A 72,089-nucleotide genomic window follows, 5' to 3' on the forward strand; every position below is an offset into this window, starting at 1 on the left:
TAACATTTCAAAATGGAAGCCATATTGTATTGCTCTCTACTGAAGATAACATTTCTCTATGGAAACCATATTTTATTGCTATCTACTGAAGATAACATTTCTCTATGGAAGCCATATTGTATTGCTATCTACTGAAGTAAACATTTCACTATGGAAGCCATTATTGTATTGCTTACTACTGAAGATAACATTTCTCTATGGAAGCCATATTGTATTGCTATCTACTGAAGATAACATTTCTCTATGGAAGCCATATTGTATTGCTATCTACTGAAGACAACATTTCTCTATGGAAGCCATATTGTATTGCTCACTACTGAAGATAACATTTCTCTATGGAAACCATATTTTATTGCTATCTACTGAAGATAACATTTCTCTATGGAAGCCATATTGTATTGCTATCTACTGAAGTAAACATTTCACTATGGAAGCCATTATTGTATTGCTTACTACTGAAGATAACATTTCTCTATGGAAGCCATATTGTATTGCTATCTACTGAAGATAACATTTCTCTATGGAAGCCATATTGTATTGCTATCTACTGAAGACAACATTTCTCTATGGAAGCCATATTTTATTGCTATCTACTGAAGATAACATTTCTCTATGGAAGCCATATTGTATTGCTATCTACTGAAGACAACATTTCTCTATGGAAGCCATATTTTATTGCTATCTACTGAATATAACATTTCTCTATGGAAGCCATATTTTATTGCTATCTACTGAAGATAACATTTCACAATTGAAGCCATATTGTATTGCTTTCTACTGAAGACAACATTTCTCTATGGAAGCCATATTGTATTGCTTTCTACTGAAGACAGCATTTCTCTATGGAAGCCATATTGTATTGCTTTCTACTGAAGACAGCATTTCTCTATGGAAGCCTTATTGTATTGCTTACTACTGAAGACAGCATTTCTCTATGGAAGCCATATTGTATTGCTTTCTATTGAAGACAGCATTTCTCTATGGAAGTCATATTGTATTGCTTTCTACTGAAGACAGCATTTCTCTATGGAAGCCATATTGTATTGCTTTCTTCTACTGAAGACAGCATTTCTCTATGGAAGCCATTATTGTATTGCTTTCTACTGAAGACAGCATTTCTCTATGGAAGCCATTATTGTATTGCTTACTACTGAAGACAGCATTTCTCTATGGAAGCCATTATTGTATTGCTTTCTACCGAAGACAGCATTTCTCTATGGAAGCCATTATGGTATTGCTATCTACTGAAGACAGCATTTCTCTATGGAAGCCATATTGTATTGCTTTCTACTGAAGACAGCATTTCTCTATGGAAGCCATATTGTATTGCTATCTACTGAAGACAGCATTTCTCTATGGAAACCATATTGTATTGCTATCTACTGAAGACAACATTTCTCTATGGAAGCCATATTGTATTGCTATCTACTGAAGACAACATTTCTCTATTGAAGCCATATTGTATTGCTTTCTACCGAAGACAGCATTTCTCTATGGAAGCCATATTGTATTGCTATCTACTGAAGACAACATTTCTCTATGGAAGCCATATTGTATTGCTTTCTACTGAAGACAGCATTTCTCTATGGAAGCCATATTGTATTGCTCTCTACTGAAGACAGCATTTCACTATGGAAGCCATATTGTATTGCTATCTACTGAAGACAGCATTTCTCTATGGAAGCCATTATTGTATTGCTATCTACTGAAGACAGCATTTCTCTATGGAAGCCATTATTGTATTGCTATCTACTGAAGACAGCATTTCTCTATGGAAGCCATTATTGTATTGCTTTCTACTGAAGACAACATTTCTCTATGGAAGCCATTATTGTATTGCTATCTACTGAAGACAGCATTTCTCTATGGAAGCCATTATTGTATTGCTATCTACTGAAGACAGCATTTCTCTATGGAAGCCATATTGTATTGCTATCTACTGAAGACAGCATTTCACTATGGAAGCCATATTGTATTGCTATCTACTGAAGACAGCATTTCTCTATGGAAGCCATATTGTATTGCTATCTACTGAAGACAGCATTTCTCTATGGAAGCCATTATTGTATTGCTATCTACTGAAGACAGCATTTCTCTATGGAAGCCATTATTGTATTGCTATCTACTGAAGACAGCATTTCTCTATGGAAGCCATTATTGTATTGCTATCTACTGAAGACAGCATTTCTCTATGGAAGCCATATTGTATTGCTATCTACTGAAGACAGCATTTCTCTATGGAAGCCATTATTGTATTGCTCTCTACTGAAGACAGCATTTCTCTATGGAAGCCATTATTGTATTGCTATCTACTGAAGACAGCATTTCTCTATGGAAGACATGTTGTATTGCTATCTACTGAAGACAACATCTTTTGGAAGACATGTTGTATTGCTCTCTACCTCGTCCGGCTGTCCCCCCTGCAGCTTGTCAAAAAAAGAAAACATATTGGCCCCCCCCCCCTCCCCATCCCCAATCATTCAGTGGCGTAGATTTCTTTGTGACATTGGGAGGGATGAGGTTGGGAAAATTTCTTGAAGTATAGTGAATTCTGACACCGATCTTGGCGACATAAGGGACCGTTCACAAACACTTGTTAGGGGGGCCTGATGCAAAATGGGGGCCCTGAAATTTTTTGCCTGAAAAAATGACCACAAATTTTCCTGGAAAAATTAAGTTGATATGTTTTTCTATGGGGTTGACCCATAATTTTCATGTCAAAAAGGGGGGCCCTGAAATTTTTGAGGTCTGTAAAGGGGGGCCCCAAAAAATGTTCGCGATGATTTTTTTTTGCAGCAGGCCCCCCTTACAAGTGTTTGTGAACGGTCTCTAATAAGTTAATGGACTAATGGTACAAATGTCCGCGAAGCGTTCGAAAAAAATTGCCATTTTGAAGCTAAACTGTTGAAATATGGTGCCCAAATGGGATAAATTTGGGGGGGGATGATTGTATGGACCATCCCCCCTGGCAAAATATTGGGGGGGGGATTTATCCCCCCTCCCCCTCCCCTGATCTACGCCTATGCCAATGTTTCCCTACCACCAAGGCTCATAGCTGCACAGGCCCTTAGCTCCAGTATTAACTGTAACTTTTTTGTTTATTTAGTTCATACAATTCAAAAAATGCAAATAAATTGAGACGGCAAATGTGTGATAAATAAAGTTCATAATTTCAGTTCGGGGGCACTGCTAATTCAAAGACGTCTCTGATATCAAAGACGGGTCAGTGATTTCACATACGGGGGTCTGTGATATCACATACGTCGTGCTCGGCACTAGATGCAGCACATCGGAACGAAGGTGAGTGTATCCGAATATGCTTTCCTATGTTTAGCAAATATCTGCCTGTGCAAACATTATATCTATCTGTGCAAATTCTGACAAATGGTCCCAGAAAACACTTAGATTGCAAAATCGAGCCATTTATGGCCCAAATTCAACGTTTTGAAGTAACAAAATGTCATGGGAGGAGTGGATATTTTGGCAAGGCCAAGGCAAAAAAAGGAGGGGCAAGGAATTTTTAGCCAGTCAACGAGGGGGGAGGGGAGCGATTTTTAGCACGCATTGTAGCGGCACCTTTTCAAAAATCTGTTCAAAAATGACTTGCAAAATGGTAGGCCCCTACGGAAACGTTCAGGCCTAACCTCGTGGCCTGACTCTTGCACACGTGCATGGGATGAATTCGGAGAAATATGGATACTTGTATTTTATTGATATGGGTGGGGTTATGTTATGATTAGGTGGCTCAAAATAGATAAACCAGGCGCGTGCCTGGGGCTTTGGGGCCTGCAGCCCCGGGTTTTAAAAAAAGAGGTAGAAAGAGAGGGAGAGCGAGGGAGAGGAAGGGGAGTGACAGAGCAGTGGCATAGCCAGGCCCGGTTTTTTTGGGGGGTGCTGATTTTGTAAAGGTGGACCTTCTTCACAAACTTCAGACCTTTTTTTGACTAAAAAAGCATAAAAAACCCTATTTTTTTTTTTCGCTACGGTCAATTATGATTTTTTTTGGACTTTTCCCCCCACCGCACGCTCCCCACTCCTGTGTACGGGCCTGATCAGAGCCAGTGGGGCAGTAGGGTATATAGTGCCCCCTAAAAAATTGAAGGGGAGGAAAAGTAAAAAGCCTACTTTTTCGGTCTAATTTCCCAAAAATTGAAAGAAATATCCCCACAACTGAAAACAAATATAAAATAACTACCAATACCGGGATGAAAATGTTACAAAAATCGGGACAAAATATTAGCAAAACTGGGTTGAAAATTTTGTTTTGCCACAGCCACCCAGGCTAATTTCCTTCTGATCACTACGCAGTCACGTGCATTGCTGATGTTTCTCGTCCTGCAATCTCTAAACACTGTTTCAAAGTGCGTGATTTTAAGAACATTGACTTTGAGCAAATGAGACAAGACATCTGTGCCTCTGCGCTTTGTACATCGCCGGAACCGAGTGTCAGTGCTTTAGCGCTTCAGTATGATACCACTCTTCGTGAGATCCTTGATAAACACGCGCCAGAGGTGACAAGATGCGTTACCAATCGCCCAAATGCTCCCTGGTTCAACGACGAGCTGCGTGAGGCCAAACGTAAACGTCGCCAATGTGAGAGAGCATGGATCAAATCTGGTCTTGAGGTGCACAGACAGATTTACCGCGATGAATGTAACACTTACTATCGTCTCCTGCTGGCTGCCAAACGTAATTATCACAGAGAGCAGATCAGTGGACGTAACCAACAGCAGCTTTTTAAAGTCGTTGACACCATCACTAATGGCAAATCAGAGCCAACTCTTCCTGAACATGATAATGGCAAAGATCTCGCTGACAAATTTGCTGACTATTTCACGTCGAAAATCACAAACATCGAGAATCAGCTTAACCAATCGCCAAACAACCCTGTCTATGCTCAAGTGTCTGAGTCATGTCATACACAGTACGTGACATTCCAGCCTGTCACAGAGGAAGAAGTTCGTAAAGTGATATCCGAATCTCCGACTAAGACTTGCAATTTGGATCCCATCCCCACGTGGCTTTTAAAGCAAGAATTACTCGAGGTGTTGCTTCCCGCTATTACAAGACTCGTGAACGCTTCGCTCGCCCAGGGTCAGTTTCCTGCTTCATTTAAGAAAGCATGTGTGATTCCACTCGTCAAGAAACCCAATGCAGACCGTAACGATCTCAAAAACTATCGTCCTATATCGAACTTGAGCTTTATCTCAAAGGTCACTGAGAGAGTTGTCGCGTCTGCACTTCAAAATTACCTGGAAACTAATGGACTGTATGCAAGTAGGCAATCGGCCTACCGTAGGTGTCATAGTACCGAAACTGCCCTTGTAAGAGTTCACAATGATCTGCTGAGAGCTCTTGATGAAGGGAAAGAAGGTATTCTTGTCCTGCTTGACTTTTCGAGCGCCTTTGATGTCATCAACCATCAGAAATTTCTTAATCGGCTCACCCGAAGGTATGGTATCGGCGGAAGAGTGCACGACTGGTTTGCATCGTATATATCTGGGCGAACGCAAGAAGTTATAATCGGCAATCAAGTCTCGGAACTGCAGCAGTTACATCAAGGTGTTCCTCAAGGCTCGGTAGTTGGCCCACTCTGCTTTGCTATGTACGCCGGGCCTTTGCAGGACATTATCAACATGCACGGACTTGAATGTATGAAATACGCTGATGATACCCAGATATACATTGTGTCCAAAACGTCTGAAAGATCAACAAAGCTTTCACAGCTGGAACAGTGCATAAGAGACATCAAAGCGTGGACAGTTGAAAATAGACTCCTGCTGAATGATGAAAAAACCGAAGTTATGCACATCTCGTCAAGATTTCGGCAATCATCTACTCTCTCGCAAGTCACAATCGCTTCTGCTTCTGTAAACACCGTCTCAAACGCCAGGAACCTTGGAGTTTTTATGGATGACTCTCTTCAAATGACAAAGCATGTTAACAACATTTGCCGTGTTGCATCCATGTCGTTACGGAAAATCGGTCAAACACGCGATTATCTCGACCAATGTGCTGCAGAAAGACTTGTCCACGCATTTATCACCTCGCGTCTGGACAACTGTAACAGTTTGTTATTCGGCCTTCCAGATTCGCAGATCTGTAAGCTGCAGCGTATTCAGAATATGGCCGCCAGACTTGTTACCAGGAAGAGAAAGTACGATCACATAACCCCAATCCTAGACTCATTGCACTGGCTTCCTGTAAAGAAGCGTGTTATTTACAAATGCCTTTTACTTACATATAAGGCACTTCACGGTCTTGCACCATTTTACATAAGTGAACTTATTCAACCGCATATCCCAAGCCGCAGTGGTCTTCGATCTGCAGATCAAAACCTTCTCTGTGTCCCGCGATATGCCACCATTTCTTACGGACTTCGGTCTTTTGCTGTCGCGGCCCCGAGATTGTGGAATCAATTGCCCTTGAACATTAAGAATGCTGCCACCATCTCGCAGTTCAAGGGCCTACTCAAGACTCATCTGTTCAGGTTAACCATCACGGACTGGCTCGTTTAATTCATTGTTTGCTGGACTCACGCTGTTCTCTGATATGTCTATTTTGGTTTATTGTGTAATTTACTTATCTTGCTTATCACTTATGTATAATATGCCTGCCTTTGTGGTAGGCCTGTGTCTTTATTATGGTTGCCATTATGATCTGTCTTTTACTTTTGTATATATATTTTGCTTGCCAATATTGTTATCATTGTTGTAGCTTATGATAGTACTTTTAAGATATTTTATATTTGTAGTTTAGTATATCATTGTAAGGCGCCTTGAGGTCAGTTCTGGCATAAGGCGCCCCATAAATGCGTTTTTATTATTATTATTATTATTATAATTTCAATGTCCGGGCATTTTTAGGAAAAAGAAAGGGAGAAAATGGAAAGAAAACAAGAAGAAACGAGGAAGAGTACATTCTGAGTCATTGCGTATCACATGTTCTTGCTTGAAATTTGTGACACGGAAGTCGCATCCACTGGAATCCGTTCTAAAATAGGGGCCTACATGTTACACTCACCGTTTTTGGGCGAGAAGCGTACGCGCTTCTCGCTCTGTTTTAGGTTCACTTTTGACATCTCCATGACCTCTAGTGTAATTACATTGATCATTAGCGGATGTTGCTTCGAAATTATTATTGACACAGGCAGCTGTTATATTTGCACAGTACAAAATGGTACAAGTTGCCAGTTTGTCGTCCACATTTACTCCCACTTATTTGCTTGCTCGATCATCCTCGATGCATAATTCGTAAGCTAGATTACGGACATAATTTGTTTGTTTAATGATTGGTAATGTTGATCACGGGATTATGGTGAAATGTGTGAAAAGTAAATATCAGGGTCTTTTCATATGCTTTGGTGCAAAGAAAAGAATCCACAAGGTTGTTCATGATAGCTATTATATGCTATCATCATATGAAAGAAGTTGAAGATTACGGCTAAACTTTACTATACCCTACCACATTTGGCCGTCGCCGAAGCTACCCTAGTTTTAACCCTGCTACACCGACGGCGCGAAACTCAATAATATGATTACATTGAATATGTATGGATTAACTCAGTGCAATAAATAGATCACTTAATTCAGCAAATTAAATAAACGAACGAGAGAGATTCAAAACAACATTGTAGTAATTTAATTAATAATGCCACTATACAATGAAGAAAAGGAACATAAGTAAATTTTAAATTTAATTAATTGCTTTACTTCCCATAATCAGCCAGGAATCATAAATCTGCATAATGATCGGTTTCCATTCATTAATTATCTTATTTAAAGAAGAGATAAATAATTATTAATTAACTTAAAACATTAAATAAAAACATTAACTTTAAACAATACTCTGTCATTAATTACCGTATAATATGTAAATTATGATGCACACGAGGAAGGTTACCGTTGTTGCAGGGCTACAGCGACTTCGCCGTTTGATAATTAATCAATTAATTAACGTTCTTAAACAATCAACTTTTATCAATATTCAGTCATTAATGTTATCATGGTTATGCCCATGAGGAAGGTTATCGTTGTTGCAGGGCTACAGCGACATCGCCGTTTGATAATTAATGAATTAATTAACAAACAAACAAACAAACAAACAAACAAACTTGATAAATATTCACCCATTAATGCGATGCCTATGAGGAAGGTTATAATTTGTTGCAGGGCTACAGCGACATCGCCGTGTGAACTTTGAACGACAATTTCTCAACAACCCTACTACCGATTTCCATGATTTTTGTACCAAATTTCTTCTTTTTAAAAGACCTTGCTAAGTATAGGCCTAAATGATAAATATTATCATGATTTCACGTTGTTCATAAAGCGCCCCTACCACTGCACTCACAAGCTTTACGTTACATTGACCGCATTCTTACGTTCAATACAAATCTGAATAAAGATGGACGATAACAGTTCTGTTTCATTCACAATGTTTTGTTGAACTTGTAAAAGAAATGTCTTATGATGCTTATTTTTTCACCTAATTAGTCGGGACTGTATGACCATTTTCTTCTTAATTAACTTTTCAGTGGTCACGGTCCTGTTTTTATTTATAACAACTGCAAAGTATGAAATCACATAAACCAGTGTATACGTCGTTCATAAAAGGCCCCAACCAGTGATAACCAGGTGCAAAAGTTCTGTTTCTTCTTAATTAACTTTTCAGTGGTCACGGTCCTGTTTTTATTTATAATATCTGGAAATTATGAAATCACATAAACCAGTGTTACGTCGTTCATAAAATGCCCCAACCAGTGACAACCAGGTGCAAACTAAGTTATGTGCATTATGCGCTTACCAATGACAACTTAACTTAATATTTCCTCTTGTCAACAAACAAGCAACTCCCCATTTCACATGTGCATCATATCATTCGCGGCGTCGCTGTAGCACAGCAACAGCGATACCTTCCTCCTCTTCATTACATTTAGTTGATCAAGTCATTACAAAATACGCAAAAAGTCTAGCTTTGCGCCGTCGCTGTAGCACAGCAAGAACGATAGCTTCGCGCCGTCGGTGTAGCCCAGTAAAAAGGTATAGCTTTGCGCCGTCGCTGTAGCATGGCAACAGCGATACCTTCCCGCCGTCGGTGTAGCCCAGTAAAAAGGTATAGCTTTGCGCCGTCGCTGTAGCACGGCAACAGCGATACCTTCGCGCCGTCAGTGTAGCCCCGTAAAAAGGTATAGCTTCGCGCCGTCGCTGTAGCACGGCAACAGCGATACATACCTCCTCTACATTCATTTGGTGACATGACCAAATAAGGTACACCTCAGTGCCACCGGTGTTAGCATACGAAAATAGGTATACCTTCGCGTCCTCGATTTATCCCTCGAAAAGTCTAGCTTTGCGCCGTCGCTGTAGCACAGCAACAACGACACCTTCGCGCCGTCGGTGTCGCCCATTGAAAAGGTATAGCTTCGCGCCGTCGCTGTAGCACGGCAACATCGATACCTTCGCGCCGTCGGTGTAGTCCTGTAAAAAGGTCTAGCTTTGCGCCGTCGCTGTAGCACAGCAACAACGATAGCTTCGCGCCGTCGGTGTAGCCCATTAAAAAGGTATAGCTTTGCGCCGTCGCTGTAGCACGGCAACAGCGATACCTTCCCACCGTCGGTGTAGCCCAGTAAAAAGGTATAGCTTCGCGCCGTCGCTGTAGCACGGCAACAGCGATACCTTCGCGCCGTCGGTGTAGCCCCGTAAAAAGGTATAGCTTCGCGCCGTCGCTGTAGCACGGCAACAGCGATACATACCTCCTCTACATTCATTTGGTGACATGACCAAATAAGGTACACCTCAGTGCCACCGGTGTTAGCATACGAAAATAGGTATACCTTCGCGTCCTCGATTTATCCCCTCGAAAAGTCTAGCTTTGCGCCGTCGCTGTAGCACGGCAACAACGACACCTTCGCGCCGTCGGTGTAACCCATTGAAAAGGTATAGCTTCGCGCCGTCGCTGTAGCACGGCAACAGCGATACCTTCGCGCCATCGGTGTAGTCCTGTAAAAAGGTCTAGCTTTGCGCCGTCGCTGTAGCACGGCAACAACGATACCTTCCTCCACCACACTCATTTGCTAATATGACAACTTTAACAATTAGGCCTACATAAGGTGCACCTTTGCACCGTCGGTGTAGCCTTACGGAAATAGGTCTACCTTACCGCCGTCGGTGTGGGCCCCTCATAAAAGGTCTAGCTTTGCGCCGTCGCTGTAGCACGGCAACAGCGATACCTTTGCGGCGTCGCTGTAGCACAGCAACAACAATACCTTCATTCACCATCACATCATTATTCAATATATGATACTTAACGTATTTACTCCATGAAATAAATGCTACTCATTCTTAATCAAACCACTCATTAACAATTAATATTCCTCTTATCAATATAACTTTAATCACTATTAACAATCATTGTTAATTACTTACAACAACCCTCTTATCCCTCACACTCATTATTGTTTTGTCATAATTATTAATTAACTACCATCGCCCTCTAATCCATCATAATAATTAGAATTATATAATCATTCATAATCAATTACAATCGGCCTCTTATACGTCACACTAATTATAATTATATCATGCTTATTAACATCATCTTTTGATGCGGTCATCAATTTTACTTGAGTAAATTAAAATCTATTACGCATAATTAATACTTCTAAGCCATTATATAATGCAATATAGTTATTTCATTATGCTTAAATTATATTCAAATGACATTACTATTATCTAGAAGTAACCACAATAATTTAATCGTACTATCACTTATTACCTTGATGAATGCAAACTTCATTTAGTCAAACGCCGACATACTTTATTAAAAACCTGACTCATATAATACCTCTAACTTAATTTAAATCTATCCCATTAATAAGTAATTCGCGCCGACGTCGGTGTAGTTTTACAAAAAAAGGTGCAGCTTCGCGGCACCGTCGATGTGGTAGGGTATTCTAAAGGTACTCCAAGATTACGCTACGCTAGTATTAATTATTAATTTATTGCTGTTCATCGAAAGTTGCTATTGTCTGTCCAATTAACTTAGACACTCAGTTTTTGTTACTTATTTGAAAAAATATCCACTTTTAAAGAAAGTCATGAAAGAAAAGTGTTAACATTCGCTGAGACCTAACGGGATTTTTGTGTTTCCAAAGCATTAAGTGAGAGTTTACCAGAAATTCTATTGAAATTGGAAGGTTTTTCTCAACACTTTAAAAATAATCCGGTAGAAGTTGGGTACCATTATTTTGGAAGGTCTCATTATACAGATTTGTAGGTATGGTGATTTTGGATAGTGAATGGATGAATAATAAATTAATTATACTTCTCACCAAAACATTTTATAAAAATGAAAAATATAATTCAGTTCATAAAATGCAGACAGTGTTTCTAATTGGCATATTTATTCTTAGTGTATTAACTATAAGTGATCCCAGCCAAAGAGCTTTTAAATAGAAATAGAGTCGCAATAGATTATATAATCTTTTGTTCGTTTGATGCCGATTAGAAGTTGCGACAGGCTATTCATAAAAGTGGTACCATTGTTTCGATCAAAGGGGTTCCACCATTAAATTGGTCACTGATCCGGCATCATCTTCACGCTCTACACAACAGGCGAGTATCAATAAGTGACCACAATACAGTCATGTGTAAGGGCAGTCATGTGTAAAGTGGTACCATTGTCCTGACGTGTCCCAAATGTGTGCTTGTGTGGGTCTGAGGTCTATGGAGGAGGCTTTAGCTGTCGATTCAATCATCTTTACCACCCACCTGAATTTAGGCGCCTCATTTAAATAAATTGAATGCTCTTGATAATCGATTACACGTTAGAATGTATGAAGGCTGCCGTGTCACATATCTATATTACACTATAATGGTAATCGCTATACGTATACATGTAAGTATAAGTATAGGCCTATAAAGGTTGTTTTTAAGAAATTTCCATTTAATTTTATTTTAAGAAGGAGATTGGTATAGAAATAGTGGCGTACCCAAAGAGGGGAGGGGGTTGGAGAGGAGCAGATTCATCCCTGTGAGAAGTCTTAGGAGGGGAGGAGGGAGGAAGAGAGGAGGAGGGGATATGGAGAATGAGAGAGGGCTGGAGGAAGGGAGAAATGAAAAGATATAATAAAGACAAGTAGATAAATAGAAATATAAGGAAAATGATGGGAATGAGAGAGGGAGGATGAGAGGGAACAAGGAGAGCGAGGGAGTGATAAAGTGTAGGCCCAGGAAAGAATAAGTACAGAGAAAGGAAAAGAAAGGAATGATGAATAACTTTAATAATAATTATTAGGCCTATATAATAACTAAACACATAACAGCACTGGGCAGCCATTCGATGATGTCAATGCCTTTATTCGTTACGTAATTAAAACGCCCAGTCAGATGTATTTCACACCTGCCAAACACAAGTCACCCAATTTCGAAAACTGGACGTTGAATGTACACTCTCATGAATATTGATTGGCAACATTTTCCAATATGTCAGCGCTCTAATCGGAAACAATAGAACAATAGACCATGCAGAGCGTTGATCCCAGCTGTCCCTTAACCAATTAGCGTTGTTGCGGCTCCCGTATGCATATGCACCGTCGATTTTGATGAATAGACTTACGGTTAAAAGTCAATCAGCCGTAAAATTTAAAGTAGCTCCACGTGCGTGACGCACCACGAATGCAGGCTGATATCAATCAATAAATCCTACCGTGAAGTCTTTAATGCGACCCTGAAAGTTGTGCCTCATACAATTAAAGAGCTGGGTGGGTGCTGTCCACTATATCTGTTAGGTTTCAAGGTTTGATAGACACCGATGTTTGAATTGGTCTAGCGTCCTCATTGCCCATAATAATTTTTTTTAAATGTTGGATTCGGGGCGAGTTTTTATAAAATAGGGTATTTTGGTGATAGTGATGAAATTGGGAACACCCAATCTGATAACTTTCTTTCCTTCCACTTTCTGCCTCCTGTCGTCTCCCGGCCGGGCCTTTCCCTGCTCCGCTCGCGATTTTTTTTCATACATCATAGGGCCTACATATTTGAAAATTTGTTCCGTTTTTCATAATCAAACACGAAATATTTAAAGCAAACTCAGCCTGAAAAATCAACTGATTTTACCACATGCGTTACAGGCCTAATTATGATGTACGAAAAAATAATCGCCCCGCTCCTATCCTGTCCTCCTCAGCTGTCCTCGATCTCTTTTCTTCGCCTTTCCTCTCCTCTCATCTCATCTCCACAGATGTCCGCATCATTCTCATAGGTTCCTCAAAGTTTAATTTGTTGGGTAGGCCTACACCCTGTCAAACCGAAACACCGTCAGTCCGAACCACTGTCAATCCGAATTAAAAAGAAAATCGAACCCGAACCCTAAACAATTCTGACTGACGGTGGTTCTGACTGACGGTCTTTTAGTGAACTGACGGGGAGACACAGCGGCGTAGCTGTGATTTTTTCCAGGGGGGGCAAGCCTGTATGTTGCGGGGGCCCAAATCCACTAAATTTCCCTGCACTTGGGGGGGGCAAATAGACACTTTTGCCAGGCTTATTGATAATAATCGTATGGTATTGCATATCGTATGGATTCCCCATCTCTCTGTCCCTCCTCTCCCTCTCCCCCCCCTCTCTCTCTCTCTCTTTTCCTCTTTCTCCTCCTTTTCCTCCTTTTTCCTTGCACTAGTGGGCGGGGGCCAAAATAGTTATTATTATCATGAGAGAGAGAGAGATCAGTGGGTACCGTGGCCGCCCCTACCCCGGGGAGCTGAAGAAAATTAAATTTTGGCGCCCCTTCCTCAACAGCCCGAAAAGGTGGTTTGAAAAAGTGAAGAGCAAAAATTTACTAATTCTTTTTGCCGCCCCTTCTTCCTTTTGCCGCCCCTTCTGCCGCCGCCCCTTCTTTTGGGCCGCCCCTACCTTGACCCCCCAAAGCCCCCCCCCCAATACTCGCATGGAGAGAGGAGAGAGAGAGGGGCGCCTGACCACTTCCAATGGCAGTATAATAAGCCCAATATATATCAGTATTTGGCAGCATGCTGAATTCTATTTAAAAAGACTCACATAACCCCGTTTGTTTTCGTTTGGTACAATAAACAACCAGAAAGTGAGATAAAAAAAGACTTTTTTCTCCATTTTTTCGCAAAATGGGTTGATTCTACCCACCCCCTGAAATTCACTTTGCCCCCCTCCCCCCCCTTGTCCCCACGAAAATGGCTGTCGCCGCTACTGCCTCCCCCAACATTCCCCACCTCCCCCACCCCACCACTGATATGGTTAATTTGCGTAAGAGATTAGAGAGACTGCTCAGCTGCGCAAGCCCGCTCAGTGTTATGCTAATTCTCTTCATTGTTTTACCGTACAGGTTAGACACCTTAGGTAAAGGTTTACACCCAGTCGCCTTTGGAACAGCGATTTTATTCAATAAAAGTCAATCAATCGTCGCGATAGCGTAGCGACTGAGTTTAAACCTTTACCTAAGGTGAGTATAACCTGTTCCGTAACAAACAATGAAGAGAATTAGCATAACAAGCGGCTTGCGCTCTCTAATCCTTTACGGAAACTAACAATGAAGGCACGGAGTAGTCATGGTTCCGGTCATATCCTTTATCCAGAACAATCAAATGTACGGTATCTAACAAAGGAGAATTAGCATATTAACAAAGGACGTACCTAGTAGCCATGGTACCCGTGATACATAACAATGAAGGCACGGAGTAGCCATGGTTCCGGTCATCCTTTATCCAGAACAATCAAAATGTACGGTATCTAACAAAGGAGAATTAGCATGTTAACAAAGGAGGTACCTAGTAGCCATGGTACCCGTGATACATAACAATGAGGTACCGAGTAGTCATGGTTCCGGTCATATCCTTTATCCAGAACAATCAAACGTACGGTAACTAACAAAGGAGAATTAGCATACTAACAAAATAGATACCTTAGCGGTCATTCACCTAATCCCAGAGAAGTGGGTGTGTTTACATATTCGTTTAATTTCGAAAGTAACTTGCGAGTGTGTCCACACGAGACGTAGGCCTACTTGTAAGTTCACTCCCGGGAGAGGAGCGAGTGGACGGGGTGGGTGGATTGGGGCCATATGTGGGAGAGAGAAGAAAGGGAGAGAGAGCAGATAAGGAAAGGGGATGGACTGGGAGAGGAGGAAGAATTAATGTTACAGGAGGGAAGCGGACTCTGCCATTGTAGTTGGTAACTTCAATCAAAGGCGGTCAGCCCTGCCCCCGCCTAGAGGGAAAGGAGGGGGGGGGGTGTATTTCATGGAGTTGTGTGTGGAGAGAGAAGAAAGGGAGGGTGGGGTGAGAAAGGGACCGGGAGATGAGGGACAGGTGAAGAGGGAAGGGAAAATTGGATCAAGTTCCCAATTGCGGCACCACTTTCACTAAAATACCTTTCAAGTTTTGTTAACCGAACTCATAATATCGAGTTGGTTCAAATAGTGATAATAATAATTATTATTATCATGAGAGAGAGAGAGAGATCAGTGTACCGTGGCCACCCCTACCCCGGGGAGCTGAAGAAAATTACATTTTGGCGCCCCTTCCTCAACAGCCCGAAAAGGTGGTTTGAAAAAGTGAAGAGCAAAAAAAGAAAAAAGGGGTTTTAGCGTTAGCGCCCTAAAACAAATGTATAGTACCATTTTTTCCAAGTTTTTTTATGTTATTTCCAATTTTTTCGCCTTTTTTCTTTACTAATTCTTTTTGCCGCCCCTTCTTCTTTTTGCCGCCCTTCTTCCGCCGCCCTTCTTTTTGGCCGCCCCTACCTTGACCCCTGGGGCTGGCGCCCCAAAGCCCCCCAATTACTCGCATGGAGAGAGGAGAGAGATGGGCGCCTGACCACTTCCAATGGCAGTATAATAAGCCCTATATATATATCAGTATTTGGCAGCATGCTGAATTCTATTTAAAAAGATAAATTGATGTGCAAATCTTGTTTAAAGAAGCCAAATTATAAATCAACTCACATAACCCCGTTTGTTTTCGTTTGGTACAATAAACAACCAGAAAGTGAGATAAAAAAAGACTTTTTGCTCCATTTTTGCGCAAAATGGGTTGATTCTACCCACCCCCTGAAATTCACTTTCAGGGGGATGTGCAAATCTTGTTTAAAGAAGCCAAATTATAAATCAACTCACATAACCCCGTTTGTTTTCGTTTGGTACAATAAACAACCAGAAAGTGAGATAAAAAAGACTTTTTGCTCCATTTTTGCGCAAAATGGGTTGATTCTACCCACCCCTGAAATTCACTTTGCCCCTCCCCACCCTTGTACCCCCGAAATATGGCTGTCGCCGCCACTGCCCCCCCCCCCAACATTCCCCACCTCCCCCACCCCACCACTGATATGGTTAATTTGCGTAAGAGATTAGAGAGACTGCCCAGCTGCGCAAGCCCGCTCAGTGTTATGCTAATTCTCTTCATTGTTTTACCGTACAGGTTAGACACCTTAGGTAAAGGTGTACACCCAGTCGCCTTTGGAACAGCGATTTTATTCAATAAAAGTCAGTCAATCGTCGCGATAGCGTAGCGACTGAGTTTAAACCTTTACCTAAGGTGAGTAACCTGTTCCGTAACAAACAATGAAAAGAATTAGCATAACAAGCGGCTTGCGCTCTCTAATCCTTTACGGAAACTAACAATGAAGGCACGGAGTAGTCATGGTTCCGGTCATATCCTTTATCAAATGTACGGTATCTAACAAAGGAGAATTAGCATATTGACAAAGGACGTACCTAGTAGCCATGGTACCCGTGATACATAACAATGAAGGCACGGAGTAGCCATGGTTCCGGTCATATCCTTTATCCAGAACAGTCAAACGTACGGTAACTAACAAAGGAGAATTAGCATACTAACAAAGGAGAAACCTTAGCGGTCATTCACCTAATCCTATAGAAGTGGGTGTGTTTACATGTTCGTTTAAATTCGAAAGTAACTTGCGAGTGTGTCCACACGAGACGTAGGCCTACTTGTAAGTTCGCTCCCAGGAGAGGAGAGAGTGGAGGTGAGAGGGAATGAGAGAGACAGGGTGGGTTGATTGGGGTCGTATGTGGGAGAGAGAAGAAAGGAGAGAGAGCATTATGATGAGAGAAATAGAGAGGGCGCCTGACCACTTCAAAGGCCGGTATAATCAGCCCTATATCACCCCTTCGGTTTGTATTTAGTACAATAGAAATTGAGATTAAAAAATACCTCATTTAAACAAACACATACAGGTGGCGCCGCGGGGGTGGGGGTGACATGGGAGAAAATTTGTTGATTTAGCCGCCTCCCCATGCCCCGAAAAAAAATACTCGCCCGACATTGTTTAAATTCACTTTGCTTCTATCCCCGAAAGAGAAATTTATGGCGCCGCCGCTACCTCCCCCTCTCCTTGAGAGGAGCCTGAGATAAGGATAAAGCCACCCTTTGCCGGAAATATTTGAGGAGAGAGGTATAGAATTTATTTTGCTTTCCAAGGCCATGACAAGAACCTACATATATAATCAAATCAACTCCGCAGTGGCTCCGGAATCGGGGGGGGGGGGGTGTGGAGGCAATAATTTTGGTGGGGCCAAGTACCCTAGGCCCCTTCCCATTAATCTAGGGTAAAATTCATAATTTAAGGGTAAAGTTCATAATTTTAAGACCAAATTCACACTTTCAAGGTAAAATTCATAATTTGAAGGTATTCAAATTTTTTTTGTATTGTATTGTATTGTATTGTATTTTAAGGTCAAATTCATAATTTTAGTATAATTTATAATGTAATTGATTTTAAGTTAACATGTATGCATTTCAAAACCCGCCCTCCCGCACCCACCCCTTCAGCATGTCGCGTCTCGAACAGGCTCAAAACAATTGCCCCCCCCACCACTCCCTATATTCAAAATCTTCCCAGGCCTTCTGCTCCGCGATGACCATGGAGCTTGTTAATCGCAAGTCACCGCCCTCATCGAAGAGGCTTTGAAATATTAAACCTACTATTATATATGCATCGATGCACAAACCCTCTCATTGTTATGTGTATAGACTTTGGATTCGATTTCAAGTGGGATTTATTGATTTATATCAGCACGTTCTTCGTGGTGTGTCACGCAGGTTGAGTACTTCAAATTATACAGCTGATTGACTTTTAACCGTCAGTCTATTCATCAAAATCTACGGTGCATATGCATACGGGAGCCGCAACAACGCTATTACAACAATTCGGCGCGGTATTTGAATCTTCTTCTGTGCATGCTTTTGGCTTGGCCCAATTCTAAGAAAATACCAATTGTATGCACTATAAATGTTCTGATATTATTGGTGAGGAGTATAATTCACAATACACTCCAGCCACATAGTAACTTGCTCTATCATTTGTTATAATGCACCAACTGTGACATATTTTGAGTTTGAGCATGGAATTATTGATTGGCTCCAAACAAAGGATTTGAACCGGTGTCCTTCACCGAAATCATGGCACAGTGCAGTCCATTCAATCAAATATTGTCATCAACCTATTTGATCGCAGTGTATTTGTTATGTGTGTGAGGCGACCTCTCGCGGTAGATTGCAAACATGCTTTTGTTGAATGCATTTGAGTAGACCGCCATTATTGTGAATTAGTAAAAGGATCAAAGAAAAAGGGTGGAATCACTGATCAATATGCATGATTACAATGTTCAAACACCCCTTACTGTAAATAGATTATCCCATCAAAAGTTTCAAGTCATTAGGAATATTCGCCTGGACCCAGATATCTTGCTGTAAATCGGTCAAAATTGAATAAAAGTAGACAAGGAAGAATATTTTTTCATTTTTTTACTAATAATTTCTGTTAGGTCTGACCGTGTTTAGCAACTTTTCTTTCATGACTTTTTTCCAAAGTGAAAACTTTTCGAAATATATCCTAAAAACCGGGTGTCTAAGTTATTTGGACAGACAATAGTGGTAGTGCAACTATAAGAAGAAAGGGTTATTTGCAGGGGGTGTCTGAGGTGCCTCAGTCGTTAGAAATTTTTACAAAAATGAGCCCAAACATGCCAAATGAAGGCATTTGATGCACACTTTGTACCTGGGCTTTTTACACTATTAGTGTGTAAAATGATCAGTATAAGGCCCATTTGAAGCAGTTTGTAGTTCATCATTTCTAATGGCGTGCCTGGACTTTTTTGTCCAGTGAGCATTATTCTGTCCCGAATTTGCTTGTTGAAATATTGCATATTGAAGAAGGACATACCAGGGGTAAGACATCAGCAGGGTAGCCAATTTTTTTTTTACCAGTCAAGTTGTTCAGTTGTTCATGCAAAGCTTGTTAAACTAATTTAGTCCCCAATCAAGGTTTTTATTAAGGTTTATTTTAAAGTGTATAGAGGATTAAGTACGCCCGCAGCGCGAGAAAATTTTCTATCGCATACGATTCTAGCCAAAAATACCGAATATTGCCTGTATTTCCAAGATGTGGAAGATACATGTCCACACGTCCCCCCGGATTGACGTTCATGATTGTCATTAATAATACCACAAATAAATCGGATAAACTTCACGATCAAGGAAAGATCATCACTTTGTATTAACAATAAATTTCCAACACCAGCATTCCTAGTTATTATTATTTCAATCAAAATTTCACTCCTCTCCTAATTTTTTCCAGCCATGGCTTAATTCCGAATTGTCACCTAATTTGGGTGTACTTTGTCTTGGGTCCAATCTCTATCATGGAAAGTTTGCTATATCTTTCTAAATATAATGATTGTTTGTTCTAGATTTGTGTTTTAGCGTTTCATATTTGAAAGAACTTATGTTTAATTGCAACATTTCGAAACTACAAACCCAAACTGGGTGCTATGATGTACAAGATTGGGCTACGAGTATGCATTTTACCAAGTTAGCAATAGGTGTTTCCTTCATGTTGCCAATGCATGACTTTCTTTATTATACTCAAAAACGGATTTTATTATACATGTACTAGAAAGTTGTTTACGTGCATATAGGCTCCTTCACAGTCGGTTTGTGTTGTGTATGTTTACAACTGAGCCACATACATGTATAGACTGGGTTGCCGGGACTACCAGACAAAGAATCTGTTTTTTGACTATAATTTGGCCTCCTATCAGTTTTACTGATAAGATGGCTAATTGATTTGACTATAATTTGGCCTCCTATCAGTTTTACTGATAAGATGGCTAATTGAAAATAAACACTTATTTTGTAAACAGATAATGCTCTGTGGTTATTTATGGATGGAAACTTAGGAAATTGCTATTAATGAAATAATTAATATATTAAACATACATTTTGCTTTGTTAACGATTAAAATCCGTTCAGAAATAAGGTTTTTTAGAACATTTTCATGATTTTGAACAATTTTGCTCTAGGAAAAGGATACAATTGCACCCCTGCTGATCTGACTACTGATAAGCTGTCAACAAGCATTGACAAGTAAAGTGTGACCACTAATTAAACAATAATAATGAGCATTATCTGACCATTCCCTGATCTGACCAGAGCTGGGTATAAATAGTGCACTACTACCAACACTAATTGATGTTGGGAGTGACACTAGTCGTCGAGGGGGGGGATACCAGTAATTGGGGTAGATAGTGTCTTTGGTTTTATACAGTTTTGGTACATGTAGAGCAACCGGGAATCCCTGGGATTGAGAAATCAGTCTTTTTGATTAGGCCAATGAAAGTCGATTTTGAGTTTCCCGTCACCGCCCTCACTTCATTTTCTGACCCTCATTTGAATTCATTATTGTGACTATTTTTAATATACTTTTGAATCTCATTAGGGCTAAACATCCATCTTCAAGTGAGTGAGTGGCAAATAACAACACATTTTACATTCGTGTTAGTCATATAACGAAAGGCAGAAAAATAATGAATAATGAAAAAGTTACCTCACTTGTTTTCAGAAATTATGTGACGGAAACTCAAAATTGACTGTTAGTGGCCTTATGATGTGATTGTAACTACCAGTAAACTATACATTGCGAATAAATATATCTAAAATTAATTACCATGCTTCAATATCAAGGTTAACAGTTACTGATAATAGATAATTGGATTGTCATGAAATGTGGTTGATATGAAATCCCTTAATTAAGCAGCAAACATTCTTAAGGTTATCTGAATATAGATTGTTGGATTGTTGTAAAACTCAGAGGATGTGATTTCAATTGAGCCGTTTGTTACAAGTATGAATTAAATGTAGACCAATTTAGCACACATTTTCCAATTCAGCTTTCGACATGAAAATTTTGAGTATTTCGTAGTATGTCATTGGTGGTATTTACCAATAAATGCCAATATTTCGCACCCGGTTAGTTGTGCCAAACATTCAAATTTACTAGCTTTCCAAGTACTTGCAATGCAAAATTATGAAACATGATCTTCATCCATGGCGTTGTCTTTTTAAAGACATTTCTTGTTTACCAGTCAAGTTGTTTATTAAGGTTTATTTTAAAGTGTATAGAGGATTAAGTACGCCCGCAGCGCGAGAAAATTTGCTATTGCGAATAGCGAGAATTCAGAGACGTCTTATAAATCACATACTCCCTAGTCTCAAAACCCAACCGCAAACGATAGGCCCCTATTAGTAAATGTTGGTGAACGTGAACCGGCGCAGCAGGAATAATTTTAAAATTATTATCATCGTTATTACTTACAGAGCGTTTCTATAGAATCCGGGACCGCCGGGGGCTGAACTACACAAAATTTCAAAAGGTTGAACATCGCATTGAAATCGCAACGCTCCTTCGCCTCCTTATTTTCGGAGCATATATTTTTTACAGATTTCAAACTGAGCCGCGAATTTTAGTTTTATATGAACACTTGTGCTCAATAATTCCTCCAATGTTTAGCCTTTTCTGTTTTGACGCAAGGGGTGCTTGAAGGGGATGTGCTATAATAGGCATATAGGCATATATCTATGAAAGATAGGCCAATAATTCCGGGAATAATTCATAACAAATTTCCTGCGGACCTGACTTCTGGGCCGCACATTTTATGGGTATGAACCTGCTCAATTAGGCTTATATGGATACTTGCAAGTTAGCCTTTTCTTTTTTGACGAAGAAGGGTGCCTGAGGGGATGTGCTCCCTCAGAAGTTGGAGAATTATTTTAAAAATTAATGAAAGGCACAATAAAGTCATTTGGTGTAAAAGTTTACACTTATTATTGGTATTATTTTGGGCATAATAGATTTCAACGGACCCGACTTGTGAGGGGGGTATTATTCTCAAACTAAAAGCCAATTGGTGCACATTTTGCATGAGGCCCGTATTATTAACTTATTTTTCCGACCATCATGATTAAGCATAGCCTATAGGCCATATAATCATGTCATGATAATGCATACACTGCTAGAAATGTTACGGGAAAATACCTGGCAGTTCTATTGCCAACCTTTTCCCGTAAAAACGACGATTTAACAAGTATTTTACCGTAAAAATAGCATATTAACGATATATTGCCGTAATACTAGAGCCACATGGTGGTGATAGTCTACTGATAATAGACCGTAAATTAAGTTGGGGGAGGTGGACCCTTGACCTTTGACACGACTCCTGCAAAATGTTCCAAACTGTTCCCTGGTGATGAGCTTTGTTGATCGGATCAACTTTGAATTTGACCTGACTTTTGACCTGGGATGACCTTTGCAGGTTTATATTCTCCGGGAGTCAGAGATTATTTTCCGCAAGTTACAGCCCAATCGGAGCAGCTTTTAATTTGTCCTGATCTTTGACCTCGGATGACCTTTGAGGTTTCCCCAAGTGTCAGGGATCATTTTCCCCGACTTAAAGGCAGATCGGAACAACTTCAAATTTGACCTGACCTTTGACCTCGGATGACCTTTGCAGTTTGGTAGGGATTATTTTCCCCGAGTTACAGCCCGATTGGAGCAACTTTAAATTTGACCTGACCTTTGACCTTAGATGACCTTTGCGGTTTTATACTCCCGGAGTGTCTATCCCCAAGTTACAACCTGATTGGAGCAACTTTACAAATTGCATTATGGATAAACAACCACTTCACATTGCATTATGGGTAGGCTTACACAACCACTTCCATACCCTTACCAACAGACACAAATGACAAATCTGTACCATTTGCCGACCATTCGGACAAAGTTTGAAATCAAATAATTTGCAGCAATGAATTCTGGGTAGACATTACGGTCCTGCATAAATTGTTTTCACTCCCCCCTGACCTTATAACCCACTTAGCCATATTTCTGCCAACTCACTCCCCTAGAGTAAAGACAGAGATATCCACAGACCCACAGACCGAGAGCTCTGTGTTAGTGGTTTGATGCCAACTCACTCCCCTAGAGTAAAGACAGAGATATCCACAGACCCACAGACCGAGAGCTCTGTGTTAGTGGTTTGATGGTTTGATGCGGTATAATGTATGGCAGAAAGCCCGTAATATTTACGGTAAAAAACCTGGCAGTTCTATTGCCAACGTTTTCCCGTTAAAATTACAGTTAATGAATTCTCTCTATTCGCAATAAGGGCGCCGCCAGCGGTTTGCGATTTTGTGATGCGAAATAAAGTGATGTATCGTGATGTACATAGGGAAATATTTTTTAGTTTGTCAAAATAAAGGTGTTACACGCGAATCGATACTCAATAATACTTAATAATGTGATTTGAAATGTGCACAATTAATTTTTTCTCTATCGATTTGCGTGTAATACCGTTATATTGACAAACTAAAAATATTGTCACGTGTTCCTATGTAATAGCATGGTAATATTCGTATTGCGCGGTCTTGGATGTTGACCTTTTCCCATGATACATCACGATATATCACGATTACATCGCAAACCGCTGGCGGCGCCCTTATTGCGAATAGCGAGAATTATGATACTGTCAGGTGATTCGGCACCGAAGAGTCTTTGATATCAAAGACGTCTTTGAATTAGCAGTGCCCCCGAACTGATTTATTGCGAACTTATTTTGAACTTTTTGACCTTTGACCACTTGATAAGGGACAGCTCGTAGGTATTATTATTGTCCAATCAGAGCAACATATCAGGTTTGTTTTTAGCCGTGAAGCTGTCTCTATTTAAAGTCAACAATAAACATCAATGATCATGGTCCGATCATAATAATTTAGTTTAATACGTTTCCGAGAACGGCGGATGTTGGAAACCTGCATTCATATGTGCCACAAACAAACAGGTACAAAATTCATTAGCTAGAATAGAAGCTACTCCGACCGTCAGCTTCAGTAGGCTTAAGCTTAAAGTCATGAACATGATGAAAGATACCAAACAAGTGCACAAAGTTTCAGTAACTAATTGATTGGACACTGAATCGACTAAGTTCTGCTCAGGCAATTTACCAGTTTTCTATCAAAAGGATCACTTTTGCAGAAGAAAACGAGATATTAATATTTTGTGCGAGATACCAGCACCAGCTGCAACAACTTGTACATCAAAATGGCTCATGTCGTCGACGATCTCGCTTCTTTAAATGTACAGCGTAGTAACCAGTCTGAACTGTGTGATGTAGAATTGAAGATGGCAGATGGAATTCTGCATTGTCACAAGTCTGTTTTGGTGACGTGTAGCAAATACTTTGAGGCAATGTTCTCTCATGACGCTATGATTGAGAATGTCGAAGACAAAGTAGATTTATCACAGTTTACAACAGACGTCATGGATTCTCTGCTGAATTTTATATACACTGGAGATATGCAACTTTCAATTGACAATGTATGTGAACGACTAGCAGCAGCCCGATATCTTCAAATAGATGGTGTAGTAGAAACCAGCTGCAAATTCATAATTGAATCGCTATTGCCTGCTAATTATGCGGATTTCTTGAATGAAATATCTCGCCTTTCTTTGCGCGACACAGAACTGCAAATACAAAAGTACATTGAAAGTCAAATGTGTCTTGAATTTGCTGCTGATAGTGAAGGACAATACATTAAGCTTCCATTCGATTATCTTCGTCAGTTGTTGGGCACAGACAATAATTTACCACACATTAAAAGTGAGTATGAGATTTTCAAGCTTGCTATTATGTGGCTTAATGCAGACCTTGATACAAGACGAGAGCACACTGGACAACTTTTGTGTGAGTGTGTTCGCTATCCACTGATTCCCCTGACTGATTTGACTAACCATGTACTTCCATATGTCTCCAGTAAGAAAGACAGCAATCTAATGAAAGCTGTTACTGATGCACAAACCTATCATCAACGCCCAGATTTGCATGTCAGCCAGTATGGCGGTCTTAGAAGCACTACCCTTCGTTTCTATACAGATGCTTTTATCGGGTTGCCTCAAACAGGTTCATCAAGATTTCTTCAAATATGGCATCATTTTGAAATGGGACACACTGTATATTTACGTGAAGCTATAGCAACGAGCAATACGCGTGTCATTCCACCAGGTGCAGCCATCGCTGAGATGGATGGATTCATATACGTAGCAGGAGGAGATTGTACGCGTGTAAGCCCGCGTGTAAGAGTTGTTCAAAGATATAACCCTCGCAACAACACATGGTCTGTATGCCAGTCTATGACACACAGAAGACATTCGTTTTCGTTGACATCACTGGATGGTAAATTGTACGCAGTTGGTGGTAAGAAGAGCCCGATGACGGTTGAATGCTACGATGCCAAAGAGGACAAGTGGACTGAGGTAGCATCTGTGGTGCAGCCAGTATACGGACACAGAGCGACAACAGTTGGTGATAAGCTGTACATTGCAGGAGGTAAACATGGTTCCATACAGTGCTATGACCCTGCTATCAACAAATGGGAATGTCTGGCGGAAGAGTGTCTTGCGACTATGAATCTTCTTGAAATGTGTAGCATTGGAAGCATTTTGTATGTAGGCACGTGGAAGACGGATGAGGATACAGCTGTTACAATCCATCGGTTTTCGTTGGAAAAATATGAAAGTCTCACGCCTTTGCAGCTTGGTTTATATGGTGACAGCACCAAGGGCGAGCTTGTATGTTTGATAAGCATGTACTTGGAGAAGAATATGATACGCATCATATCTTCTGTAACAGATAGTTGTCCAACTTCTAGCAGCTGTTATATAGATGAAATTGACCCGGTGACTCACAGACACAGACGCCGAGGCAACCGCTACGTACACATTAGTGCTCAACTTCCAGCAATCTTCTTTCACATGCGTAGAGTGAAAATCCCTAAATTCATGGTGGATGATGAGTAGTTCTAATCATTCTTTTCAAACACTGGGATCTCATATGTGACCAGATATGGCAATGGATAGCAGGGTTGATGATTTTTTTTTATTAAAAAAAAAATTAAATCAGATTTTTTTTTTATTCCAAGAACTGCTATACCCCAATAATAAATTCAAAAGAGACCAGTGGAATGCTAGACTATGCGCAATTCTAGCAGGTATTTACATGTACCAAAATTCAAAACGTGTTTTTACATGTGAACATTAAAAAAAAAAGGCAAAATCATGGGAAAAAGGCTGTTGAATTCTGCACCTTGAAGATGAATTTATAGCAATTTAGATAAAATGTCACCATAGAAGTATTTTAATTGTTTTGTGTGTGTGGTGAAATTATTCTAACAATGTCGTTGATTGGTGCAATTGATAATGAAAACACGTACATCTTTTTGGCCAATCGGCAGGTAGTTCTCATGGGGTTAAATCTAATGTATTTCATACACTCCCGACAGTCCCAGACAAATACAGGGCTAATTTTGTGGGATTATGAAAATATTACCATGTCAAATAAAAGATGTAAAGCTCAATCCTAATCCTTTAGTTGGACCTAAAATAACTGGCAATGAAAGTTCAAATTTAATATTTGGCCAATTGTTTTGAAAATCAGGGCAAATTTTGTGTTGTTTTTATGGTGATATTTGTGTTTGATGTGATATGATCAATAGATTGTACAAAGTCTAATCTTAAACTACATGTATGCACTCTAACACATTTGCTATGCCATTTTATATTAGATCTTATGCAAATTTAAATTAATTTATCTGTTCCAACTGACCAGCACGTGCCCCCCAATCGATCTGAATTTTTTAAAAATTCCCATAGGAAAATGGCCAAAAATGGCTTGTGCCCCCCAATCATGGTCGGTGCCCCCCCAATATGATGACCACGCCACGCCACTGCCCAGCCGCGTGCCACTATGTGAGAATACCTGACTTGGAGTGTGCTAAATTTTTGAATATAATTTATCGATTACATATGAAAACATGCACAATTGCAGGTTTCCCTCGTTTCCCAAAACGTTGCCAAATATCATTTTATTTGCCAGTTATGTTCATATCAGCTACAAAAGGGTTAGGGTTGGGAATGTATTTCATTTATCTTTTTATCCAAAAATAATCACTGTAGGGCCTATTTGTCAAGAATCGGGAGTAGACCCATATTGTTCATGTCCAGCTTTGCTTTAAATTAATGTACAAAGTTGTACATTCACAAAATGTGACATATCAAAAGACATAATTTAGAGACTATACAAAAAATGGTAAAATTTGTGAAATTGAGTAATTAATCGTTGTTGGGCAGGAAAAACCTATGTACTTGTGGCCTCTGAACATGCTTAAAACAATACTGCCAGCAGGTTTAATAGGAGGTTTTGCTTTAAACATGTTCAGGGGCCGGGTTCAGGGGCCAATGACACATAATGAGGTTTTTGTAGTGACTTAATCAAAGCACAGAAGTATTGGGTTATTACAGTTAAAATCCTTACACCCCTGTGGAAGACATAAAATGAATCTTTTTTTCAAGTGGGGTTACCTGAATGGTGCCTCCATTTGACATGTATAACCCCTTTGTAAGCGATTAAGGTTAGTCTTACATAGTGGTGTATGGATTTCAACTAGAATAGAAAGAGAAAGAGAGGACTATTTAAGGAACAATTGCCTGTTTACTTATAAAGATGAATACTGTACCCATTCAGTATGTTCAGCACTATTGAGTACATGTATATGCGGTATACTAAATATTCGTGTATATTTTATTGTGAATTGCTTTATTTCTCATAACTTCATCGGCCTATTAAAAGTATATCTAGGCAAAATATAGTCAACCATGTGCAGTGGTAGTACATAAAACAAATTTGGTGTGTCATTCAGGGTTATAGCTAGCCCAAGTTGAGTGCCGGGTAATTTTACTATCCAATTAGAGCGCTGGCTTGGGGTACAATCATTTTAGTGAACGCGAGTTATCTGGGAATAAGCTCTGGGGTATCACCCCCCTAATTTTTTATTTTTTTTGCTCTTCTTATGATGAAAAATCATTTACTAAAAAAAAAAAAAATTAAATTTAAATTTTTTTTTTTTTTTTTAAATTTTTTTTTTTTAATTTTTTTTTTTTTTTTAAATTTTTTTTTTTTTTTTAAATTTTTTTTTTGTGCCGGGTGGACAGCGCCAGTCCCGGGCGCCGCCACCGTAGCTATAACCCTGGTGTCATTTTATAACTAATTATTCATCAAAAAGCACTGCAATTAAAATCCATACACAACCTTTGGAATTACCTTAATTTCCCACACAGGCCACAGGGGGTGTAGATTTCAACTGGAGTCACCCATTCAGGTAACGGCAACCCCATTTGAAATTCTCACTCCCTCTGTGGAAGATCATATATAGGTTATGTCTTCCACAGGGGATGTATGGATCAACTGGAATAGCCCAATTTGACACGTTTCTGGATTTGTTGGAACAGGTCATCATGCAGTTATTGTTAACTACATGTATGCACACAACACAGGGGCACTCACAATAGGTAATTGAACCCTACTGGTAGCGCTGTGTTGTAGCTATAGGGGATGAACTAGTTAGCATCATATATCAAAAAGTATAAAAGCTATGATTTTAGTACTTGCTCTATGTTTCAATTACTTATTCTTTTCCAAATATCTGAATCTTCAACCCGGTACAAGCTTTAATAACGGGGAAACATATACATTTAAAAAAAAGAAATCCTACCATCTATCCAAATTACGTGTTATTCCAATGCACATTTTGCTTCATCGGGCAGCCATGGCTTGGTCGTATTTGGAATATTGGTGTCATAAAACCATCATAGGTACAAATTTAGTACTTTCTGTCAATCAAGTATAGCTTATTCTCTACATGTCAATCTTTAAATAATTGGCATAGTCCTTATAATAACGGTGGTCCGCCTTGATGAGTAAATGACAGCAAACAGCTGCAAACCAGTGAAAAATACCCCAAAACTCGGTCAGTGGAGCTCCTCTTGTACATGTCAATAGCATCATTATCGATTGGATTAGTCGTCCGTAGCGGACAATTCGGTCGCTCATTGGATTAATATTATCAGGTGGTAATAAATTTGCATTGAACAATAGATTACTATATTGGTTTAGTACTGCATATATCGGTTTAATCTTCAATAAGCGGGTTTATGGCTGGAAAGGTCACAGTGAATTTGCCGTGGACGTAACTGCACCGTCACATGGCACCATAATGTTGTCTGTATTCATTTGTAATGTCTAGGACCAATGATGCAAACTAAATTAGTACACTACCAGATTCCTATATATTGCGGCTGCCTGCACAGCACAGGTTCACTGTCCCCAAGAAGGTACATGCACTTGGCTGGTACTGTGTAGTACCTGTGGAGTATCAGTGTAGTACCAGTGCAGTACCACTGTGCAGTAGCAGCATTGCCGATTTTTGTGTACCAGTTCTTCTAATTCATAAGTAAAGTAGATACCAGGATTTCCAACCAATAATCAATACCTTTAAAAATTACAATGTATACATGTATCTGCCCTACACACGTACATGTAGTGTATCCTAATATTGTAGCTGTTCCATAACTCTTTTAGGGATGGAATCAAAACTCGACCGCCGGTTGAACAATAGATGTTTAGAACAATTGACCAACTTTGAGAAATTTGCACCAAAAATGGTCAAAAATGCAAAATTTTCAAAAAATCATAAAAAGTCTGATTTTCACCCAAATTTCAAATATTTTTGGTGAAGTTGGTCAAAATTCAAAAAATGAAAAAACAGTCCCTAGATATTTTTATCTAGTTTTTTTGGCCAAACAATTTTTTTGTTACGTTGCATGAAAAGATCTGGGCCAAAAAACCCGTTTTTTGGGATTTTCTCCAAAATGAGCATTTTGGCCCAAATTGGACCTCACAGATGAATTCATCAAGTCATTTCCATTCTAAAAATGTATACTTTTATATTCTTTAGACTAATAATTTAGCAGTTATGAGGCCTGAAAGTTTTCATAATTCCAGGGTTCAGACCAACCTTAAAAGAATTATGGCTGCTTTGATCAGTCAGTTGATAGCAAAAAAGATTCAACGATAAAATAATTACAACATCACAGCGTTAAGTGGGTACTACACCCCTCGATCAATTTGTGTCTATTGCATTTTCTCAAAAACTAATAACACAGTGGTAACAAAAGTTATGTATATTATAGGGCAAGGAATCCAATTATTACACTGGAATTTCAGTGACCCAAGACAAGACAAGAAATAAGGTACCGCTAGGATGTACCTCATTTCCTATCATATATACTGAACCACTTGTCTTGAGTCACTGAAATTTCATGATTCTTTGCCCCAATAATATACATAACTTTTGTTACCAGTGTGTAATTATTTTTTGAGAAAAATACAAAAATAGTCACAAATTTACCACAGGGGTGTAGTACCCCCTTAAAGTTAAACAATTGGGAGGCTAAACATTTCAAAAATTAATCAAGTTCATCAAAATTTGTGAAATTTCACTAAGAAAGTTGCACAATTTGTTTGAAGTATTAGTATTCTTCTCTATTACGTAATGTAGCTGATCCAATTCCAAAAGTCTTGTAGGAGCGTCAACCTGGAGCTTCAACATAGTTTTCTTTGTACACTATCAGATTCCTATTGCTGACGACCCCAGAGGTACTGTACACTGCTGCTGCCCAGCTGTACTTTATGACTACATTGTACTCTAGAGTACCAGTGCAGTACCAATCCAGTACCAGTTTGTGTACTGTGCAACGTGTGTGAATCTGGCAGTGGATATTACTGTAGTTCGTCATGTGAGTGCAAGCAAGTCGTAAGTGCAACAAGTATCAAATCTGAGAGTAGTGGGACATGAGATGTTTCCAGGGGCAGCTTTAAACTACCTAATGAGCAATCTCAAACCCATTGCCCTTTAGTGAAACCGGGGTACTCAGTACAAATGACCATACATGGACGTGCCACAAACATGGATAGCATTTTCATCCTTTTGGTATATCAATGACCCCTTTTTCTAGGCCAATTGTGGTGTACATGTATGGATGGGTCCTTTTCAAAATATTCTTAATTTTTTTCGGAAAATAGCTCAATTTTGCCTTACTGTAACCAAAATTTTGCAAATTTCCCGTGGCAAATTTGGGGAAAAAGTTGTACAAAATAATTAAGACAATTTGTGGTAATTTTGGCTGGAATTTTTTACTTTTGGTATACCCATGGGTCCAAATTTCCCTAAAGTAATGCGATAAACATTTGCCAAGGTTTTGGATTCCTCTGCAAGTGCAATTTCAAAATCTAACATAAGGCAGCCATTGCCCATACGACTGTCTGTACTCACATGATGAGTTGTTTTTTTAAAAGTATTTCTTGTTCATTAATTATTTGAGGTATTATCATAATACATGTACACATTCCTGAATTTTCAAAAAGTATTTCTCCATCGTCTTGAGACCACAATGTCAATTATATCTTTGGCTTTCTTCAAAGAATGTTTCTTCCCTGTACCATCAACATGTTGTACATCAAAACCCAATCTGAAAGGTCATCAAAAATTTGAATTTTCTCTAATAAAATAAGTGTATGATGTGGATGTGCTAAAATAGCTAAGACTAGTGTTTAGTCCAAAAGTGACACAATGTGTAGCTCAGTGAGGTGACACGTTGAAAGCCTATTCAGTGATCTTCAGGGATTTTGGCACCTTTGTTCGTGTTGATGTGCAAACAGTGCCTGGTAGTGGTGGAGCTACAAGGGGTACTACACCCCTGCCCAATTTTGTGCCTATTTTTGCATTTTTCTCAAAAATTATAGCGCATTGGTGACAAGTAAGATATGTATATTATAGGGGCAAGGACTACAACTACTGCACTGGAAATTTTAATTCAGCACAGACAACAGTTCTGGAGTTACGGTCAAAAATGAGGAAAACCAATATTTGATCAATAAATCAATAACTACTTGCCTTGAGTTGCTGAATTTTCAGTGCAGTAGTTGTAGTCCTTGCCCTATAATATACATATCTTACCTGTCACCAATGCGCTATAATTTTGAGAAAGATGCAAAAATAGGCACAAAATTGGCCAGGGGTGTAGTACCCCCTTAAAGACAAACTAAGATAAAATAAGACAAATTGCTTGTCATTTGTTCTTACATGTACAATAAGGTAAATAAAGTATTATGTTATACATGTAATGAAAAACTGTGTATGTGTTCATTTCACGACATATGAAGACATGAGCTGTGCCTTAGTCACATTTTGGTGACGTAGAATTAATGGCAGGTTTGACGTTGCTAGCTAGTGGTCAGAAATATAATGCAAACTTTTTAAACCAAATCCATATTTCATAATTTTTAAATGATTTTTTTTTTGGGGTGGGGGTCAAATTTGGCATTATCTCTGATCCATCATATCTGTGCAGAAGTGCCAAAGTCCATTTGTGTTTCTATTCATTCTGTAAACATAAGTGCCTATTCATTTTAATTTAAAAAAAACCTTTTGTAGCGAATATTAATTTATTTACGAGATATATTAAAACTGATTTTAAATAATAAAAAATCTATGGAAAAGCCTAGAAAGACTCACTTTTATTAACTCTCCAGCAAGCACAAATTGTTTTAAAGAGAAAGTTTAAATGTCGGGTTATATAAAGGGTATTAAATGTTTTAATAACATTCAAAAAACATTTTTGAAAACATGCTGCAAAACATTCTAACGTGTTATTATTAAGCGTTGACAAAATAGTTTGAACAACTGTTTGCAAGACTGTTTGTCAGAAATTTGCAAGTAACATTCCCGGGGTAACATTCCCTAGCAGAAATTCTATACAGCAAGAGGTGTATCAAAAGTGTATCAAAGTGTATTAAAACTGTATCAAACAGCAATTTAATACAGTTTTGATATACAAAGGGTGTATTGAAAATGTATCAACTGAAAATATAAGGTATCAAAACTGTATCAAATACCACCTAACTGTATCAAAAATGTATCAAAAGTGTATCGAATTTGAACTTAGTTAATTTTGGCCATGCTTGTGGTGTATCAAAAGTGTATCAAATTGAACTTTGCAGTTTTTCAGTGTATGTAAAGCGTATCAAAGTGAACTTTTTGGTGCTAGATGTATATCAAAAGTGTATCAAATTGGACTTTGCCTGTTTTTTAGTGTATGTTAAGTGTATCAAATTGAACTTAGTTAATTTTTGGTGGCTAGAGGTATATCAAAAGTGTATCAAATTGGACTTGGTCAAATTCTGGCTGCCTATAGTGTATCAAAAGCGTATTAAATTGGACTTAGTTTATTTTGGGTGGCTAGAGGTATATCAAAAGTGTATCAAATTGGGCTTTCATAAACTGACCTTTTGTAGTGTATCAAAACTGTATCAATAACTGATCACATGTCTCAGATAATGACTCATCATTTTCAAATTTGCCCATGTGGCATGTATGCAGTTAACACCAGGATTTGCATTTGGAAATGTACTGTATTTTAGAGCAAATTATGGTGTTTTATTTATCATGATGAAGATACAAACATGCTTGTAGACTGCACATTAGGTTACAATGTAGTTGTAATCAGGGACTGTGATTAAAGAGGAAATATCTGACTTTGTTCTGATAAGGTAAGCTTACTATATATTATATATAGGGCCGCAATGTATATGTATTAAGCATGAATATAGCACATGCCTGCATAGTAGATGTTATTGGTAGCCTTTTTGTCTCTTTATTGAGGGTAACAACTTCAGTGACAAGCACTGCATTCCAAGCAGGCCCTCTGATGTATGTATGTTCCATTTTGGTTGGGTTTTGCTTCTTTTTTGCAAGACTTTCTCACATATTTATCCTATTATGTTGTAATTTTGAACGTTGATAGGGAAAGTGCATTGAGCTGCTCCGTGATGGGGGAAAGTGCTAGAGGTCAGCATTAGCAGTAGAGGGCAGTGTTGAATTTGAGCTTGATTAGACTAATTTCAAAATTTGACCTTTGACCCCTTCACTTTGGGGTCATTAATGTTTGCAAATATGTTTAGATCATGTAAGGATAATTCTTGTTGAATTTGAGCTTGATTGGACCAATTTTGAAATTTGAAAAACTGTATCAAAAGTGTATAAAAAAACTGTATCAAAAGTGTATCAAAACTGTATCAAAAGTGTATAAAAAACTGTATCAAAAGTGTATCAAAAAACTATCAAAAGTGTATAAAAAACTGTATCAAAAGTGTACTATATCAAAAGTGTATCAAATGGCATGTATCAAAAATAGGGCGTCCCGCTGGCCAGCATTAGAATTGGAACGCTGATTTGATACAGTGACATATTTGATACACTTTTGATATAATTATGTATAAAATGTGTATAAAATGAAAGGATAAGAATTTCAATGCTAATTTGATACAGTTTAAATTGGAACGCTGATTTCATACAGTGACATATTTGATACACTTTTGATATAATTATGTATGAAATGTGTATGAAATGAAAGGATCAAAATTTCAACGCTAATTTGATACAGTTTAAATTGGAACGCTGATTTGATACAGTAACATATTCGATACACTTTTGATATAAATTATGTATGAAATGTGTATGAAATGAAAGGATAAAAATGTCAACGCTAATTTGATACAGTTTAAATTGGAACCCTGATTTGATACAGTTACATATTTCATACACTTTTGATATAATTATGTATGAAATGTGTATGAAATGAAAGGATAAAATTTCAACGCTAATTTGATACAGTTTAAATTGGAACGCTGATTTGATACAGTAACATATTCGATACACTTTTGATATAAATTATGTATGAAATGTGTATGAAATGAAAGGATAAAAATTTCAACGCTAATTTGATACAGTTTAAATTGGAACCCTGATTTGATACAGTTACATATTTCGTACACTTTTGATATAATTATGTATGAAATGTGTATGAAATGAAAGGATAAAATTTGAACGCTAATTTGATAGTTTAAATTGGAACGCTGATTTGATACAGTTACATATTTCATACACTTTTGATATAATTATGTATGAAATGTGTATGAAATGAAAGGATAAAAATTTCAACGCTAGTTTGATACAGTTTAAATTGGAACCCTCATTTGATACAGTAACATATTCGATACACTTTTAATATAAATGATGTATGAAATGTGTATGAAATGAAAGGATAAAAATTTGAATGTTAATTTGATACAGTTTAAATTGGAACCCTGATTTGATACAGTAACATATTCAATACACTTTTGATATAAATGATGTATGAAATGTGTATGAAATGAAAGGATAAAAATTTCAATGCTAATTTGATACAGTTTAAATTGGAACCCTCATTTGATACAGTCACATATTCGATACACTTTTGATATAAATGATGTATGAAATGTGTATGAAATGAAAGGATAAAAATTTGAATGTTAATTTGATACAGTTTAAATTGGAACCCTGATTTGATACAGTAACATATTCAATACACTTTTGATATAAATGATGTATGAAATGTGTATGAAATGAAAGGATAAAAATTTGAACATAAATTTGATACAGTTTAAATTGGAACCCTCATTTGATACAGTAACATATTCGATACACTTTTGATATAAATTATGTATGAAATGTGTATGAAATGAAAGGATAAAAATTTGAATGTTAATTTGATACAGTTTAAATTGGAACCCTGATTTGATACAGTAACATATTCAATACACTTTTGATATAAATTATGTATGAAATATGTATGAAATGAAAGGATAAAAATTTGAATGTTAATTTGATACAGTTTAAATTGGAACGCTGATTTGATATAGTTACATATTTCATACACTTTTGATATAATTATGTATGAAATATGTATGAAATGAAAGGATAAAAATTTGAACGCAAATTTGATACAGTTTAAATTGGAACCCTCATTTGATACAGTAACATATTCGATACACTTTTGATATAATTATGTATGAAATGTGTATGAAATGAAAGGATAAAAATTTGAACGCTAATTTGATACAGTTTAAATTGGAACCCTGATTTGATACAGTTACTTATTTGATACACTTTTGATATAATTATGTATCAAATATGTATGAAATGAAAGGATACATTTCATTTGATACTTTTTTGTTTTATTATCTTGGCATTTGATACACTTTTGATATGTATAAAATGTGTATGCAATGTTAATTTGATACAGTTTTGATACATAAAAGTGTATGAAATGAGGGTTCCAATTCAAAGCCTTTTATTTCATACATTTTTCATACGTATCAAAAGTGTATCAAATTTCAGCCAGGGTTTTGACAACATTTTTAAAATGTTGTAGTGTTTATAATGACCTTTATATAACCATGATAACCCGACATTTAAATATCACTTACCAATGTTTTAACCAAAACCATAACGCGTTTATAACACATTTATAACATTTGAAAAACATGTTTGCGTTTGCTGCGTCTGCAGCTCGTAAACTGTTTCACCAAAATACAAACCGTAGCGTGATTGCATGTGATTTTGTTGAGATAGGCGTACAGTTTTTGGTGAAAGTGAGTTATTAGCAGGTTTTGCTATAGGGATATAAAATATAATGTATAAAAACCAAATTCACAATATCAATAATATCAAGGGTCATGCGTCTGAAGTTGGGTACCCCAATAGACTGGAGTTGTGATATTTTACATACCTACCAGACAGCGTCATGCATTTCTGCACCAGCTTCTTCTACAGACCACCTGGTGCCATGTCTATCCAAGTCCCTTTGAATAACACTCTTCCAGGTTGTCCTAAGGCGTCCAGGTCTTTTCTCTCTGTGGATGGGATTCCACAGGTAGAGTTTTCTTGGGACATCCATTCTGAGCGGATGACCAAACCACTGTAAGCGACGCTTTCTAGTGAGCTTCTGTTGTTTCGCCTTGGATCTTATGAAGTCGTTGGTAATATGCTGGGTCCATTTGATGCAGATAATTTTCCTCTGGCATCTCATATCAAATGCATCAAATCTGGACTCATCTCTTTCACTATAGAATTTCATCTTGATGTCTAAGTTGATATACCGGTCCTTCCACACCTTCTCAAGTTCTTTAAAAGCACCCGATGCTTTGCCAATCCTATGATTGAGCTCCTTAACGTTTACTCCATCAGCTCCCAGATACTTAAAGTGACCACAAATTTAACGAGGCCTTCATCTCCCATTGAAAAAAGAAGGTGCAGAGCTCGAACGACCAAGTGATCTATAAACATGTCAACACGTAACTACATTCTAGGCTGTGATGTGGCAATATTTCTGTTTTTCTTGCCATTTTAATTTCCAGCTGTTTCACGGATGGCGTCAGTTGAAGAGAGAAAGAGGAAGAAATAAAGAGAAATAAATAAATAGACGTAAATAAATAGAAAGGTAAGGAAAATGATAGGAATGAGAGGGGACAAAACGTAAGAGGGGATGGAGAAGGGAAGGGAGATAAGAAGAGGGAGTGATACTTTAGCAAGTACAGAGAAAGGAAAAGAAATGAATGACACATAAATGTAGGCCTTATAATAATTATTATAGAAACTAAACACAGCCCCCGCCCACACACCCCCCACACACCCCCTAACACTAACAGCACTATAGGCAGCCATTCGATGATGCCAATGCCTTTATGCGTTACGTATTTAAAACGCCCAGTCAGATGTATTTTACACCTGCCACGCACAAGTCACCCAATTTCGAAAATTGGACGTTGAATGTACACTCTCATGAATATTGATTGGCAACATTTTCCAATATGTCAGCGCTCAAATCGGACACAATAGAACAATAGACCATTCAGTGCGTTGATCAGCATAGTCTAGATCAGCCAGCTTTACATCCGGGTACCTCGAGCTTCGCCTATGTAAAAGGGTTATACCTTTCTTGTGTTCATCTACGCCTGTTTCATACTTAGTCGATGGCAAGGTCAAAAAGCAGTGGCGACCAAATGTCACCCTGTCTTACTCCGGTGACTATACTGAAGAATTTGGAAAGGGAGCTCTCTGATTTGACCGCACATGCTGTGTCATGATAAGAATTACTTATGAAGTTATGATGTTGATGATATTCCTTGGGATGCCATAGATGTGCAGGATTTCCCATAGAGATGGTTGGTGAAATGAGTCAAAGCAGCCTTAAAGTCGATGAAGTTAATAAGGCACTGCAGCTGTTGGTTCAGACATTTCTCAAGTTCAACCTTGGTACTTGAGGAAATTAAAGCCATATTATAACATTTTCAAACAAAATAGATTAGCATTTCTTTGCCATAAAATATTAGCTTTTACTGTCAGATATATATCCCCTTTTATTTTTGAGCCGAACAACAACGGCAAAGCAAAGGAAATTGGTATTTACTACCAGCGCACATGTCGCCAATACGTACCACTCCTTCGGTCATGTTATAGTAGGACCTTTTGTTGTGTATATCACCGTCCCGCACGCCGTGTACGTACTGTGTGGTATGAACATCGTGTATGCGTTCGACTAATAATTCCATCGTAATAAATAAATCGCCGAATCCGGCGTTTTTTTTCAAAATCTCGGATTTTGACAAAACTACAGCACCTAGAGTCTTGATTTTTGCAGGCTATATTGGTTTAATAAAGTACAATTTAATCGTGTATAAAAATGAATTAAAACAATTCAGTGAGGGCGTCCTCCTCAGCAAATGTTATAATATGGCTTTAAATGTTATGTTTTGTTTGTTTAGGAAGATGACTAGATTTACACCTTATTTTGGTCTTAATGGATAGCCTGGTTCTTCCTCATTAATTTGATACCAAATTAAGGTCTATAAGCTTATATATACATTGCTGATAATTACATTTATGATTAATTAAGCTGATATAGTCCTTGGTTGGAAGAAGCGTGGACACGGAGCCAATAAAACTATATGGATAGGGTCCAGCAGAATTTGATGATTAGCAATTATACGGTATAGCAATAAAATTTGATTTCAGTTCATTGATTAGACTAACGAGCTGATTTGGGTCACTCCAGGTCTTTTTTTGTAAATCAGACTTTCATAATTGCATGTAAGTCTGAAATTGTCAAAATGAAGAGATTGGGTTGTTATGATTATTTGTGACTTAACACTGTTACTGAAAGTATTTTAAGCAGCTAATTTATAGCAAATAGTAATAGCCCAAGCAAAAAAAAATCATGGGTATTCCCAAAATTCGCTACTGGTTGCTATGCAAATCATGCCATGAACGTGATATGTTCATGCCATGAACATGGCAAGACATTCAGATTCTTTTGTTTTATATGTGGCATGAACACGCCATAAAGTCCTCTAGTCAAGGATTAATGGGTAATTAATTTTGAACCCATTAAAAGGTAATTGATGCCCTTGAATAAAGAATTCATGGAATGGAAGTAGAGAAAATTTGACATTGACAATGATTCATGCCCATGAGTTACCCATGAATAAGGACATTATGGGCATGGAAGTAGAGATAATTTGACATTGACCGCGATTAATGCCCGTGAGTTACCCATGAACATGCCCTGAACATGTCAAGGCTCTGACTAAACGCATGGCAAAAAAACAAAACAAAAAACATGCAAGGGCATGAATATTCATGTGTGAGCATGAACAACCCATCAAAAATTCCCAAATTCATGAAAATTCATGCCCGTTGCTAGCGAAAATAGGGCATGTTCATGGCATGTTCATGGCAAGATCTTGGCATGTTCATGGGCATGACTCATGCCTAAATTTTTGCCTGGGAGGTATAAGCAAGCATCGCACTCTGTACAAACTATACTGCGCCAATAAAGTATCCTTACATTTGGGAAAATAATCACAATCTTAAAACTGAACAATATTGGGATAAATTTGTTTTTGTAATAGATGCACTATATAATCCTGCAGGCTGCACATTATGACACCACATTGAATCCAATGTGACTTCAAGAAGCAAAGTTACAAGGCCGTGTGTCCTGAACTCGCTACCCTTAGCGTTACATGACAAATATTATGAATTTTTACACCAACCGGGTTTCTAATTAGATTATCTCGACGATCATCAACCCTAAACTAGCAAAAGTATACATTTTTGGAAAGCTGAAGGCATAAGCAATTCAAATATATACATTTTAACTCATTATACAGGGTGACCTGCAAGTTATACAGGGTGGAATAAAAAATATTTTGATAAAAAATGGGTCACTCAATGCATTGCTTATTACCAACTTACAGTAATAAACTGGAAGTAAACAACATTCATTTGGTTAGAGGATATGGAGAGCCAACTGACTTTGGAAGAAACCAAAATCACAGCTGTTTGGTAATCTCAAAAATAAGGGTGTCCCAAAGTATGTTAGATTTTTTTACAATTCAACATATTTTGAACCTAAGCATTTTCCCCCTAATCCATACAGAAAAAAATGTGTCCATATTTAGATTCCTCGTCAAATTTCCCTTCAGAAAATCTATACTTTGACTATGATAGGATAAATAATTAAAATTTTACAGTAACTTTTAGATTTTGAAGACATCTGCATTACTTAATACAGTGTTAATATGACAACGGGTAGTTTTGTATGGAAAAGTTTGTATTTTCTAGACTAAACCAAACATAAATTATTAAAAACAATTAGTAGAATTGTTAAGCTGTAAGGCCATGAGTGTTTTAGATGCTAAATAGAGTCCAAATCCAATTTACAGCCTTTACAGAAGCAGATTACGCACTAAAAATACCAATCCCATAGAGTTTGTGTGTACCACATCCCCACCACCACATCCCCACCACCGCCACCCTGCCCATTCTGAATTCTATGAAGCACAGTGTCAGTATTAAAAAAGTTCAAGTATTTCTTTTTACAGGGTTGAAAGTGCATTTTATTTAGCAATAAAATGAGACCACAAGCATGACAATACATTCTTGCTTGACAGAGATATCATCATTTGTTTTGAGTCGACTTTGGCAAAATGTAACGTCGCCACCTTTTTTTGGTGGCGAGCTCAAGGCACACGACCACAAGCATTTGATTAGACGAAGGTCCAGTTTTAAGAATAACAAACTGGCCTATATATACAAGGCGCAAAAAGATTCCAACAGGCACAACAAAGAGACAACACAGTTTCTTCAATGAAGCATTATTTAAAGCAGTTTTTATTTCAGTTTTTACTTCTCTGTACTTTTCATAACTTTCATTTTATTTGTCAGTTCTTTTGTTTCAGTTTTCATTTGTTCCTTTTGTTTTAAATTAAAGGCAAACGCATAAATTAGCCATTCACCACTGTCTAACCATTATGTCTGGTCTGTGGAGTTTTGAATAGGCCAGTTTTTAACTTTAAAACTGGACCTTTGTCTAATCAAATGCTTGTAACTTTGCTTCTTGAAGTCACATTGGATTCAATGTGGTGTCATAATGTGCTGGATTAGATAGTACATCTATTACAAAAACAACTTTACCCCAATATTGTTCAGTTTAAGGATAAGTGTAAGGATACTTTATTGGTGCAGTATATATACTAAGTATATCCTGGTGGGCCTTTTCAAGCCCCGTTTGGTTTTGACCTCAGATTTTAAAAGTGCTCCTGAAAAGAAACAGGCAATTCAAAAGTTAATTGGCACACCCTGTATATCATCTTCTCACAAGGGCCTGTCGTTCACCCTCGGAAATCAACAGTTCTAGCAGTTCTAATCGGCGTCTACAAATAAAAAAAAATACGTAAAAAACGATAAGCTATTTTAGAAGAATTAAAAAATGTCACTAGGGGTCAACAGAGGTCAAATTTTATACAGCAGAGGTCAAATTTCAAAAATCACGCCCAAGTATTCCTCTGGTCATAATGATTTAGAAAATGTATAGTTTGATCTATCTACGACACACCGTTCGTGAGTTACAAGCAAAAAAGTCAAAATTGGAAGTCAGTTTTTTGGCCACACCTGAGATATTTTCCCCAATATTCAGAACTTATGACTCTTATGAGTTCGTTCTGTCAATAAGAACTAGCGATCTTGATTGTAGGCTACTGGCCTACTTATCATTTCCCCCATTTCATTCTGATCAATAGGCCTACTGCTGAAAATTCTGATCAATTGACAATTTTTAGAATGATTCCCTCAATTCATACTACATGTTCCATTGGCATTCATCAGTTCAAACTTGGTTCAGAAGCTTACCTTTTCCACCAACACAACTCAAAATACACATCACGAATAGCAAAAATTACAAACACAAATCACCCAACAAATCTGTCCAAATCCATCAAAATATTATCGTCGTCGTCGTCGATAAACTCTAACTCTATGTCCGAACCCCAACACAAAATACAAAAATATTTTTTTAAAAATCATCAAAATTTATTGCATTTGCATCCATGCCGGATTGCCGGTATAATATTATATAGTATCCATGGTATAATATTATACAACATCCATGGTATAATATTATACAGCACCCATGCATAGCATGTGTGCACTGATTCCTATTTTTTTTTTTTAAACTTAAAAATGAACTTTTTCTGGTCCACTTTGAGAAAAAATCATGTTATTAGTGGGAACAAATATTTCTGTGCATATTCAGATAACATGTTGCAAGAAGTCTGGCCACAAATACACCAGGAGTTGGCTAGCCTAAAACATGGAAACTAGCTAAAGAAACGCGCCAGAGAAGAAGTTGGCATAGGCATGTGTACTAGGGTCGTTTTTTCGCCGAAGGCGTTCTATTACCAAATTGACATCTGATATTAGCTCCTTCTTTTCAATATCAAATGCTATCAAAGCACAAATCAGTGCAAAATGTAACTTTTATTCCGGGCTTTTATTGCTACGAATACAGACAATGAGCCCAATTGTACAGTACACATACCATCGTTTTATCTTTTCAGTTTCTGTTTCCGTATCCGTATCCGTTTTTGTAAGTCATTGTATTCTGAAGTGGTAGCCTCCCAGGTGTGACCAATCTTTTATTCTAGCCTTTTGTTAGTTACTAATAATTTGAAGCTCGTATGAGACCGTAAAATTTAGACTCTTCTTTTGTCTAGATTAGCACCCAACCTATCATCTCAAGGTTTTATGTCAAAAATTAACATAACTTTAATACCAAAACGAAAACTGAAATTCACGAGCTTCAAATTATTAGTAACTAACAAAAGGCTAGAATAAAAGATTGGTCACACCTGGGAGGCTACCACTTCAGAATAACAATGACTTAAAAAAACGAATACGAATACGGAAACAGAAACTGAAAAGATAAAACGACGGATACTCAATTGGGCTTCGCCCGCTGCTGCCAATTATTTGGGAATTTTAACATACTACATTTTATTATACTACATTTATTCATTAGCAAATTATTCCATTCGCTATATAGCACAGTTGATTAAGCAATTGAATACATGAATCCAAAACCCACCCAAGTCCACGTGCATGGGAAGTGATTTTGAGAAAAAAAACCTGTGTATCATTTTAATTCCTTCAGTTAGATTTACCTGGTCAATATGGTAAGTTGTATGTGCAAATGGGTGGGTTAAACTGTATTAGGTATGACGATTAGCATTTCAGGGACTTTATGGGGTTCATTATAAATTCTGGACTTGGGTGTTTTTTTGAATCATATACAAAGACAATAATGTTGGAATGATATTACCACTATAGTAAGATAATACAAAATAAAGCACACAGTTATGTGTAATGTTGATAAGCATTCTGCCATGTAATATAAACCACACACTTTCCTTGATTTAACCCATTTTTTTTTCAAAAGTCACTCTCCAGCAATGAAGATGTTACAAGTGGACTTTTGTACATACTGGATTTCAATCAATGTGTTAAAAGACTCAAATCATGGACTTGGGTTGATTCTTTCATACATGCTATTTTTCACATGCTCAATAGACACAGAGGATGAATTTGAGTTGTTCTTTCATATGACAGGCCTATGTATAGCAACACTTTCCCATGCTTAACTCAATTTGGCCAAAGTATGGACTTGGGTGGCTTTTGTATTCATATATTCAATTATATCATAATACCTTAATCCACAGGATGAGGTTACAGACAACCGTTCCTTCCATCATGATAGTCACGTGACCATTTAATCTTACATTTTGGACCCTTCGATTAATAGAATAAAGACCTTACCATTTATGGTATAGGGGTGTTTGAGATTACTACGATGTGCCATTAGGGACATGCATACTTAAACATTAACCAATGATCCTAGATAGCCGTGTGCAGTCGTGCGATATGTATAACTTTTCCTCTGATCATCAGGAACAAAACAGTCAGCGGTCTCATATCTGTAGGATCATTGGTTAATGAGATATAGTCACTTTTTTTATACTTTGTGCACTTAACCCTCTATCTTTTTAACCAAATATCCTAGAGTGTCATGCGATATGTCAAACTTTTCCTCTGGTCATAAGGAACAAAGAAGTCAGCGGTCGTATATCTGTAGGATCATTAGTTAATAAGATATAGTCACTTTTAAATTTTTTTGTGTACTTAGCCCCTCTATCTTTTTTATTTTCTTATTTTTGATATTGATCAATCAAATTGATCATGTATGGGCCGCATAAAAGGCAATCAAACGACATGATGAAATGCTTTGGAAGGACTACCATCTCTTGGGAATGTAAATGAATGTACATTCCATGGTGTCAACACACTGGCAAAGTATATCTCTCAGTGTCAGTCTGTCTATTGGAGATAGTCAGAAAGTGCTTAACTGCAAAATAGGAGCCTAATGACATCTTTTTACATAGTTAGGGACCGTTCACAAACACAGGGGGGGCTGATGCAAAAAGGGGGGGGGCTGAAAAAATGACCACAAATTTTCCTGGGAAAATTGAGTTTATATGCTTTTCTATTGGGTTGACCCATAATTTTCATGTCAAAAGGTGGGGCCTGAAATTTTTGAGGTCTGTAAAGGGTGGGGGCCAACAAGTTTCTAGATGAAATTTTGTTTGCATCATCCCCCTAACAAGTGTTTGTGACGGTCCCTTAACAGATTTTCTTATCCTGTTGAAGTCGTACAATCCAGTTGCTAATTCTGCATCCATCATGAATTTAGGGATTCTCACTCTTAGCGTTTGCACGAAGTCTGGTGAAAAGTTGTAGTCTGAGGAAAAGGTGGAACCTTTCTCCAAATAAGCACACTTCTCTTTGCTAATCTCACAACAACTAAGTAGTTTCTTTATCTAAAAGTTGTGCCAAACTTGCTACACTGATTCTGGGACTTAAGCCGTCCAATGAATTTGTATCATATTCCTCTACAAAATACATGCATATTAATTCGTTGCGGTATTTGGCTGCCATTGGTGGATATGTTTACTACTGTCCAGCTAGAACCGATAGATATCTGTTTTGGTTTTTTCATTTCCCTTTTATCTGCATCTGTCTCTGAAAGGCACGAAATCACATCACAGTAAAGTGAATAGTTATTTTTAAAAAAAGGGACCGTTCACAAACACTTGTAACGGGGGGGGGGGCTGATGCAAAAATTAAAACCCACACATTTGTTTCAGGGCCCCTTTCGGATCTAAAATAATTTTCAGGGCCCATTTTGGTCATGAATAATGTACGTCAACCCCATAGAAAATAGTGTAAACTCATATTTTATGAGGAAAATTCAGGTAATTTTTAAAGGATGCAGGGACCCCCTTTTTGCATCAGGCCCCCCTTTTCAAGTGTTTGTGAACGATCCCTAAGGCACAAGCAGGAATATAAAATCTTATATATATATAGATTCCTCTCATTTGATTGGTTAAAAGTGGAGTCATTAAAATAGCTGTGCCCCTTTTTTTCTATCAAGATGACGACATATTAAAGCAACTGTGACCCGGGCATAGAATCAACTGTGCCCGCTAAATAATTGGATATTCGCAACCCCGAATACACAGATCGCTCGTATACATAGCGCACCCACTATACGGCCGGTGTTGATTACGAGTGTTGTAAACGAGACTATAGCGGTTAAAGAAACATGACATCGCAACCGCAATGAGACCACATACTACAATCAGGAAAATGGTGGTCCACCCCAAAGACAAGCAAGAACCGGTCAAAACTCCTAATTGTGTTTACGAAGTCCCGTGCGGTAGCTGCGAATTAACTTACGTAGGCGAAACCAAAAGAACTTTCGGCACACGGTTAGACGAGCACCGAAGGGAGGCGGAAAAAGCGAGTCAACAGAAATACACCCGGTCTAAACGCAAAGAATCTGAGAGCCATTTTAAGAACTCAGCTATTAGTGACCATGTAGCCAGGGCTAATCATATTATCAATTGGGGGAGTCTAAAATCTTAGAGAGAGAGAGTGACAGCAAAGCACGATGGATAAAAGAGTCAATTCAGATCAGGAGGAGGGGGCGAGGAGTGATGAACAGAGACGAGGGGGTCTACAATCTGAGTCATGTTTATGATCCTCTTTTGGAGACTGCGAGTAGGACTAAGATCACTACCGGAAGTGACATAACAGTAACTTCCCGCCAGTCATCAGCTGTTGGATCACAACATCAACAAGCTTCGATAATGTCAGTGGTGCACTGACGAAACTGTCAGCAAGAAAATAGTAAGTTTCTTCACTGGTTTTGACAAATTAAAAACCTGTTTAACTAGCGGTCACAGTTCGCGATGAATTTGACCTCTTCTTGCAGACGAAGACCTTTCACCGGCCGCCGTAGTGAGTGCAGTGATTGTTTACAATCTGTTACATGTCAAGGATTTATACCTGCCAAATGTCACTTTTTAGACAAATTACTACGACCTGGAGACTCGGCAGTGTGTGATGTTGGCACAGAAACGGTAGGGTTGTTTTAGATGTGAAATCGGTAGATATCGGTCCAAATTCTGCACCCTTGCTCTTGCATGTACTGTGTGCATTTAAGCCTAAAGGCCTATGCAGTTCATAGCTTGTAGGCCTTGTCAGTCAGGAAATCTTTTAACCAATCAAATGAGAAGAATCTATATTATTCGGTATATAAAACAAATATTGACTGCTTAATATTCGGGGCACAGTTTAAAATTATAGGCCCTCGGTGATGTCAAAACCATGACTATGCCCTCAGGTTCGCTTCGGGCATAGTTATGGTTTTGACATCACCTCGGGCCTATAATTTTAACTGTGCCCCTCATAGCAGTCAATATTTGTATAATAGAACAATGTAGTAATCCGTAATGGCGAATCATAATTTACCACTCAATGACTCATACGCCTTAATTAGCTGTCCCAAAATGTATAGGCCTAAAACGTCATCCGTTGCTAACATTTCACGAACTCGCCTATTCCTGCAAGACGCTTTCTTGCCGCCAGACCTTCCTAGCGGGAGTCATATAATGCAGGTATAGTTTATTCTGCATTCATCATGAATTTAGGGACTCGCACTCTTCGCGTTTGCATGATGTCTGATGAAAAGGTGGAATTTATCTCCGAATAAATGAATTTTTCATTGTTAATCTCATAACAACTTAGTTTTTCTTCAGACACGTGTGTCGTACCATGCGTACGACTGCCAAAGCCGACTAGAGTAATCCGATCCCTCAGCTGATGTGCAATGATTCGTATCATATTCATCTCCAAATACGTGCATATCAATTCGTTGCAGCATTTGGCATCCCGCATCGGTGGAATAGGTTCACCACTGTCCAGCGAGAACCGATAGATATCCCATCCCTTCATTTCCCTGTTGTCTGCAGCTGTCACTAAAATGTACAACATGTCCCCAATGCTACACATTTCACGAACTCGTTTTTTTGCAAGACACTCAAGTTCTTCCACCAGACATTGCCATTTGTTGATAACAGGATCATAGCATTGTATGGCACCGCGTTCACCTCCTGCAATGTACAGCTTATCGCCAACTACTGTCGCACCATGTCTATGATATGTTGGCCCTATCACAGATGCTACATTAGTCCACTGGTCGTTTTTGACATCGTAGCTTTCAACAGTTGGCGTATGTTGTGATGAATTTGCAAAACCACCAACTGCGTACAATTTGCCATCGAGCGCAGTCAACGAAAATGAGTATCTTCCCTGCTTCATAGATTGACACACGAACCACATATTATTGCGAGGGTTATATCTTTGAACAACTCTTACACCCGTTTCATTTAATTGACCTCCAGCAACGTATATGAATCCGTCCATCTCTGCGATGGCTGCGTCTTGTCGAATGAACTCTGGCGCATTGCTTGTTGCTATGGCAGTACTCTCTTCAATAGGATGATGCCACATTTGAAGAAACCGTGAACCTTTTTGAGGCAACGTGATGATTGCATCAGTATAGAAACGAAGGGTTGTACTTCTAAGACCGCCATATTGGCTGACATGTTGATCTGGGCGTAAATGATATGTTTGTGCGTCAATGCCGGCTTTGAATAGATTACTGTCGTTCTTGCTGCAGACGTATGGCAGTACATGGTCAGTCAAGTCATTCAGAGGAATCAGTGGATAGCGAACACATTCACACAAAAGTTGCCCAGTGTGCTCTCGTCTTGTATCAGGGTCTTCTTTAAGCCACATAATAGCAAGTTTGAAAATCTCATACTCACTTTTAATATGTGGTAAATTATTGTCTGTGCCCAACAACTGACGAAGATAATCGAATGTCAGCTTGCTGTATTGTCCTTCACTAGCAGCAGCAAATTCATCACACATTTGACTTTCAATGTACCTTTGTATTTCCAGTTCCGTATCGCGCAAAGAAAGACAAGATATTTCATTCAAGTAATCTGCATAGTTGGCCGGTGATAGCGATTCAATTATGAATTTGCAGCAGGTCTCTACCACACCATCTATTTGAAGATATCGGGCTGCCGCTAGTCGTTCACATACATTGTCAGTTGAAAGTTGCATATCTCCAGTGTATATGAAATTCAGCAGAGAATCCATGACACCTATTGTAAACTGGGATAAATCTACTTTGCCTTCGACATTCTCAATCATAGCGTCATGAGAGAACATTGCCTCAAAGTATTTGCTACACGTCACCAAAACAGACTTGTGACAATGCAGAATGCCGTCCGCCATCTTTAATTCTACATCACATAGTTTAGACTGATGAGTGCGTCGTTGTGCATTTAAAGACGAGAGTACCCCGACAACATGGGCATATTTTGAAGTACAGATTGTCGTAGCAGTTGAAAGTATTTCACAAGAATTATCCATGTTGGTTTATTTGTAATCCTCTCTTTACATATACGAAATCAGAAAAGGTTTTTTAGGAACGAGCAAATTGATTTTGTACATGTATTTTGACTTTGAACTGTTAGCATGGTTAGGCATCGACCCTTATACTTAGTTAAATTATTAACTTTGCAGATATGATAAGCATGATAATTATGTTGATTTAATATGACTGCGCAATAAAGAATCGAGAAATGTAATGTAATATCCATGTTTGACCCCCGGTTTGACCAAAGTGGAATTAAAGGCCCATTCAACGATTTACCGAACCAGAACACCCTGAAGGCTGAAATTCATCGAAATTCAGATGTTTGCATTCAACAACACGTGTAGATATGTTCCTGCGCATGCTGAAGCGGACAAATTTCAAACGTGAAAGCAATATGTGATAAAGGAAGAATCGGACATCAAAATGAACATAGAATAAAATACTTTCGTCCCGGGGGGGGGGTCACTCCCACTGTGGCCTGTACATCATCCGCGATAATGAAAACGCGTAAAAAGGGTCGTTTTTCGTGGGTAGGCACGATACGCGCGTATCGCGTTTAGGGCGTCAAAAACATGAAAAATTGGAAGAAAGGGTAGCAAAATTGCAATTGCTAAATACGCGGAAATGAAATTTAGGGTATGAAATTTGATGTTAGGAATGAAATCCCTGTTTAGGGTGTCGTTTTAGCCAATGGTTAAATCCTTGTTTAGGGTGCTTTTCAAAAGTTGGTTATCGCGGATGGTGTCAGGCCACAATGGGAGTGACCCCCCCCCCCCTCACACGCAGTGTCTGTTAAAAAAACGCGACGCATAAAGAGCGTGGTGCGCTCGGCAAGTACACATCGCGCAGCAGTTGGCGCGCTAAAGAAGCATTTACACACGCATTGCACTAAAATAACTATTCTCATACGAGGCAGTCAGTATGTTTTAAGAGTGGACTCGTGACGTCATATGTGGATTGTTTTCACAGCATTTCTCAATGATTACATAAACACTGTACCTTTGTCTTTCAAACAACACATGCAAAAATTATATCACACACATGATTACGTAACAGCATTAGCATAAAATCAATGGTCTAGAGTCACCTGGGGAAATTGAGTCGTTTTTGTTAAGGGAAATGAGAGGCTGAAATGAGGTATTGTTGTATTTTTTATATTTTCTCGGGAATTAAAGAATGGAGAATGCTGCCTTTTGGAACAGTAATAGAACACAAACTACCAGTTCATAAAACCATGTTTGTTGGGCTGTAAAGGTTTTAGTTTGCTTAAAATGCATGGTCAAATATGTCTTATTTTTGACAAAAACAAGATTTATCTTTCTATACAAATCTTGATATTGCCAAAAATAGCAAACGTGGAAATTTAACTTTTTTGGCCAGTTCTGTTGACTAATCTCCAAACATTAAAACGGGAGACTCCCTAGAAAATATTTGAATCCATGTTTAAAATATAACTGTTATTCTACCATTGTTACATTTATACAAAAAGTAGTGGTACGGAGAGAGAGGCCATCGTTTTAATAAGAAATTTATTTTTAAAACTTTTCTGTTCATTTCAGGTTGAGATCATCCATAAAAATTCATATAAATATTTAAGTTAAAATGTTCATAGCATTTTGTAATATTTTAGGCCCTATTTACATGGAATTTTGCCATTTTCGTGCATTTCCACCATGTTGTATCGGTCATCCTACCTACGCATGCGCAGATTATTGTTTGATTTGCACCAGTTATCATCGCACTGAGTACTAGCTCTCACACGTGACCAGTCATTATATTTTAGCCTGTTTCATTTTGGAGATAATTAATGTCATTTGTAATAACTGCTTTTTCATTAACGCCATTTTTGCAGAATAATTTTGCTTCCATTCAAGCCCTAAAGTTGTTGAAGTTTCCAGACTTCCCATTTCCACCACAGTTTAATGACAAGTCTCATATTACACTAAATGCAAACTGAGGACCTAGTGTTTATTCCTGCCGAAAACTAGCCTTATGCCCCTTGTACTTTCTCTGTTCTCGGACATTTTAAACACGTGTCTTTGCTGTAATTTAAAAAGCCCGCCTTTTTGAGTGATTTGGCAGTGTCCCTAGTATATTGATTTTATGCTAATGCTGTTACGTAATCATGTGTATGATATAATTTTTACATGTGTTGCTTGAAAGACAAAGGTACAGTGTTTATGTAATCATTGAGAAATGCCATGAAAACAATCCACATATGACGTCACTAGTCCACTCTTAAAACATACTGACTGCCCCTCGTACCTCCAGTTTCCGAGGTCTATTTACTTTGTACTTCTGAGTTGACGGACTATAATTGAAAGACATTCTATCACCTGTAATACCTAATAATTGAAGATAAAAAAACTACTACTGCTTTTTACATATTTAACTATTTAAAAGACCTATATACTACTGCATTAGCCGCTGTAGATGAAGAGATATACATGTCCCTATACAACCAGCGGAAATGAGTCCATTTAGCGATAATAATATCGTTGAGGTCTGGCAACCTATAGGAAAAAGAAGACAACAAATAATATCATCATGTAGATTTCATGTTTTCGGATCTAAAAAGATTCATCAAGCTGACAAGGTAATTTCTCTTTTAAGCAAAAACTATACACCAATCCGAGAAGGATTATGGGTTATAATAGTAGGCATGTCCACTAAAAATTGAAGTACTTTTGAATTGATTCAGACCTAACTTATTGACTGGGTCTTGATAAAAGAAACATTTTTGCGTTTAAATAATCTTAATTGTACGTTCCATTCCAGAGATATAGCCTTTCGTGTTAGTGACAACCTTGAAATTGGTATCAAAAGATGCGCTGTGACAATCTACATAATGTCCAATCAAAATAAATTTCATAATTGCTTAAAAATAGCCGTGAGAACTTCTTTTCGTTCCGTTTCGTTTCGTTCCGTTCCGTTGCGTTTCGTTCCGTTCCGCTGAATATAATAAGCCCTAAATTGGACAACAGCGTACTGTGTACACCATTTATCAGGTTAGGGACTTGGTACATAGGGGTGTGTTTGCATATACAATACATGGGGAGTGCACACATACACTAAGTGTGGAACTGTTCTAGCAGCAAATGTGTTGACAGTGGACATCCCTATTAATAGTTAATAATAATCTGGTGATCTTCAGCATCATGAGTAACGATAAATTATACATGTGAAAAACTACTTACGGTCCTGTCGAAGTAAAGATTCGCAGGTTGTATTGCAAGGCGTGGCGATTGCGACTGTCGCATACACAATACACAAAGGGCCGCCAAGACTGCCCCTACAACAATGAAACCAACGATGGCGCCTACAGCAATCAAAGCTATTGGACCTGAAGAGCTTGGTGGTGTACCTTTCAAATTTACAAACAGAGTATGAGAGTAAACATACTTTCAAATCAAACATTTGATTTGTCTCAAAGTCGCTGGTTTTCCGTTTTCTTTAGGTTTATGCCACAATTATGTTGGTCGTTGAGTGAATAAATGGGACTAATTTTAATAGAAAATACATAGAACATACAAATAAAGATTTAAACAGGTTTCTTTCTGCTTGCGCAGAACTTTGAAATTCGGGACAAATATACAAACGTATGGCCGGTAAGGGACCCACCATTAAGGGGGTAGCGGCGAAGTTGTTTTTTTTTTTTGGGGGAGGGCGACTGGAATTACGTCACGATTTATACACAGTTAGGTGGGGAAAGTTTTTTTTTCAATACTTTTTGTCCTAGCAATCTTATGGCGCTAATTTATTAATTGTACAAATAATTTCAGTACACCATCGCTTTGCACTGTATAGTTACACCCAGGCCTGACAACAAAAGGGCGTGTTTGTGCAGTGTTCTTTGTTAGATATTTAATTTGCCTGCATGAATATAATACGGAATTTTAAGTATAACTATAGTGCTTCCACTCTTGTATTTGTTAGCTCTTGATTATTTCTCACCTGTAGGCACAATGTTGGAAGGCATTTGGCATCGACCTGTCCCGTCATTAATAAGTCCACCAGTGCACCTGAGAGTGAATGAAAACAACACTTGTATTACATCAGGAGCAGTGGCGGCACCAGGAATATTTGGGGGGGGGGCATGGGGTGAATTTCAGGAGGGGGATCAACACATTTTGCCCAAAATTGCAGCAAAAAGTGGGGACAACAGAGAGGAAAGAGTTCTGCCTGGCGGAATTCCCCCATGCCCCCACCCCGCCCGTGGCGCCGCCACTGATCAGGAGTACTTCGAAAGCCGTGGCTTAAGGGATCTAGAATGAGCGTTTATGGCGTTTCGACAGTATTTTTGTGGGACATGAGAGCACCTCAGACCTATCGAATTGCATTCTGAATACGAAGCATGTCTTTCTGATATCAAATAATTTTCATTTTTGAAAATCACAATATAATACAAATTTTATGACAAATTATAAAAATTTGATATTTTTCAAATTTTTGATATATAACAGTACTCGAAGTAAATTATATAAATCTAATGACATTCTTAAAGTGTATGTAGCAGGGAGGAAAAGCCGACGGTCAATTGAAAATTTTGACCTTTCATATTGAAGATATGGATTTTTTTCCAAAAAGACCTAATTTTTTTGTGTTTTGGGAAAAAAATCCATATCTTCAATACGAAAGGTCAAAATTTTCAATTGATCGTCGGCTTTTCATCCCACCTACATACACTTTTAAGTATAAATCATCAGATTTATAAAGTTTACTTCAAGTACTGTTAAATATCAAAAATATCAATTTTAATGATTTGCCATAAAATGTGTATTAAATTGCGAATTTCAATAAATCAAAATTATTTGATATCAGAATGACATTCTTCGTATTCAGAATGCAATTCGATATGTCTGATGTGCTCTAATGTCCCACAATAAATACTGTCCAAACGTTCATACCCCAGCCCTTAACAAATCTTGCCCAAAATTGTAGCAAAAAGTGGGGACAACAGAGGGAAAGAGTTCTGCCTGGGAATACCCCCACCCAACTCCGCCCTTGGCGCCGCCACTGATCAGGAGTACTTCGAAAGCCGTGGCTTAAGAGGTGGGGTATGAACGTTTGGACAGTATTTATTTTGGATAGGAACTCTTTAGATAAATATCATGAAATTTACTCTATTAATTGAATAGCAAAATTATAAGACATGGGGGTCCAAATTTGTAATATGTTATATTTTCCGACGGAAAAAAAATTGACAATTTGTTTCACACTGTAGTCTCGTGGTGATATCGATGTTCCGGCTTCAGGAAGGTGTCAATTATAGGAATGGTCTATTCGTAATGACCAGTTTATTGTTTACTCATCTTTTACCTTGTAATCAAGACAGTATCACAAGCATCACCGACCTGATCGCCATCAGAATCTTCTTGTTGAAAGTTTTTGATTTGAATGCAATTATCGCATACATCACCGATCATATCTTTATCAGTATCCGTCTGAAGCTGATTGTCAACATCAGGGCAGTTATCGTCGTCATTTTTGATTCCGTCCCCGTCTCTATCTGCATTTGGTCCAACTGTGGTATCGTCTGCAAATGACTCGTCGCATGCGTCTCCGATACCATTTCCGTTAGAATCTGCTTGATTCAAGTTATGCGTGTTGGGACAATTGTCGCACGCGTCAACAATGCCATCTATATCACTGTCAACCTGTGACGCGTCAGCGATAAATCGGCAATTGTCACGGTTGTCTGCGATACCTGTATAATATATTATAGGTCAAAATATGGTTATTTTACTTGAGTTCTGAAATAATTTAACATAATGGCAACCATAGCAGGCAACAAGTGTATTTTTGGATATTGCCAGAGATAATAATATTGCTGAGAGAAACAATGCTAATCCAAAAATGCAATATCCCCACAGACCGCCGAGCCAATAAACAATGTAATTTTATCTATTCTGATGCTTGTAAGTTGTAGTTCGGTATTGTATTAAATTTAATACATAAATGATTCACCTTCTGTCTGCCCGTTGCTGGGAGCCAATCTAAGGAAATACAACCAATTAGTACATTGGGTGCCGGCCGTGGTGGCACAATACAATTAAAAATACATTTTGTCCTCTTGAATATCCCCGGCATATAGACAATGTATGAATGTAATATATTGAACATATGTAAAGAACAATACAACTAGTAGTTTTAACTAGCAAATATTTTCATCGTTCGAACACACAACACCCTATCGTATACAATAGAGTAAAGATGACTTGTGTACCGTCATTGTCATCATCCTCATCACACGCATCGCCTTCGCTGTCACCATCGTTGTTCTCCTGGTTGAGATTGATGTGAACGGGACAGTTATCAACGTCGTCATCAATACCTTCAAAAGAAAAGCAAATTCATTTTTAATACATTTATAAGCAAGTGCATCTTCTTTCAATCTGTTCGCTATTTAAAAGACGTATATTATCACATGGAAATATTCATGAGATCATCTGGCCTATATACTCCCATTTAGGTTACATAGCGAGGGCGCGCTTACATTATGACGTCGTCATATCCAGACGACGGTGGACTACATTATTCAATGTGGCAACAGCCAAAAGCGTAAACAAAACAGACAATATGACGGCAACACTGCCTGCACGATGGACGCAATTATTTTTTCCCGGAGCCAAGATCCGTTTTTAGCTCTATTGGCCGGGTGGCCCCATTACAGAAAAAAAATGCACAAAATATATTTCCCAGTGCAATAATACATTTTCACATGAAAATAAATAATTTTAAATTCAAAGAAAAAAGAAGAAGAAAACTTTTTAATCATCGCCGGGGATGGGAATCGATCTCGGGACCCTCTGCGTGGGCGGCGAGATCCGTAACCACTACACCACGTAAACTCATTGATACACGTAGGGGAAATTTTCAGTATATCTTAACATATCGTGCGTTATTCATACAAAAAAAATCAAAAAAACAGTACTTACAATGAGGTTCACTGGCGAACCTCAACGGATTTAGACTGATAAAATAGTGCTTAATAACATACGTACAGTTTTGGAATAATTTGAGACAATTTTGTGTTCACGTGTAAAACCAATGACAACGTCAAAATTGAGCCAATCTTGGCCGGCCCCCCCTGGTCATATCGATATTATAATTATGGGAAATGTTTGCCAATTATGTTGGTATAATTGAATAGAGACAATTCATAGCTATACATGGGTATCAAATGGTATAAGACGATTTATATAGAACATTAGAAACATGTGTTCCAAAAGAGGACGTGAATTAAACTACACACACCGACATCGCCCGGTTAATAATTACATTAGTACAGCCAGAGACACTGAAATGAATACACGGGATCGATACACGTAAATGTGCTATGCACGATTGATATTCAGACAATAAATCTTAATACCGGGTTAGAAAATGATGAATATCTCCCGTAAATGATTTCGTAAAAAGAAACCAGATCTGGTTCCTTGCACTTGAACATAATATGTTCAACAGATATTATCGTTGTTAGCTGGCGTCTTGAGAAACTAGAGTGCGTCTTGAGCTGAAAAAGTGACCAAAATTCATATTTTAAATAGCGCAGCCTATATCCTTGTGGAGGTAGTCTCGGGCCAGACTGTATGTCACTTTCACGAAGATACAGGATCGACGAGTGTCAGAGCGACTGACACAAACTGGCTGTGTAGGAGACTATCGTAGAGCCAGTCTAAAAGCAGATGACAATGGCGTATGTATGCTCGCTGACCGTACAGAGGTCAGTCACAGGCTAATGTCATTAGCCTTAGTCGGATGTCCTTCAGCCCATTATGCACGGTAAACAGTTGGGAACACAATGGCCATGCGTGGCTGTGGATTCAACCTACCATGTCATTTTCTGCCGTGAAGATATCGGGGCGATGACACTGTGCTACAGCCTTTAGTTCAATTAAAAGAATCGTCACTTTTACCACGTATTAGATTTTCCCAGTAACCTACCATCGTTGTCGTCATCATCATCACAAGCGTTTCCTGCGCCATCATTGTCTGTATCGACCTGATCATCATTGAAAACAAACTGACAATTGTCCTTGCTATTGATAATACCTGAAGAAATAAATTGTAGGTTATCAATGTTATTGTATGAATGAGGGTAATACAAAAATATTGCACGGGCTATAAGAAGTCTCAGACGAGTACTAAAATCAGTGATGCAATATTATAATTATTATCTATTTCATGCGTCAAAATTAAAATTTGTAATCCTAATGGAAGCTTACCTTTACTAAGAGTGAGGTATTAATTGTTTTTCTGCATTTTTTTCCTAAAAATAAACTCAGATTTTACAGCTTTCTTTATAGCTTATTAAAACATGCACGACGTAACATTATTAAGGCTAAAAAAATAATGCTATGTCTCAAAGCCCACGGGAGTTTCAAAAACGAATGCGGATTGAGGTGCTTTTTTTAGATATTTTTAAAAGCTTTTTTTAAAGAAAATTGTGAATTAAGATGTCATTTTCGAGTGTTCAAAAGTACACAGTTTGAAATTGTGGTTGATTTACACAATTGAAGTACAAATATCAATTGTTTTTACCTAAACAATGCGAGTATCAAATCAAGTAACATTTCTTCCAAATTTGTCTCAGAATTTCATGATGTTACGGCCAAAACTGTAAAAGAAATTTGTTTGAAAAAATAAAAAATGAATTTCCCATTTCAGCTGACATGGACGCGCTAAGAAAAACGAACGCGCGCGTGGGCTTTGAGACAACATTTTTTTTAGCCTAAGTACATTTGCCCTCAAGCTCTGCTTACCATCTCCATCCTCATCATCTGAGCATGCGTCACCAATCCCGTTGCCATCTCTATCACTTTGGTTTGAATTAGCTTCATATTGACAATTGTCTATGTTGTCACTAACACCTTTGTACACATATATAATAGTAATCAGAGACAAAGCTTGTAAATATTGTTTTATGAACATTATCCCCTTAATAATGTACGTATGCCCATTGCATAGTGCAGTTATGTCCACGGCAAATACACCGTGACCTTTCCAGCCATAAACCCGCTTAGTGAAGATTAAACCGAGATATGCAGTAATAAACCATTATAGTAATCAATTGTCCAATGCAAATTTATTACCACGTGATAATATTAATCCAATGAGCGATCGAATTGTCCGCTGCGGTCGACTAATCAAATCGATAATGACGCTATTGACATGTACGGGCGGTATGTGTATTTTTCACTGGTTTGCTGTCATTTACTCATCAAGGCGGTCCTTCGTTATTATAAGGACTATGCTAATGATTTAAAGATTGACATGTAGAGAATAAACCATACTTGATTGACAGAAAGTACTAAATTTGTACCTATTACGGTTTCGTGATACCCCTCTTCCAAATGCGACCAAACCAGAGCGGCCCGGTGAAGCAAAATGTGCATTGGAATAACACGGGAGTTTGGATAGATGGTAGGATTTCTTTCTCATACAAAATGTATGGTCCCCCGTTATTAAAGCTTGTACCGGGTTGAAAATTCACGTATTTTGAAAAGAATAAGTAATTGAAACACAGAGCAAGTACTACAATCATAGCATTTATACTTTTTGATATATGACGCTAGTTCATCTTCTATATCTACAACACAGCGCTACCAGTAGGGGTCAATTGCCTATTGTGAGTGCCCCTGTACATGTAGGCAACAATAACTGCATGATGGGTCACATACAAGAAAGCAGATAGGCATACACCTGTCAAAGAATACTAGATTTGGTATACGTACGAACTTGCATGAACCTAATATCTATCCTATCAAATGTTTTACTTAACACAAGCTAATACAATACTATCAATAACGCTCTGCACGCCTTCATATGCTATTTACAAAACACTTTACGGCCTAACATCAGAATGCCAATACAGACTAAAAACCTACTTGAAAATACCACTTTCCAGCTTTAAAAAAGCCAGAGGGCTAAGCAACAATAAATGTGTGTGTGATGTACCCTGTATAATTGTGTATCGTGAAATGGGGTAAGTTACCTTTATAATCATGCAAGAGTTTGTTTATCATGACATATCATGGGAAAACCCAGATGAATGCTATAACAACATCATTTATCAAGACTATTTATGTCAAGGGGAAAGTCCCCTGTTGGAATAATGAACAATGAAGGCAATGTCTATTCTTAGAACATTGGGAAAATCCCAGATGGTTTGCTATAAAACATCATGTTTGTAATAATCAGGCGCGGATTCAGGGGGCGGCGGGTCCGGCCCCTCCAACCCCCTCCTCCCCCCCTAAAAAAGAGGAAATGAGAGAAGAGAAGAGAAAGGAGAAAAAGAGAAGAGAAAAAGGGAGAAAAGGAGAAGGGAAAAACAAGCGCGTATTTGGGGGGGGGGGGGCTTTGGGGGCGCCAGCCCCCCGGGGGCAAAGCAGGGGGGGGCCAAATCGAAGGGCGGCTGAAAGAAGAAGGGGTGGCAAAAAAGGGGCGGCGGAAGAAGTAGGGGCGGCAAAAAGAATTAGTAAAGAAAAAAGGGCGTAAAATGTGAAAAAATTGTACTATACATCAAAATGTGTTGCTTTTGGGCGGTAGCGCCTATATATTTTTTTTTTTGCTCTTTCACTTTTTCAAACGACCGTAAAAAATTGGGGCAACCTTTTCGGGCTGTTGAGGAAGGGGCGGCAAAATTGGATTTTCTTCAGCCCCCCGGGGGAAGGGGCGGCCACGGTACGCCACTGAAACAGTTAAGTTGCACGTAATAGAGGCCGTCAGCCTTTCGCCATCTTGTGGGTACAAATGATACGCGTGTTCATGCGCCAGACACTACGCGCAGGGCGCAGCTTGCCACGCAGCTGTTTTCACGCATCGACGCAGTGATTTTGCTGTTCACGCATGGAGATCGAACGACCATCGCAGCGTGTACCCACAAGATGGCGGCATATGACGTCACGCCGACGGCCTCTATTGAGGAGGTCCGTGCCTAAATAAACCGCACTGTCGGGTCAATCAAAAGTAGGCCCTATAATATATAGGCATGTGATTATTTTAGGCATTGCATTGCCGGACCCTCCGCCCAAAAGCATGTGAAAATTACTGCGTGCCCGCCGATATGCAGGGCCCGTCACATTTTGTCACCAAAGTCAGTCATAAGACGGACTCCATGCTGCCGACTTCAATATCGATCCATGCATGGTTTATTAGGCCTATAAAGTGTCAGTGTAACATTTAAAATTTTGCAAATTGAGTTTGGGCCCTTTTTTGTTTTAAAAAGCAATGATTTATAATGTAAAAATGATGCACCACATGGATTAAATTTGACCTTCATTTTGCAACATTCCAGAACTTCTCAGGGTGGAACATCCCCCTCAGACACCCCCTGTGCATATAAACAACTGTCCGTTTTGGCTTCTGTATTTCACGCCCAGCACTTGAAAGTTTAACCAATAATTTATACAATAACAGTGAAAAAAAAGTGGCTTCAATTGGCCTGTCATTTCGAAAAGTTCTATTTTTTCATTAATCATTTTTTCATTTAATAATAGCGACAAAATGGTCCCCTCAGACACCCCCCTGCGTGACGCAACTTACTTTATGGGTACATATGGCCTAAAGCACGGATTAATACAATAAAAGTCAAAACGTGTCCACGAATGGCTTCAACTGGGCCGTTTTTTCACAAATTTTAGGCTTTTTCAAACTGAAATTTTACACAATAATAGTGACAAAATGATCCGCCAAATGGCTTCAATTGGGTCTTCATTTTCCAAAAGTTGGGGGTGGGGGGAACATCCCCCTCAGACACGGGATTTTTATTTTAAATATTTTTCTACAATTGCCCCCCCCTCTGACTGCTCTAGATCCGCCACTGGTAATAATTCTAGCCACACCTGTATCAATGTGATTGTAATGTGAATGAATGTGGCTAGCTCTAAAAAAGAGAGCAATGTTAACCAGTTAAAATCAGGATACTCAAGGATTATTACTGAGTATGGCCATGGATGAATTTCCTGCAGTGCTATATATTTAAAACAGCCTCTGAGAGACGTAGTGCGGATATCTTTTATTTTGTCTTCACCGACAAGCTGGAAGTATTATGGTTATTTCGAAGCTACGAAAAAGGACCAAAATAAGACATAGGGTCTATTGCGGATTGTGTGGGACTTTATCATAAAAGTTACAATTATTATCATCTGGATACAGATCTGACAGGCTGCAATGGCCTTTATTATGGCAGAGTAACATGAGAGATTGTAAACTATACGTGTATGTGTTGGTCGTCATTGTGCTTCAAAAGGAGGTACATTTTAACCAGTTTACATAACCAATAATGTCCTATTACAGCAACGAATGAGATTTTCGAGTACACAAATGCGCTCCTCCTCATCAAAGGATTAAAGTCCTTCTATCGACTTGCTGGAGTATGGTTTATAAAACCACACATCTGTCAAATACAGTGGAGCAGTGTCGAAAGAAGCCTGTTTCCTGGAGAAAGAAGCACCATTTCTGCGCAAGGAGAAAGCAGTGCAAGGAGAAGTGATTGGAGAAAACAGCACCGTTTTTGTGAGGATTTTATACGCAAGGATATTTCTAAATGCAAGTGTACAATGGACTTCGCTGATTTTCGCAGGACAAGTGAATAAGGATGTATACATCAGCCGTCCAGAACATTGCAAGAACTCTATTAACATCAAGAAGAAGAATGCTGGCTAAGTAAAATAGTTATTAAAAAGAGTGATTATACTTGATTATTTTATAGAGACTTGGATTTTGTTAGCTTAATCAAACAGTGTATTTGTGTTGTGCATTCGTGTGAATTTGGGTAAAAGGTGATTTTGACCTTGAGTCAGTACGGCTCGTAACAGTGACCTAAACTACAAAGATAAGATTGGGCAGCTTACCATCATTATCATCATCGTTGTCGCATGCATCACCTTCTTCATCGTCGTCGTTATCAGCCTGATCATCATTGGGAATCAAAGGACAGTTGTCCATGTCATCAGAAATGTCTGAAATCACACATCAACACGATTAAGAACAGTGGTCAAAAAGCTGAGAATTTTAATATGGTAAGTAGTAATGATCGTTGGAAAAATTTATAAAATATGATTGGAAAGAATAAATGCATTGCACAGATTTTCATAATGCATCGTCCAACTCCTTATCTTGTCCACTAGCGCCAATGATAGACTTACAAGACAGCTCAACTCAAATACTTGCATTGGTCTGACTTTATGCAAAGCCCACGATTCGGCTCCATTGATTGTAAGGAGACTAATGGCTCTGATCCTCATTTGGAGTGACGTCTAGATGACATGACTCGATTGGTAAGTCTCCCATGTGCATATCGCCAATCTGGACTCCGCTGACTAGGTTCTGGAAGCTTCTGGACATCTATCATTAGGCTTGGAAGGCGGACACATCCTTGTCTCACACTAATTACTACTTCAAACCATTAATCATACTTGAGCAATTTGGTTTGCTTGTACATGCTTTCGATGAGGTCAACCAGAATCTTGTCTGCTCCAATAAATCGCATACATTTCAACAGATGGTATCAAAATTCAAGTGTATCGCTATACGCCGTTCCTTCGCCTTTTCAATGATTTTCCCGTAATGCATACACTACATACATCGTGTACTACGAAATCCACATTGTCCCTAAATTATGTATGATTTCTGTGATTCCATTCAGAACGATCCTGCAGTTCACTGGGATGGACAATATGGTAATTTCTCTGTAGTTGGTTGGATCTGGCTTGGCCTCCTTTTTGGAAAGTGGTGTGATTCGTTCTTTGTTCAATTCTTCAGGTTGCATTTATGATCTTCATCAAGAGATGCTCATTGGAAGCTACCTGTTCTTACAGTTTCAGCAGCCACTTTGTCCCAACAACTTGGCCCACCAAATACCCAAATTTACCTCGCCCTTATTTTGGGCTGCAAGAGTCTGATATTGAAAATTGTTCGCAAATAAATTTTGTTCCCAGTAAAATATGCTCTCCCCCTCCTCCCCAATTATAATGCTTCCGTCGCCACTCTGCTCCGCAGACTATATTGTGTAGCAAATACCGGACAAAACAAATTCACTTGTATATTCAAAAGTTAGCCAAAAATATGACGTTTCGAGTAGATATACTGACTTTATAAATGTGACAAGCAGAGTACCAAAAGCAGATGTGTCTCTATTAAGAAAGAGCGTTATAATTCGCTCTCTTTCCGCTATCACGGACAAATAATAGAAAGCTGCTCTGGGGGTAATAGAATGAGTTTGTGATTTGATCCTACCATCATTATCATCGTCTCCATCGCAGGCATCCCCCATATTGTCTCTATCTGTATCCGTCTGTGCTGAGTTGGAGTCTAGTGGACAGTTATCGCTGCCATCTTGAACAGCTATAAATAAGAATTACTTTATTAGAATGAAAGGAATAGGGTACTCGGAATAAAGAAAACAACCAGGTAAATGACAGAAAAAAATTATCAGCCAAGACAAACATAGGAAAGTGCATGATGCAGTCATGTCTACAGTAGAATTCAATAAAATATATATTTAATTTTTTCCCCATGCAAAATTACATTTTAGCTCAAAATGGCCAAAATAGCACAAAAATATGGTTTTTGCCATTTTTTGTTATATTTTAGAGTTGTGCTGTGACATTTTTATTCACCAGTGTTAGACATCCATGTGACATGTAACATCTACAATAGAAATGAAATTTCTACTCAATTTATTTTGAAAGTTACAGCTATTTTAATATTTGACATTTTTGGGCAAAAATGGAAAAAAATGACGAAAAACCCATTTTTAACCCCAAATAACTCCTAAATGAGTAAAGTAAAATTGGGAACTTTTTGGATATTAATTCAGACATATCTTAACTCTTGATTTGTTATGTTTTTTATGTTCTGCCCAAGAGTGGACTACGGAAGTGAAAGATAAATGCCCATGTCCCATAGTCTATAATATGATTTTTTTTTTTCAAACCTGATTTTTTTTGCATATTTGTAATGTTTACACATGCCCCAATTGCACCTAAATGGAATCGTCCAAATTTGTTGTATTTGCAAGGTCAACAGAGCCAAGTTTAACATATTATCATAATTTAAAAATTATGATAATATGTCCTCCCATAGAACTGCGTGTTAAATGGCCAAAATAACCAGTAGGGTTTCTTTCACTTTACCCTGTTATTTCAACCTAAAATGGACAGCAACCCTTCCCGTCAGTTATTACTAATATTATTTCAACATTTTGAATAAAGAATAACAAAATCAAAATTTGACGGAAATCGTACATTATGGCTTTAAATGATAGTTGCCAAATTTTGTTTAGTTTCGGTTAAAACCCATACCAAAAGAAAAATGCAACAAAATATGTCCGATACACATAGCTACTTATTGTTCCCACATACTAGTAATGCCTTCACAAAAAGTAACGCAGCTTTTATAAATACGCCTATAGCTTCAGAACTATTAATCGTGTTCACAATAATTGAACATAGAAAGAACGATGGTTTATTTCACGAATTTTGATGCCCCACATGCCCATTGTCGTTCAATATTAGCAACATAGTTTTAGAAGAAAAATGCCCGGATTTTAAATTTGCATTAAGTTGTATTGGTTTGAATTCAACACCAAGGTAATGGCGGGTTTTACATGCCACAATGCCTGCGTAATCACCATCAGTGGCGTAACTAGGGTTGGTAGCGCCCGGGGCAAGAAACAAAATTGGCGCCCCTACCCCCCCCCGAGAATATCTTAGACTCCCCCCCCCTCCCCCAATTCTTGAAACAATTGTAATTTTGGACAAATAAGGCCTACCACTACTTAATTTTGGTTACTAGAAGTAGACTATCGGTCATAAAATAAATTTTGTGCTGAAATGCACGCGTAACACGCGAAAATTTTGAATTTCATCGCTTGGAGTGGCGCAGAATTGTTGCTGAATTGGTCAATTTAGCGCCTCCTAAGGGTGGCGCCCGGGGCACGTTGCCCCCCTCTGCCCCCCCTCCCTTAGTTACGCCACTGATCACTATTGATCGCTGTCAAATGCAATATTGTAAAAATTGGGTATTTTTCTTTAAAACACTGCTGTGTTGCTGCTAATATTGAACTACATTAGACAAAATGGAGTATCAAAATACGCGTAAATACCCTCCCCCACACACTCTCTCGAGAAATCGAGTTTATTCGGTCGACTAAACCGCGCTTTCAAATTATGTAAATTGACTTCTCGACTTCTTTGCTCGTGAATATTGCACTGCCAAATTTTAAAACTGGTTTTGCATATTTTGATCAAGGTATTTTCAAATCTGATATGTTTCAGTCGCACGATTATGTAACAAATTGAAATGAAAACCGAAACTGCTTTCTACAAGTGTTAAGTTTCTAGCAAAGGGTACAAAGGTATCGGTAATGACGTCAGTCAAGAGCTTAGGCAGGAAAATAGGTTATCAGCATTAGTCTCAGTTTTTTTCCTTTTTTATCCGATGATGGCTTACCATCGTTGTCATCATCATCATCACATAAATCACCCATACCGTCCATATCTGTGTCGGTCAGAATTGCTGGGCCCTCTTGTGGACAGTTATCAAAATCGTCCAACACGCCTGTGTATTAAAATAAAAGTTGCAATTATTTATAAATAGCAAATTCTTCTCGTGTGCATAGGCCCAATATTTTGCATCATAAAAGACCAAAATAAGACTAAAGTCCCATGATCTTACCGTTATTGGCATCTTTCACATCACATTGTTACTTAGCGTTATTCGCCATAGAAGTGACGTAATAATCAGATTAACTACCATAGCAATAGATGAATAAAATTTTTGAATAGATCGCCTTGCACTACAAGCAGATTGCACTAATCACCTGTATTTATCTGCAAACATAGATTGAATACAATACCGCTCTTTTCAAAGATACAGGTTAGCGTAACCTTTTTTTGACACCTATGGTTCAATGCATAGGTACCGCGTGAACGATGTAGTGCAGGGCGATCTATCCAAAATTGTATTCAGCTATTGCTATGGTCGTTAATCCTCTTATTTACGTCATATCTACGGCGAATTGGTATCGTTTACATCACATTGTTACTTTTTGCATCGTTCGGATCACACCATGCGCGTATTATGGGGGGGGGGTGGGGCTTTGGGTGCGCCAGCCCCGGGGTCAAAGTAGGGGCGGCAAAAACGAAGGGCGGCAAAAACAGGGGCGGCAAAAACGAAGGGGGCGGCAAAACGAATTAGCAAAGAAAAAAAGGGCGCCAAAAATTTTAAAAAGCATAAAAAATTTAGAAAAAATCCTTAAAATCCTTTTTTTTTTTTTTTTTTTTTTTTTGGCTCTTCACTTTTCAAACGACCGTGAAAAAATTGGGTCAACCTTTTCGGGCTGTTAAGGAAGGGGCGACTATTTCTTCAGCCCCCCCCCGGGTTGGGGCGGCCACGGTACGCCACTGCACACTGTTACTTAGCTATATTGGCATCGATCACATTACATTACATTACATTGTTGCCGTTACTGACATCGTTCGCATCACAAAAGACACATGTGTCACCTTGCGCAACATCTTTTACTATATCGTCCACATGCATATTTCACCTTGTGTATTATTTCTATAGACGAATCCAATTTCACGCATTCCTACACCTCAATGGCAGCCATAGCTGGGTCCCCGCTGAGTCTATCCCACCACAAATGTGAAATGATACGTCCTTGGCGGGAATTTTAAACTGCATTACATCACCCGTGTTACACGTAGACAAAAGAATGATGAAAGTTTACAACACGATACAATATAATCTACTCAAATGTGCAGTCACAACACCAGTTTGGTGCGCCGGGGACCCAGTAATGGCCGAATGAATTATGACCATTTTCGTCTATATACTATGACACCAGTCACTTACCGTCATTGTCATCGTCCAGATCACATACGTCACCTTGTGCATCACCATCATTGTTGTCCTGATCAGGATTGGAATCCAATGGACAGTTATCGGCACCATCTAGTACGTCTGTATTGTAAAAAAAAAAGCGCAGTTATTTATAATGCGCTACGCACAGGCTTAACGCCTAGACGTTGATCCACAAGCCTCAGCACACTTTACAGGTTGTCGCTGACCACTACGGCCCCACATCATTCCATAAACCATTTAACAACAAATCAGGGGCTTTGCTCCTACGCGAGCGCACACCCTAGACATTCCACAAATAGCCATCGCAACCAGGATCATCTCCCCGAGTTTCGTACGGTTTACAACGAGACAATTAGCAGTAAGTTCCATGTCCAGGGGAAGTTCAAGCTAACTCATTTTTTCCACGAGAGCATACTAGGCACCAACATAGAATTCAACAACATTATTTTGCTTGCAAAAATGTATATAGCATCAGTCATGATATCTCTATCAATATTAGATGCTAGACTCTGGTGCGTGAGGGAAGGAATTCGAGCCCCTTCAGGTCAAGAAGACAGTGTTTCTGGTCAGGTAGTCGGACCGGACTGGTTTGGGTGTTACCCACTTACCCTCACGAGAACAATCATGTATACACGGGAAGGAAATGACACCACTTATATTAACCCTTGGGATATAAACTAGCCTCAAAAAGAAACTTATTATTTTTCACCAGGTCATATCTTAAAATCCTGTCCATAAAACTGAGCAAAAATTGAACACAGGATTACTTTAATAATCTACTCTAAACACTGTTCAGTGATTAAACAGTTATCCAACTGATACAACAGCAAAATGCACTGACATGGAACAGCTTCCGGGACCACAGTCACAGCCCAATAATTGGCACCAAACACAATAAATCTGTGAGTAAATGGAATAGTGTCGAACAAGACCTGTTTCTTGAAGAAAGTGTGTGAAAAGCAGAAGCAGCCCCGTTCCACACCATTCCACTTACTCTTTGGAAATAATCACCTGTGTTAGGATCTTAAACGCATTCTCGCAGATTTCTTTTGCTGGGTTCTTTTTGAGTCTATCCCGCCAGAAATGTGAAATGGTACGTCCTTGGCGGGAATTTTAAACTGCATTACATCACCCGTGTTACACGTAGACAAAAGAATGATGAAAGTTTACAACACAATACAATATAACATACCATTTTGGTGCACCGGGGACCTAGTAATGGCCGAATGAATTCTAACCATGTTCGTCTATATAGACGAATCCAAGTAGCCAAGTCATGGTCAGGATTTGGTCGGACATCTTTGGGTAGCCGCTAGCACCAACCTGGTGCTTTGAGCGTCCAATTGTGCAAATAAAAGCCGTCTAACACCTAGAGAAGATGCAAGGACGAGGAGGGTTAATAGAATAATAGCTAATAATATTATAATGGAGATAATTCCGCAGGTAATCCCGTCGAATTCTATTCATAGACCCTACATAGTGCTTTTGTTCGCAAGTACATCAATGCTTAGATACCGCGTGTAGTTAATCCGATTATTATGTCACTTCAACAGCGAATAGACCATGCTGTGTGTTTTGTCGAAGGGAACTGTATTGTGTTATTCTTTTGTCTGCCTGTGTCCCGGGCCTGTGTTTTCGCGGAAGGTGTAAAACGGGTGATGGAATGCAGTTTTCCGCCAAGGCCGAATCATTTCACATTTTGAGTGCATTGTAGCATAGATGAACTCCTGGATGGGGCAGCTTTAATTAGCATGAGGCCGCATTGATATGTAAATAGCGTATTGTTATTTAAATTTGCGCCCAGACGTATTGAGGGCGACAGTCATGTTATCCAGACGGAGAATGGCTGCATATGCCGGGCATGTCAATTTGCTGAGTGAAGGCTGATAATCACCTTTCTGTATAGGTAATAAGCTAGTATATTTCGTGTACCAGTTGGTTATAACAAAAAATTAGTATCATATTAAATATATTAAATGTATAAACTTTGAAATTTACATGAATTTGAAGAGCAGAGCTTCGAAATGTAGCTAAGTCAGGTGATGTGAAATTCTGCTGCGTGACCCCCTCTGCGTGGTAGAATTATATTCATAAAACATTGAATTTAACAGATATCATGGGTAGCCAACCACGATTTATCAGCATTTAAAATATATGTTAATTAACAAAGATAAATAATAAAGAGTACAAATGGCAATTAACTAGTAAACAAGCCTGAAATCTTAAAATGTTGCCACGTGATTTCCCGAACACATGATATGTTAACATGTGACCACTATTCAGATTTACCGTAAATATTTGGAGTATCATGCACATCATGCACATACACTGTGCATTTCTTTACTTCCGTATAAAATCAATAATTCATGCTGGGAGCCAAGTAACATTGTCTGCTCAGAGCAGATTGGTATTTTATTTTACTTGAGAGCATAATAGAAATACATAAAGACGAATAAGGCGCCATGATGGAAGGTCAGGTCGGGTATCAAAGGTTATTATAACTTAAATACTACTTGTATTTCCCACCTTGCCTCTGTCACATATTTCCTTCATATTATTGACAGCAAGTCCTAATTTTGACTTTGCTATTGCAAAATGTCATTTCATATCAAATTAGTAGACTTTCTTTGAAAAACATATCACTGGTGCCTGATGGGAATACCCGTCCGCCATTTCATTAAACTGGATCGTTTTCGCCTGTTTTGTGCCCAGATGTATTGGGGGCGCGCTATACTCTCATTGAACAGGCAAAGTTCGCAAAACTAACAACGTTGTTATTTGCCAAACTCAATTAACATGATCCAAGGGGTCGAACATGAATTATTCATAACGAGCTATAACGGATCGATAACTGGCCTCACTTTCTAGCTAGTAAACCAGCTGAATTTTTCATTGATTTTGCGTTGCTAATAGAACAACCGTGAATTTAGTGTCACCCCCTTGATTGTAGCCGACGGCATGGAATAATTGATAGGAAGAGGCACTCCCTAATTAGCATGAGGCCGCATTCTTATTTAAATTAGCCATTGTGTTATAAATTCATATTCATGTTTGCCAGTAGCACTTTACACCACCAGGTAGGGTAAGCCATGAATAATTTAGTGTTGTAAAGTCAAATAAGCTTCATTCTTTCCAGTCTTGAACAAAATAGTAGGCGTAGGCGGGAATCGATCTCGGTACCTCTCGGTTGAAAGGCACAGCGTACGACCACTACGCCAAGTAACTATCTGCTGTGAGACGTGTGATTTTAATCCTTGATATTGCTCAATGGAATAAATCGTGAAATTAAATCAATAATAAAAGAAGCAGAGTTTTATTTTGGGCTCAAATTGGAGACAGCTCTACTAGAGAAAAGGGAAAATATTTGTCTTTGCTCTAAAGAAAATATTTAAGTTAGAAAATAATCAAATAAATTTAAATAAATATTTTGAAACAGAATGTTATGCCTCTATTGGAAAAAAATATATTACAATAACTTGTGTGTACTATAATTTATTATTTATTTATTATTACTTAATTAATTAATTAATTAATTAATTAATTAATTAATTAATTAATTAATTAATTAATTTATTTATTTATTTATTTATTTATTTATTTATTTATTATTTAATCACTAACATTTATACTCACTTCATCACTCACTCACTTAAAATTAATCTCATTCTGATGACAAAACAACCCAATTAATTATATCATGAACAATATTATTTAAATTATTAAAATTTTGTAAATTTGACCAAATATTTTTATAATTGTCCCAGAAAGATTAATTTGATTGTAGGTGCATGCAGTAGAAAATAGTCTAAAGACAATATATGCAAAGTTGCAAAGTTTAAGGCCTTTTATGGTGGGTATACTTTTGGAGCTACATTTTATTTCAGGTCGAAATTTGGTGAAAAAATGAAATGTGTAAAAAACGCGTTTGAAAATATAAAAAAACGTTGTTTTTAAAATTTTTTATCCGATTTGCATAACTTTTGAAAGTTTGTTTAATGTATTATCAAAAGTGCATTATGTTAATGTGTCTAATAATGAAAAACACATTGATATAATGATGATTTTTGATTTCTCTTGACACCTGTCTCACTTTAATTTCAAAATGGCAATTTATTGCTCGCATTTATTTCAGAAAATTAATTCATCCACCAATGCCAAGAAATCTACCGTCACCACTGTCTATTTTACCATAATGACAGATTCAGTAATCATCCATCTTACAAAATAATATTGTGTGAAATAATATATGGTCAGTAAATCAATCAACCAATCAACTCCCTCCTCTCAATTACTCTTGCATTCATTCATTTACCTGTTATACCTTCACACTTTATTCCAACAATCAATCATCAATCAATCAATCAATCAATCAATCAATCAATCAATCAATCAATCAATCAATCAATCAATCAATTCATCAATCAATCAACCCATACATCAACATATCAATCAGTCAATCTGTCAGTCATTTAGTCTCACGTCATCACAAGTCATAAAATTAAAATTGATCGACAACTTGATTGGTCGATCAGTTCATTGTTTCATTGTTTGATGGTTTGATAAGTATATTGATCGAAATTGACTATTATATAATTATTAATATTGTTATTGTTTGATTGATTGATAACTTGAAGAATTGATGTATCAATTAATTCGTTGAGCCGTTGCAAGTGAGTACGTGAAATGTTTAAGAGCTGAGTTACTTCAATAGGCCTAAATTAAATAAATAAATAAACAAGCAAATAAATAAATTAATAAATGAATGAATGAATGAATGAATTAATTAATTAATTAATTAATTAATTAATTAATTAATTAATTAATTAATTAATTAATTAATTAATTAATTAATTAATTAATTAATTAATTAAT

General features: G+C 38.2%; 2 protein-coding genes across 2 annotated transcripts; one reads left to right on the forward strand and one right to left on the reverse strand.

The window, feature by feature from the left end:
* Nucleotides 1–24,250: 24,250 nt before the first annotated feature.
* On the forward strand, nt 24,251–26,588 carry LOC140136779 (kelch-like protein 31). Its single transcript, XM_072158369.1, has one exon. The coding sequence runs from the start codon at nt 24,426–24,428 to the stop codon at nt 26,178–26,180; it is 1,755 nt and encodes a 584-aa protein (XP_072014470.1). The 5' UTR covers nt 24,251–24,425; the 3' UTR covers nt 26,181–26,588.
* A 15,619-nt stretch (nt 26,589–42,207) lies between these two features.
* LOC140136780 (kelch-like protein 36) lies at nt 42,208–49,373 on the reverse strand. Its single transcript, XM_072158370.1, has one exon. It carries the CDS (start codon nt 49,334–49,336, stop codon nt 47,516–47,518), a length of 1,821 nt encoding a protein of 606 aa, XP_072014471.1. The 5' UTR covers nt 49,337–49,373; the 3' UTR covers nt 42,208–47,515.
* Nucleotides 49,374–72,089: the final 22,716 nt, after the last annotated feature.

This window comes from Amphiura filiformis, chromosome 17 (assembly GCF_039555335.1).
Source record: "Amphiura filiformis chromosome 17, Afil_fr2py, whole genome shotgun sequence".
NCBI lineage: Eukaryota > Metazoa > Echinodermata > Ophiuroidea > Amphilepidida > Amphiuridae > Amphiura > Amphiura filiformis.

Excerpts from the sequence above, each read along its gene's own strand:
- LOC140136780 (XM_072158370.1), bottom strand. The coding sequence starts at position 49,336 with ATGGATAATTCTTGTGAAATACTTTCAACTGCTACGACAATCTGTACT.
- LOC140136779 (XM_072158369.1), top strand. The coding sequence starts at position 24,426 with ATGGCTCATGTCGTCGACGATCTCGCTTCTTTAAATGTACAGCGTAGT.